This window comes from Solenopsis invicta, chromosome 13 (assembly GCF_016802725.1).
Source record: "Solenopsis invicta isolate M01_SB chromosome 13, UNIL_Sinv_3.0, whole genome shotgun sequence".
Taxonomy (NCBI): Eukaryota; Metazoa; Arthropoda; class Insecta; order Hymenoptera; family Formicidae; genus Solenopsis; species Solenopsis invicta.
The window spans coordinates 7357001-7421658 of record NC_052676.1 but is presented as its reverse complement, the minus strand read 5'-3'; the positions used below and the strand labels follow the sequence as shown (position 1 = coordinate 7421658).

General features: G+C 27.6%; 4 protein-coding genes across 7 annotated transcripts; all 4 read left to right on the top strand.

The window, feature by feature from the left end:
- Positions 1 to 2691: 2691 nt before the first annotated feature.
- LOC105197284 (probable cytochrome P450 6a20) lies at positions 2692 to 8229 on the top strand. 2 transcript variants are annotated; one of them, XM_039456796.1, is made up of 7 exons: positions 2692 to 2848; positions 3245 to 3420; positions 3773 to 4139; positions 5375 to 5685; positions 5885 to 6118; positions 6277 to 6528; positions 7766 to 8229. In XM_039456796.1, exons 2-7 carry the CDS (start codon positions 3252 to 3254, stop codon positions 7927 to 7929), a joined length of 1497 nt encoding a protein of 498 aa, XP_039312730.1. In that variant the 5' UTR covers positions 2692 to 2848; positions 3245 to 3251; the 3' UTR covers positions 7930 to 8229. The 2 variants fall into 2 exon arrangements, with proteins under 2 accessions (XP_039312730.1, XP_039312731.1); XM_039456797.1 differs by lacking the exon at positions 3245 to 3420 and having other exon boundaries at positions 2740 to 2848.
- Positions 8230 to 14465: 6236 nt separating this feature from the next.
- LOC120359406 (cytochrome P450 6j1-like) lies at positions 14466 to 20378 on the top strand. Its single transcript, XM_039456798.1, has 4 exons — positions 14466 to 14617; positions 15849 to 16024; positions 17717 to 18097; positions 20321 to 20378. The coding sequence occupies exons 1-3, from the start codon at positions 14481 to 14483 to the stop codon at positions 17848 to 17850; spliced, it is 447 nt and encodes a 148-aa protein (XP_039312732.1). The 5' UTR covers positions 14466 to 14480; the 3' UTR covers positions 17851 to 18097; positions 20321 to 20378.
- A 3619-nt stretch (positions 20379 to 23997) lies between these two features.
- On the top strand, positions 23998 to 31781 carry LOC105203236 (probable cytochrome P450 6a14). 2 transcript variants are annotated; one of them, XM_011172010.3, is made up of 7 exons: positions 23998 to 24179; positions 24266 to 24429; positions 24813 to 25182; positions 25756 to 26093; positions 26266 to 26496; positions 26666 to 26917; positions 29072 to 29235. In XM_011172010.3, the coding sequence occupies exons 2-7, from the start codon at positions 24273 to 24275 to the stop codon at positions 29233 to 29235; spliced, it is 1512 nt and encodes a 503-aa protein (XP_011170312.2). In that variant the 5' UTR covers positions 23998 to 24179; positions 24266 to 24272. The 2 variants fall into 2 exon arrangements, with proteins under 2 accessions (XP_011170312.2, XP_039312729.1); XM_039456795.1 differs by lacking the exon at positions 23998 to 24179 and having other exon boundaries at positions 24273 to 24429; positions 29072 to 31781.
- A 4348-nt stretch (positions 31782 to 36129) lies between these two features.
- LOC105199166 (probable cytochrome P450 6a14) lies at positions 36130 to 61249 on the top strand. 2 transcript variants are annotated; one of them, XM_039456790.1, is made up of 7 exons: positions 36130 to 36572; positions 38412 to 38781; positions 38996 to 39330; positions 39993 to 40223; positions 40386 to 40637; positions 41318 to 41414; positions 60521 to 61249. In XM_039456790.1, exons 1-7 carry the CDS (start codon positions 36404 to 36406, stop codon positions 60585 to 60587), a joined length of 1521 nt encoding a protein of 506 aa, XP_039312724.1. In that variant the 5' UTR covers positions 36130 to 36403; the 3' UTR covers positions 60588 to 61249. The 2 variants fall into 2 exon arrangements, with proteins under 2 accessions (XP_039312724.1, XP_011164433.3); XM_011166131.3 differs by lacking the exons at positions 36130 to 36572; positions 38412 to 38781; positions 38996 to 39330; ... (1 more) ...; positions 40386 to 40637; positions 41318 to 41414 and adding exons at positions 46727 to 48374; positions 55658 to 55852; positions 56238 to 56607; ... (1 more) ...; positions 57767 to 57997; positions 58169 to 58420 and having other exon boundaries at positions 60424 to 61249.
- Positions 61250 to 64658: the final 3409 nt, after the last annotated feature.

The window sequence follows — 64658 nt, the reverse complement described above, 5'->3', positions numbered from 1 at the left end:
TATTCTTAAACTTGAGTGTATTATCACACGAATGTACATACACTTAAATGTTTTTTTTATTATTTACGTTTTTATTTAGCTATACACATTTTGAGTTATACAAAGTTATAACAATAACATGGAATTTCATTAATATGGCCTTTTAAGCAAAATTTTTATATTGAAATATTTTTTTGATAAATTGATCGTTATTCTAGAGAGCGGTGTTTAGAAACATTAAAAACATTATTTTATGCTTGTTGTTTAATGTTAAACAGGGATAAAATAATCATTCTTTTGGAACATTCTGTATCTAAATATGAGAGATGTAAAGAAAGTTTTTATATAAAAGTCTTTAAGTTTAAAAAAAAATTTTGTAAATATTTGTGTGTGTATAAAAACACACACACACACACACACACACACACACACACACACATATATATATATATATATATATAATATTAATGCTAATGTAAACGTTAAATAAATTGCTTATGTATAATATATAAAGTGTAAACATAATATTAAAATATTGTAAAGAAAATGTTTTATAAAAAATATATTTTAATAAATTTATCAATATTAAGCATTACCTATATAATCTTATCTCAATAATTTAGAATCTCTTAATAAGTTAATCTTATTGTGTATACAGCGTTTCTAGAAACATTCTTCATACGTAATATATAATCCAAGTGCATTAACGTATAAACACATAAGCGACAGATTGTTTATTCAACTGTAAATAATTAATATACATATATTGAATAAAATATTAATAATAAAATACGTTTCTACATAAATATAAATATAAATTAGAAAATTTTTTTACCATATCAGTTTTTAATATTATTTGGAATTTTGCAACAATCAAGCTTTTCGTAAGATAAGCAGAAATGAGCGTCCCGACAAATAAGTGAGCTTCACGATAGTATCTGTGATGTTCGGATGAAACTCGTTGGATTGTAGCTCTACAAAGTCGAAGTTGAACTCTGTCAAACTCTTTTGCTTTTTTCGGGCTTGGGATCGGTAGAAGCATGCATTCATGTGCTCTCCCGACATAGTTGTAATCGTAACTAAAGAAATAAATTATAGGAACGGGAAAAAATAAAGTTAAATAATTAAAAAATTATAATAAATATTCTTCGATTTTTCTATCTTCTCCTATCAGCGATCTGCTCATCTTCCAACCCTTCGAGCGGACCAAATCCAAACAATTTTTTTTTTTTGTTGCACCATGAGGTTCAATTTATAAAATGTTCATGTGAGATTGTGTTATTTGAGTTTTGATAAAATAATGATTTATTAAAAATAACGATTTTGCGACTATCAAAGCGCGTAAAATATTATAAGCATATAAAACATACATTTATTATAAATTTTTACAAAAATTAATATTAAATGATTACAAAAGACTTGGTTCTTTCAGAAATAAGAAGGTCAAAAAAAAAAAAATAAAAACGATAGATGGTTGCAAAAGTAAAGTTGGGAATTTTCCAAACAATTCTATCACAAATAATTTTTCACCGTTACTAGTTTTGTTACTTTCCGAAACTTGTATATTATGTTCAGACTCTAATTTTAGATTCTCTAACCGTAAGAAGTACAATCCCAAAAATGGTCAAAATCTTTCCACTGATTCAATATCCATAATACTCAAAAAGTCCAGAAATGATAAAATATTTCGAAAATAATACCCTCTAGCAAAAAATGTGTCAGAATCAAAGTTATAAGATTTAAGAAAAAATCCTAACTGTGATAATGATTTGACTTTGAATGGAGTCTGCAAAACAATCCAAACGTCAGTAAAATTTCTTAAAATAAATGTCCTTGATATTTTATTGCATATTTTTACAGCTTGTTTTCCTCATAGTAACGTATTTTTTCGTTATGTAAATCTCAAGAGTTATAAAACTTAAAAGTTATAGTACCGCCAACATTAGCATTGTGTCGGATTTACATATATAATAATAGATTATAATTAAGCAAATCATCCCAGATTTTTCTATTAACATGACTTTATTCTATCACCGCATGCAGAATTTATTACTAAATATTTGTTTATTTTATAATAAACGAAATTTAAAGACTCATTTCAATAAATCTTGCCAACATCCGATTTAAAAAGAAATTTTTTTTTAACGACTGCACGCATGGTTTAATAATAAATTTTCTACCAAATGGATTTCATCCCAAGAGTAATAAGCTTATGATAGTACTAACTACACGCGTTTATTAATGTAATAGAAACCTCTGTCCCTCATATTAAGAACTTATATCATAATAGGCGACCTTACCCTAGTTCTGCTTCCGAAACGTACGGCATGAGACACTATTGACTATTGAGACTTTCTGTGGCAAAATTTTTGAGGCTTAAGTCTAAATTATGAAGAACGTGATCGTTAACTTATGTCAAAACTGGTTTTTACACAACTGTTTAAAATATTTTAAATTTAGTACTAGGATTTCAGGATTTTTGTTCAGCAAGTTCCTATGAACGTTTATGTTGAATTTTATCGGTTTCAACACAAACCTTTAGATTTACTAAGTTTTGCAATTTTTACCGCAAACCTTACGTAGCAATATCAAACCTCAATACCCATACAGCACATCAGAGAGCTGCTGCGTACTGTATAAGTAGATTACAAATTTGTTTTGTTTCAATAACGCATTGGCTCTGCAAAAATGACTTGCCGTATTCAGTACGCTTTGCATTCAATTAGCATCAAAATATGCTTTTATAATATAAGCTGACAACTCGTGGTCGTCATTCGTCACAAGAGCCGTAAAGCTGAGACGCAACACACTTCCGTCTACGTTTTTTCGACTCGCGAGCAGTCGTAATTCCATTGACGCGACGTTACGTGTATGTATTTATCAATTCAATTATCGAAATAACAAGAGTGATTAACTTTTGGCTGGGACTTACGTGATCAAACTAACTTAATTAACAGCAGCATCCATCATAAAAACATAAATCACAAATTTTTCCAGAATTTTGTAACAAATTTGCAACTGCATGCGCAGTCAATTTTTCAGTTTGACGTGATTTAATAAGATATAAAACATCTTTTAATCTGTCAGTCTTCTCGTGAACGGTAAATTTTCGAAATTCTCATACCAAGAGTGAATTGCGAATCATAAATTACAATTTATACATATGAATTTTCTATATTGTTGTTAACTATAGAAGTTAATATTGCTATCAACTCTTGTTTAATATTAACACTTTAAAACAAAATTTTTTATTGTGACATTATAGATTTAAGATGGTACTGGCGGAATTAATCGGAGCATCCATCATTATCCTGAGTATTGTTTACATTTATTATAAATATGTGATATATAATTTTTGGCACAAGAAAGGGGTTTTTTATATCAAACCCATTGTACCAATTGGAAATATATTACCTCTTGTAACTGGAAAAACGCAAGTAGGCAAGTACAATTTTCCAAACATTTAATTTATGTAATTAATTGAAATTGAAATTAGAAAATTGATATCTGATGCTAATAACAAATAAAAATATATATCTAACAAACTCAAAATTTAGCAGTAAGTAAATTAAGCTTTTATATGCACTTAATTCCCAAGTGTATTGACTAGATTTTATATTTAATTAAATTATAATTGCTAATTTAGGATGTAATTTATAATAACTTATTATTTATTTTTATATTTGTTACAAATTTATTTTTATTTTTATGTACTTGATGATTTAATATTTACAGTATTTTTACATAAAACAAAAGTTACAAACTTCAATTAAAAAAAATGTTTTCTTAACAGGCGTATTCTTCCAAGATGCCTACCAAAAATATAAGGAACATCGCTGTTTCGGAATGTATGCATTTTTTAAACCGAATTTGGTAATCACCGATCTCGACCTTATGCGAACGGTATTGACAAAGGAATTCAAGTCTTTTCATGATCGTGGACTGTATTCTAACGAAACTATTGATCCAGCGATCAACCGTTTGTTTCTTAATGGGCAAAATTGGCTACATTATCGCGCCAAGATGACACCAACATTTACTGCAGGAAAAATGAAGCAGATGTTTGTCATAGTTAAGCAATGTGGCGAAGAACTCGCAAAGCATCTGGAGAAGAATGCTCAAATGAGAGATACCGTCGAAATGAGAGATATATTAACAAGGTAAATAATTTTTCAAGAAATCATTATTAATCGTAGTTTTTTTTTATACAAAAATTAGAAACTTTTTTTACCTTCTAAGGACCAACACGTTTTTGAACAATTTTTATAGATTTAGACTTAGAACTTTATTAACTATCGATCTACGTACACAAGATGATGTCACTCGATGAACGATATATGTATCGGTTTCTATTTGAGAAGGATATAACATTTTTTTCTGTATCGTTCCGTTGCGTTTAATATTGTTATATATTTCTAAAATAACTATTAAACAACATTTGCAATCAAAAATTTTATAAATAACAGTTATAAAGCATTTTGAAAGTCACTTAAATCTTCAAAAGTTGATATATTGGGTCCCAATCTTTTAGAAGTTAATTAAAAGGTAAAAATAAATGTTTTAAAAATGGAAAGTGGAAATGGTTATTCTAGTAGATACTATTCCACATATGTAAAAATGAGTAAAACGTATTATTTTACATGTACATATTTATACAAAAATATATTTTAATTACTGTACGCGATGTCCAAAAGTCCCGGACTCCTTAAGTATCTCGAATAATAAGCACTTCTAAAAAAATATTTTATACAAAAGTTGCATGAAAGGGCTTTAAGGTGATACTAGAGTCATCTGTATAGGCCGATTGATAAATCTTTTTATTGAAAACACGGATAAAAAAATTCTCTTACAGAATGAAAATACAGACAAAATAAAGAGTAATGAATACGATTTGGTATACGTAAAAAACAAAAGAAAATTATGAAAATATAGTTTTGTTAGTTACCATTTGCTATGCATAGAAATTTGAAACTTTGTACGTATAAAATATGCATGCGGCACCTTGAAAACTATAACAAGGAACAATACTGGTCTTACTGTGTTATTAAGTGTTATATTTGTACTCTAATTTTTTATTGTATTTATACAATTATCCTGGGTTCAAAAATTTTATAGATTTTAGACTATTATTAGAAATATTATTTATACCTGTTTAATATTAAATAACAAGTATAAAAATAATAATGTTTTTAAATACTCTCACTTTTATGCGAATATTTTTAGTCTCTCACTACTTTTATTTCTAAACTTTCGAACGCACTTGTTGTTGCTTTGCCAATATTTTTGTTAAACCTAAGAATTTGTTCCTATGTATTTTCAATTTAGTTTAATATTAATATTTCCAAATGTAATTTGCATCAAATTTATTAATAATTATTTTTAACTTTTTCAATAGATATGCATCAGACTCTATCATGTCAGCAGCTTTCGGTGTCAACACTAACTGTATTCAGAAACCAAATGAATATCAAAGTACATCACAGGAAAAGACAACTTTTGATTCAAATTTTTTTAAGCGCATCTTGATTAGGTTTGCACCGCAAGTTACGGACTTCTTTTCTCTTCCGTTCAGCGTACAAGCTGTCACCAATTTTTATATGAATTTATTTCGAGACACCGTGGAATATAGAAAAGCTAATGGTATCGTCAGACCTGACTTGATGAGCTTGCTCATAGAACACGTGGAGAAGGATTTTGATCCTAAAGGTGACAAAAAACCACCGTATAATGTTAATATACATAATACTTATATTTTTAAATTAATAACTTTACCATCATAAAATTACATATATTATTTTGAAAAATATTATTTTATTTTATTAGAGTTATAAATCAAATAATAAAAACTTCTTTTCTTCTTTCTACATGAAATGATTAACATGACTGTTATTTTATTTATCCGTAGTAACCGTAAAAAAACTCACCACGGCAGAAGCTACTGCACAAGTAAGTTTTGCCTTATTCCTCGCTGGCTTCGAAACCTCCTCGACGACTGCAACATTTGCTTTATTCGAATTAGCTCAACACCAAGATATGCAAGAAAAAGTTTGCAAGGAAATCGATGAAATATTAGCTAAGCATGGTGATCTGACCTATGACGCTCTGAATGATATGACATATTTTCACAAAGTAATAAATGGCAAGTATATGTATATCGCAATGAATTCTTACAAATTCAGAGACACAATTTTTAATAAAGCAAAAGAAACTTATTATCTCGTTATTTATATGTATACTTTTGCTTATATTATACAAGAGATATATCTTTTTTTTACATAATTTACATAATGCCTATAGAAACCTTAAGGAAATATCCACCTCTTCCTTTCTTGCATCGAGTCTGCACCGAGGAAATAGACCTACCGACTACGAACATCCACGTGCCAAAGGGGACATTAATAACTGTGCCGCTACTTGGAGTGCATCGAGATCCGTCGATATATCCTGATCCGGATAAATTTGATCCTGAGCGCTTCAACGCAGACAAAGTTAAAGAAAGACATCCTTACGCTTTTATGCCATTCGGGGACGGCCCACGAAATTGCGTTGGTGAGAATTAATCTATTAATATATTAAATAGCAATGCGTGTTTAAGAAAAATCGTTCAAATATGTAAGTGCTTATAATAATGGCAACTTGCTTTATATTTGGTATCAACAATTTTGAATATATTGACAATGGAGCAAAACAGTATATATATAAAATGTACATAAATACCTACATTTTAAACTTTAGAAGTTGATAGATTAAAAATTCTTGTGAGTCGGAATTATTTGTTTATTTGTTTTAACATGGAATGGCCCATATATTGTAAAAAGTTTTACAGCAAAGAGGAATATCTAAGTTATCCCATGCTGTCTTTAATATAACTTTTATGTAACAACATTATGTAATCTCATAAATTAGAGCCATATAATGACTACAGCACAAATTTTGATGATAATTTCAAAGTTCACACATTGCTGTTTTCATTCAAAGTTGTTACATCGTGAAAAGGTCAATATACCAATAAATGCTTGTCACAATCAGTTGCTGCAACTCTGAGGGCAACACATGATATGATAGCAAGAAATGCAAACATGTTAAATTGTTAAGTGGCGATAACTGAATCCGACCCAGATGATTTTTATTCCCTGAAATCGTAAATTGAAAGACACGGCATAAAGAAATAGTGCAGTAATGCGCTAGTTGAAATAAATGAAGCCATGTATACTGCTCCAAAAGTAATCAAAAATATTCTTCACTGACAAAATTAGAAAACTTGATTATTACACAAAACTTTTTGCAAAGTTTGATACTAAATTAATAAATAATGTTGTATATTTGTCTTATTTTCCTTATGTATTATAATACATAAAAGAAATAAGTAAATTTATTTTAATTTTGATTTTCTCTAATACTAGCTGTTTAAATATACATTTTATAATTTCTTTATTGTATAATATTTACATTGTTGTTAGAATTATTTTAATGTTATTTTAATAATAATTCTTGAATCAATTACGCAAATGGTTTATGAAAACGATGTCCTGAGATATATTTAACTTAAAATTACATCTAATTAGAAAACAATTCAATTATTATTCTTTTCTTTCTTTTCTCCTTCACTTTAACAAAAATATTTTAAAAATATTTAATTGTTTTATCTTTGTATTATTGTTTTCATATATCAAAACAATTAATTTACATTTTTCAGATAATAAGTGAAAAATCTTTGCAAAATCATTTATGCTAATATTTAGCAAATATTATGTATTAGTACCATTATATCATTTCTAATTTTCAGGTTCGAGATTTGGCTACTTGCAAGCGAAAATTGCACTCGTGTCTCTTCTGTCGAAATACAAATTTAAACTTCATTCCCAAACCCCGGTTCCGATTGTTTTCAGTGAAAAATCTGCGATTCTTGTTGCAAAAAATGGTGTACACCTTATTATCGAGCCGCGATAAAATTATGTTCTTACTAAAAATATTTCTCTTGATTTATTCAAAGAATACAATAGACGTCAAGGTATATAGAAATCAAATAACAAGACAAATCTATTCATTAATGTATATTTGTTTTTGTTTCCAACATTTTTAATGTTTTTATCTTTCTTGTTAATACTATTCATTATGCTTTAGTATGATAATAATATATACTACAGCTCTATATTTTTTTTATCAAAAATTGTATTGTAATTCTATTATTTTTTTATTATAAAATTAGAAGTCAGTAAAAATATTTGATAACCAAAAATAGCATTTAAAGTATAAGTTGTATTTATTGGAATTCCTCTTATGATTCTTATAAGTTATAATATTGCTCTAAGAATAATCTTTATTCACCTCGTGTTATATCACGAGCTAGTCAAACCAAGTGAAATGATTACTGCAGATCGCTGCAATCACTAATTCTACCGACTGAGCAAAGAAATTTAAAAACTTGACCCACGGAAAAAAAATCATTTTAAGAGGATGCTAAAGTACCACGAATTACCGACATTTACAGTGCATTAAATATCTTTGGATTGGCTTTACAGAATCACAAAAACTTTTTTTAGAATTGAAATACGCGTAAAAAGAAAGGGTGCTCAGGTCAATTTTATAAGAAAATCGAACAAAAATTTAATAAATCATTAAAAATTCACTCGTATAGCCGTCACCTGAGGTTAACTTTACCTTAATACAGAAGTTGTGTAGCTCGTGCGTACAAAATGATAGTAGAGCACCCTTCAGAAAACATGCACGAATAACACTGACCTTGCAAAATTACGATTGAACGCCTAACAAAAAAGATACGCTAATGTGCTTTTACCACGCGCATATTTCGCTCAGCGAAGCTGAACTGTCATAAACAGAGCAATATGGAGCCCAACAGTAGTTGATAGGACTTTTCGCAGATGGCGAAATAATCAAAAAACAAAGACAGATCTATGCAATGGACAAAGAGCAATAGCCTGGTCTTGCTCGAAAAATAATCTACAGTGATCTGTAGGACCGACGTCGAGGAAGTTCTTCTGTTACTTTAGCATCCTCTTAATCAACGATAATTCATTGTCAGTCACATGTTGCTTTTGCAACAAGAACTAAAGACACCTTATTAGAACTTGAGTGGAAAGTTCTACCAGAATCAGCGTGTGACAAAATAGAATTTGTAGTAAAATACTGTAATGTAACTATAATACTACTGTAATATAACAAATAAAGGAAGATATTAATACAAAAAAATAAAAAAAGTATGTTTCAAAACAATCAGATCGTTTGGAAGATCCGATGAGTAAATCTAAAGATGTTTACGTAAATTTTAGAAAGAGGCTTTTAAAAATGTTTAAAATCATTTTTAAAAATATATATGAAAACGTTTAAAATAATAAGTCAAGTGTCCTTTTTTCATTAAAAAAAATGTTTATTTTAACGTTAAAAAAATTTTTTTTTAATATTATAAAATTATATTATATTATTTTTAAATAATATAAAATTATATTATAATATTATAAAAATGTTTAAAAAACATTTGAAGAAAATGTTTATTAAAAAAATGTTTTTTTTAACCCAATGAGCAAAACAATATTTTTTTTTTTATATTTTATGCAATAAAAATGTTTTTTAAAAACGTTAAAATTATTGGGATCATGTCCCTTACAACATTAAAAAAAATTTTGGTTTTATTATGGATGTTTTTTCTCAAGAATTTTTTTTTTTTAATTTTTAAATAGACACCCTTTCAAGTCGTAATCACAGTGAACAATGCTTAACCTCTGCGACTGCTGCGAACTGATCTCTTGTAATGATCTCTAAACACTTCGGGTATTACTAATAGATCAGAAGCAAATCATTTGTATAAGCATATTATGTAAAGTTATAATTTTTTGCTGATTTTTACAAATGTTATCAAAACATTTTTTAAACAAATTTTAAAATCAATAATAATTTAAAAATAAATAGAATTGTTCAAAGTTTTGATATTTAATTAATTGTTTTAAATAATGTAAGTGTAAGTTGAAAATTGTTCTAAGTTTTAACTATTTTAAATAATGCAAATGTTTTGAGAATTGTTTAATAATTTAAGAGGAGGATTAAGTTAAACTGAAACATCCGACTGTATAAATAAATTATTAATTACATACAAATAACATTGTGGTGTATGCTCGTTATAATTGACTTTCTTTGTTGATTAAAAATAAATAATTTTAAGGTTAAATAAATGATAAATAAACATCATTTTACAGATGAAAAATAAGTAGAAAAATTAATATTAAATAAACATTAAGTAAATATTAAATAAACATTTTTAAAAAATGCTGAAATCATTTTTTTAATTAAATAAAATGAGGAAAAGTAAATACTTAAACAATATTAAATAAAAGTTTAAATAACGTTTTTAAGAAATCTTAATTTTAAATAGAATATTCAATAAAAAAATATATAAAATAAATAAATATTCAATTAATGTTTAATAAATGTTTTTGATATTGTTTGCACTGAATAATTAATGTAAAATAAATAATAAATTAATGTAGAATAAATGTTTAGTAAATATTTTCTTCAAATCATTATTGCAAATAGATTATTAATGTAACATAAACATTAAATAAACGTTAAATAAACGTTAAATAAATATTAAATTAATATTTTCTCTAAATTATTAATTAACAAAAATAATTAATGTAAGATAAATATTTAATAAATATTATTTTGATAATGAATTGCACAATATATAATTAATATTAACTAAATATTTAAAAAAACGTTTAAAAAATATTGTTTGCTGATTCAGGTATCACATGTCGCTAAATGTTGTTAAAAGCTAACCCAAAATTTAAACATAATTTCAATGTAATAATTATTGGAAATATAATAAATGTAATCCAATCAGCGGATATAAACTTGTATCATTGAAATAATTATAACAAATTTTTTACATATAATACAATCAATATATTGTTACGCCCGGTATAGAAGGCCGGGTTGGCGAGCGGCTATCTTCATGTGATACATTGATATATGACAAACGGTTGTCGTGTTTTGTCTTCGTCTTGTTCCCGGATTTCTTTGACAAACTATCACATATTTACATTAAAGACCATAATTTTATTAAAACTGACTTATTATTTTATGAGCGCGCGTGTTACCGTAATGCACGAGTGCGTGAGTGTAAGCCGATCTATCCAATTGCAACAATGTTTAATGTTTTGAACAAATTCACGACAGAAGCACATACATCATTTGAAAATGATTTTTTTTTTATCTTTTTCTACTGCCGTCATGTTGTTTGTATGTGTCAAAAATGAATGATAAAGTAAAATGTTTTCCATGAATAGAAGTCATTTTTTGGTAACAAAGTAAGCAACAGTTCCTCACTGTTTTGCTTTGAATCTGTTGACATAAAATGTCTCAAATCTGCTCTCGAATTGTTGAATACTATGTATTATGTTTTTTTATTTCTTATACTATTAAATGTATAACTATGTATTATATTTTCAGCAAATACATAGCAACTAATCAAAAATTCATGCTCAGCATTAAGTTACCTGATTTTACAAAATATACTTGGCTATGGAGGAAACGAATAAAACACAAGATTAATAAGCTTATGTCAGTTACAGCGGTTCTTAGCATAAAATAATAATTTTTCAATTTTACACTTTCCAATCTATTCAAACTGCACGCCACATATTCGTTGGACTTGAAACACAATCATGAAGCCGGAATATGTAATATTAATGATTTAGAATTTAGAGACATATATAAAAATCCTCCTTTTCCAAAAAAATTTTAAAAAACAAAACAAATGAATAAGTGATTAAATAAAAAACATAAAAAATACAAACAATTTCATGAGTACGGTCGACCCAGAGAAAATGGTTCCGCGAAGTGGTATCACGAATTGAAGAAAGAAGAGAAACAAAGAAGATCGCGATCAAAAGCCCGAAAAGATTGTTGCCCAAAGTGACACTCTGTCTGAATGTTCACATGGTTAATATCAAATTAGCTAGTTTGCTAAAAGTAAGGAACTCTCTTGGTGGCCGTTAAGTGGATGTTTACCACCAAAATTGTACAAGCCCTTGCGACATTCTTAATATCGATTTTATAATTACAAGTGTTGAGCTCTTTATGGCTTTGCTATTTTTCATCGATCTTTGATAGTGAGTCACTTAAATCATTTTTTTTTTTCTGTAAGTTAATATGTATAATATAAATTATAGAGTGATCAAGCCATGTTTTATATCAATTAAGTTAGAAAGTTACACTTTGGATCCGGCAAACCGGTAGTAACAACCACATATTGGATCGACGATGGCTAGACAATTAGTTTCTTAGAAATATGCGTTTTATTGTAAATTTGCCTTTGCTGATAATGACTCGGAAAAGAATCAAAACGTTCAATGAATAAATGAGTTTCAGTCTAAGACTGACTACTTAGTTACGTACCAAAATATAATAACCGCGCAGTACTCTCATTAGCCTTTTTTCTATTCCTATTATTTAATCTCAAAAGTCTTTACTAAATTGTTTTAGATTACAAAAAACTTGGTGCTTTTTTAAATAACTTAAAAAAAAAAAATAAAAATAATAAACGGTTGCAAAAGAACGTTAGAAATTTTCCAAATAATTCCATCATAAATTATTTTTTACCGCTACTGTTTTCGTTACTTTCCGAAACACGTACATTATGTCCAAACTTGGATTTCAGGATCTTCAACCGTAAGAAGAACAATCCTAAAAATGGTTAAAATTTTTGCACTGATTCAATATACATAATACTCAAAAAGTCCGCAAATGCTAAAATATCTCAAAAATAATAAACTTTATAAAAAAATGTGTCAAAATCAAAGTTATAGGATTTTAAAAAAATTCCTAATTATGATAATGACTTGACTTTGAATGGAGCTTGCAAGATCATCTAAAGGTCAATAAAATTTTTTAAATAAATCTCCCTGACTTTTTATTGCACATTTTTACAACTTGTTTTCCAATACCTAGAATGACGTATTTTTTCGTTATGTAAATTTCAAGTTGTGAAACTTAAAAATTACAGTACCACCGGCATTAGCATTGAGTCAAATTTACTTACATAACACAAGAATGACGTAAATATGATTTTACCCTCACGTGGTACACCTTGGATGCTTGAACATTCTAAAACTATCCAATTAAAATCTAAAGATGATGAGCTAAAGCATGTGATGTCATTATATTTTTTCAATAGTAAAGTCGCCTATAATAAAACAACTTTTTTAAAGACTTATAATTTATTTAATTTATACCATTAACTTCTATTTATGTATCTAAATTATAGTTTAAAATTTTAAAAATTAGCAATTGATAATAGTTATACTTTGTCATAATTTTTTATTAAAATTGCCAATTCTGCTAAATAAAAAAAAAAGTTTCTAATATGAGACAATGATTTTTTTATATGAAATGGGTCTTATCGATTTGGACCTTAATATGTTCAAATTAAGCTCCATATTCAAAATCTAGTTGACCAATCAAATAGCTCTTTCGATACTCAAAAACTTTTGTACGTAACATTTTTCTCCAAAATTTATTCTCTTCAAGATATTTTAAAGTCTCAGTGCTAAAGGCTATAATTTTCAAGCTTCATAATTTGAAAGTTCTCGATGAAAAACTTTATTATAGCATTTTGGAAAGCTCTCGAAGTCAGAATATGCATTATCAAATGGAGATTTTTGAGCGTCTCAGATTATGAGTTCCACGCTTTGTGATTTCACGATCACCAAATCTAATAGATTATAATTAAGCAAATCATCACATCCCAAATTTTTCTATTAATACGCTTTACTCTATCACTGCGTGCAGAATTTATTATTGAATATTTGTTTATTTTATAGTAAACGAGAGATTTAAAGATACATCTTAGTCTCGCCAACATCCAATTTCAAAAAATGTTTTTTTCAACGATTGCACGTCTAATAATGAATTTTCTACTAAATAGATTTTACCCCAAGTGTAATAAATTTATGATGGTACCAACCACATGCATTTATTAATGTAGTAGAAACCTTTGTACCTCATTAGGAACTTATATCATAATAGGCGACCTTGTCCTAGTTCAATCTTACTGCTCCCGAAACGTACGGCATTAGAAACTATTGACTATTCAGACTTTTTGTTGCAAAATTTCTGAGACTTAAGCCTGAATTATGAAGAACGTGAAGATTAACTTATGTCAAAACTAATTTTTACAAAACTGTTTAAAATTTTTAAAATTCAGCACTAGGATTTCAGGATTTGTGGTCAGCAAGTTCCTATAAACGTTTATGTTGAACTTTATCGGTTTCAACACAAGTTACAGCCTTCAAACCTTAATAAGTTTTACCGCAAAACTTACGTAACAATATTAAACCTCAATACCCATACAGCACATCGGAGAGCTGCTGCAATGTTCTGTACTGTATGAGCAGATAACAAATTTGTTTTGTTTCAATAATACTTGGCTCTGCAAAAATGACTTGGCATATTGAGTATGTTTCATATTCAATTAGCATAAAAATATGGGTTCATTATATAAGATGTCATGTCTTGACAACTCGTGTTTGTCACAAGGGATAGCGGGGACGCGACATCGAATCCATCTACGTCTTTCCGACTCTGGAGCAGGCGTAACTCCGTTGACATTCCGACGTTACGTGTATGTATTTGTTCACGTGTTGTTTCATTAATTCTCAAAATAATAAGAGGAATTAACTTTTGGCTGGGACTTACGTAATAAAACTTTCTTAATTAGCAGCAGCATCCATTATAAAAACGTAAATTACAAATTTTTCCTGACATTGCGTATAAGTAAAGATAAGGACCTCACGATTTGTCACTTTCGCACGCACGCACACACGCACACACAAACGCGCACACACGTGCACACACACACACACACACACACACACACACACACACAATACGCACAGGCAGAGAGAGTTTGGAGTCATTAAATAATACAGAAATGACAAACCATGGGGTCCTTATCTCTGCTGACACACATACATGCGCGCGCGCGCATCATCCACGACATTTATACGTACCGATATACATATATGAGCAAACATACAACTTCAAACTAGTGTAGGTATATACAGAGTATCGGATGAAGTTCGTCCGTGGTCTCGTGGGTTGATAGAGCAAGTAAAACTGAGCAGAAAAGTCCTATACCATTTTTCAACATTTTCAATAGTTACCGAGATAAAAATTAATAAAGTCGGCAAATAATCACATACTTTCTTTATCCACTGCACGCGAGGACCGCCTCTCGGTCGTCAAACCATAGGCAGCCGCGGCAGGTGGTGCGGTGAGAAGGGAAAAGCAGCAATGGCCATCTTACCCTTCTCACCGCGCCGCATGCCGCGGCTGCCAATGGTTTAACGATCAACAGGTGGTCCCTGCGTGCGATAGGCAGAAAGAGTACGCGCTCATTTGCCAATTTTACTAATTTTTATCTCGGTAACCATTACGAATATTGAAAAGTGTTACAGGACTTTTCTGCTCAGTTTTATTTGCTGTATCAAACCACGGGCAAATTTCATCTGACACCCTGTATATGAGCCGATGAAATAAAAGAGATCTTCAAATATTTTTAATTCTAAAAATAGATATAAAAATGTTCTAAAAATTGAGGTCTTTTATTACAAATACAAATACTACAATATATAAAAAAATTTTAACAAATCAACTCAAAACGTTTTTTTCATATAAATTGTGCGAGATCCTTTTCAAAAATCTTATACAAAGAGTAAATTGCAAATCATAATAAGTTACAATTTGTACATACAAGTTTTCTATATTGTTGTAAACTATAAAAATTAATATTTTTATCAACTCTTGTTTAATATTAACGTTTTAAACCAAAACTTTTTATTGTTACATTTTAGATTTAAGATGATACTTGAGGAATTAATCGGGGCTTTCATCATTATCCTAAGCATTGTATACATTTATTATAAATATGTAATATTTAATTTTTGGCACAAGAAAGGGGTTTTTTATATCAAACCCATTGTACCAATTGGAAATATATTACCTCTCGTAACTGGAAAAACGCAAGTAGGCAAGTATCATTATCTAATTTTAATGTATGTAATGCAAACATATATTTACTTTCTCGTATACAATCTTTCAAATATTTTATTTATGTAATTAATTAAAATTGAAATTACAAAATTGATATCTGAAGCTAAAATGGCAAATAAAAATATATATCTAGCAAACTCAAAATTTAGCAATAAGTAAATTAGGATTATATATGCACTTAATGCCCAAATACATTGAAAAGAAATATATTTTATTCAATTGTAAATGCTAATTTGGGATATAATTTTAAATCACTTGTCATTTATTTTTATATTTGTTACAAATTTATTTTTTTTATGTACTTGATGATTTATGTTAATGTTTACAGTATTTTTACATAAAACCGAGGGGAAATTCACAGCCGGCATTGGTGTACAAAATTTCGGCAGTGGACTGCCGAAAAAAGTAAGCAGTGACCTATAATATTGACGACATTGTCGTCAATGGTTGGGGAGTGGTGAGCTCACTTCAGAGTCGGTTTTTCGATCATGGGGTTGAGCACAAAAATTTTTTCTTGCATATTCCGAAAGTACATAAATAAAAGAATATTTTAAGCCTATAATCAATTTCATAATTGCTTTCTTTCTGGTAGTTTACTCTTGTACCTGAACGGTGGGGTGCTCACTTCAGGGGCGGTTTTTCGATCACGTGGTTGAGCACAAAAATCTGGTCTTGCATATTTCGAAAGCACATAAATAGGAGAATATTTTAAGCCTATAATCAGTTTCAGAATTGCTTTCTTTCTGGTACTTTACTCTTGTACCGTTAATGTGTATTCGTACTTTCGGGACGATTTTCTGGCCGAAGAGATTGAGTACGAACATTTATTTATATATCGTTGGAAAGCACATAAAAAGCACTTAATTCTAGTGTATTTATTTTTTTATTTTATTAATTATTTATATGAGTTGGTGCTGGCTTAACGTTAAGCTGGCACCCCCACCTTCAATCTCATTTTCCTGCTAAACCGCTCGAGCACAAAAATTTCAAATAGGGTACATAATTAGCACATAAAAAGCACTTAATTTTGGCATAAGTGGCGTTTCGATTTTTTGTGGTGGGGGTGCTAACTTAACAGACATTGTTATTTTTAGTATTCTATTGTTTGAAGTTAGGTATACCTATGCATAAGACATCACATAATAATGTGCAATTACAGTAAAATGTATAGAATTTTTAAAGAAGAATGTTTAAAATTTATTTTGATTACAAACAAATACAATATCAAGGTCATTATTTTGATTATTTTTATTATTATTTTTAGTGTTCCATTGTTTGAAGTTATATGCATAAGACAGCACATAATAATGTGCAATTACATTAAAATGTATAGATACAGTTCGTAAATAAAATTTTTGGAAGTTTTTTGTATAATTGTGTAGAATACTTCGGGAAAGCTTTAGAATTCTTGTGCAGGCATTGGCGTATGATAATGGGCACGCGGTAGTGTTCATAATTGTATGGCATTGCCTTAATTTTAATATAGGATTGACGGCATTGTAGGCATTGACTAACAATAAGCATTGTAGGCAGTGTACAAAAATGTCGGCAGTGTTTTACAGCAATGCCAAAAATCGGCATTGGTGTACAAAATTTTGGGTTGTGAATTCCCCCTCGCATAAAACATAAGTTACAAACTTCAATAAAAAAAAAAATGTTTTCTCAACAGGAGTATTCTTCCAAGATGCCTACCAAAAATATAAGGAACATCGCTGTTTCGGAATGTATGCATTTTTTAAACAGAATTTAGTAATCACCGATCTCGACCTTATGCGAACGGTATTGAGTAAAGGAATACAGTAAAGGAATTCAAGTCTTTTCATGATCGTGGACTGTATTCTAACGAAAATATTGATCCACTGATCAACCGTTTGTTTTATACTGGGAAAAACTGGCTAAATATACGCGCCAAAATGTCATCAACATTTACTGCAGGAAAAATGAAGCAGATGTTTGTCATAGTTAAGCAATGTGGCGAAGAACTTGCAAAGCATCTAGAGAAAAATGCTCAAATGGGAGATACCGTCGAAATGAGAGATATATTAACAAGGTAAATTATATTTCAAGAAATCATTATTTAATCGTAGTTTTTTTTTTTATACAAAAATTAGAAACTTTCTTTACCTTCTAAGGACCGACATGTTTTTGAACGATTTTTATAGATTTAGGCTTAGAACTTTATTAACTATCGATCTACGTACACAAGATGACGTCACTCGATGATCGATAGATGTATCGGTTTCTATTCGAGAAGGATATAACATTTTTTTCTGTATCGTTCCGTTGCGTTTAATATTGTTATAAATTTTTAAAATAACTATTGAACAGCATTTGCAGTCAAAAATTTGATAAATAATAGTTATAAAAACATTCCGAAGATCACTTAAATCTTCAAAAGTCGATATATCGGTTTCCAATCTTTTATAAGTTAATTAAAAGGTACAAATGGATATTTTAAAAATGGAAAGTGGAAATAGTTATTCTAGATACTATTCCATATACAGGGTGTCAGGTAACGATCGCCCGTGGTATCGTGGATTGATAGATCAAGTAAAACTGAGCAGAAAAGTCCTTTACCATTTTTTAATATTTGCCATAGTTAACGAAATAAAAAGTAATAAAGTCTGCGAATAAGCGCGTATCACCGCGCGCAAGGACCGCCCGCCGGTCGCCGAGACGTAGGCAGCCGCGGCTGTAGGCGCGGCGCTGTGCGGTGAGGAGGAAAAACAGCTACTGCTTTTCCTTCCTCACCGCACAGAGCCGCCTACAGCCGCGGCTGCCTACGTCTCGGCGACCGGCGGGCGGTCCTTGCGCGCGGTGATACGCGCTTATTCGCAGACTTTATTAATTTTTATTTCGTTAACTATGGCAAATATTAAAAAGTGGTAAAGGACTTTTCTGCTCAGTTTTACCTGATTTATCAATCCACGAAACCACGGGCAGTTACCTGACACCCTGTATATATATATATATATATATATATATATATATATATATATATATATATATATATATATATATATATATATATATATATACAGGTTGTCCCAGACCAATGTATAAAGATTATCACGATGAGGTAGAAGGGATCGAGATAAATGAAAAAGTCTAATACCATTTTACGATATTTGCAATAATTTTTGAGTAATAAAATATTAAGGTCAGCCAAATAAGAGTGCGTGGAAAGACAAGCGGTCGCTCGTCTGAGCCGTAGGACCGCCCATTGCGGCCCGATTGTAGGCGACGGTAAGTGGCGCGCGGCAAGGGAAAGGATAGCTTGGCACCGCACCGTGTCGAGCCGGGCGGTCTTACGGGTCAGGCGACCAACTGTTTGCCTCTCCGCGCGCTCTTATTCGGCTGACTTTAATATTTTATTACACGAAAATTATTGCAAATATCGCAAACTGTTATTAGACTTTTTGATTTATCTTGATCCCTTCTACCTTATCGTAGTAATATTTATACATTGATCTGGGACACCCTGTATATAGAGTAATTCAGAACGACCCATGTGTTCCTGTAAAGACGTGTTCTTGGATAAATTCTAAGACAATTTTTCCCGTACGAAAATTTTGTCCGACGCTTACTTTTTGAATTATAAGAGGCTAAAATTAGCAAATCATGGGCCGTGATTCGCTAACTTCATCCTCTTATAATTCTCATGGTAGACAAAGTCGGCGCAACTCACCGTCCGACGCGGACGTTTACCCGTGAGCAATCAAAAATATTTTTTGCAGACAAAATTAGAAAACTTTAGGATTACTATACAAAATTTTTTGCACAGATTAATACTATATTAATAAATAATATTGTATTGTACATTATTTTTAACACGTATTATGTACACAAGAAAAATAAGTATATTTATTCTACTTTTGATTTTTTCCAATACTATCTGTTTAAATACATTTTATAATTTCTTTATTGTACAATATTTATAATTATTGTTACATCTATTTTAATGCTATTTTAATAATAATTTTTTAATCAAATAATTTATGAAAACAATTTAATGAGATATATTTAATTTAAAATTACATTTAAGTAGAAAATAATTTAATAATCATTTTGTTTTCATTTTCTCTCCCTCACTTTTACAAAAATATTTTAAAAATATTTAGTTATTGTTCTGAATTTGTGTTATTGTTTTTATATAATAAAACAATCAATTTATATTCTTCAAATAATAAGTAAAAATTCTTTGCAAAATTATTTATGGTAATATTTCGCAAATATTACGTATTAGTGCCATTACATTATTTTTCATTTTCAGGTTTACGATTTGGCTACTTGCAATCAAAAATTGGGCTTGTGAGTCTTCTATCAAAATACAAATTCAAACTCCATTCTCGAACCCAGATTCCACTTATTTTCAGTGAAAAATCCGCGATTCTTGTAGCAAAAAATGGTGTACACCTTATTATCGAGCCACGATAAAATTATCTTATTACTATAAAAATATTTTTCTTAATTTATTTCAAGAATACAAAAACTGTCAAAGTACAAATCAGATAATAAAACAAATTTATTCATTAATGTGTATTTATTCTTGTCACCAACTTTTTCTAGTTTTTATTTTTCTTGTTAATACTATTCATTATGCTTTAGTATAATAATAATAATACTACAACTACATATTTTTTTTCATCAAAGATTGTTTTCTAATTCTATTATCTTTGGTAATTATTCACTTTAAAGGACCCAGCCCCGATGACCTTGGCCTTGACATGTGTTATCAAGGCCATGGCCCTGAATAACCTCCAACAAGTTTTAGCCGTTGCTCGCTCTTCATTAAAAAATTATAATCATAAAAAGTTTGTGAACATTTATAATGAATTTTTGACATTCCACGCCAGACGAGGCCTATGTTATTGTTAGTACTGTTTCATATGGGTACATAAAATGCGTGGGCAGAGGAAGAATTCCGTCCCTCTCCCTGCATTCCTCCCTATATTTTTCCTATTTTAATCTAACGTACCTTAACCTCAGTTAAGGTAGGTTGTTGTACATTCTCTGTACCACATGTTAAAATTTAAGTTTTTCAGAGTTTTTTACCAATTTTACTTTTATACACATACTTTATTCATTAATATTATTACTAAATGGATATATATCTTTCATAATTTGAAAAAGTGCTAAATTTTATTATCAAAAGAATAAACTCAAGGGTACAGAGAACGCGTGGGCGGAGAAGGGACTCCGCCCCTCTTTCTGCACCCCCTCTCTATATTTTTTGTAAATCTAACCTAACTGAGGTTAAATTAGGATAGCTTATAAGCTAACAATAAGTTAGCTCATTTTAAAACAGTTTTTTTATTATAACGACTAAGGTATTGAAGATAGGTAAAATATGTATATGACCTTTTTTATAGAGCTTATTACGAGCTTCATTTTTTATTTAACACATTTTTTTGTAAAAGAAATATTTTCTGAAATAATTAAGACAAATAGTAAATAATTATGTAAACTTTTTATGATTATAACTTTTTAACGAAGGGCGAGCGCGTCTAAAACTTGTTGGAGGTTACTCAGGGCCATGCCCTTGATAACATACGTCAACGCCAAGGTCATCGAGGCTAGGTCTCCTAAAGTCAATAATTACCTTATGTTTTTATTATTAGGAATCGGTAAAAATATTTGGTAAGCAAAATAACATTTAAAATATGAATTTTATTTATTGAAATTCCTCTTATGAGTAATTTCTGTACGTTATAATATATATTGCTTCAAGAATAATCTTTATTCACCTCGTGTTCTATTACGAGCTAGTTAAATCTAATGAATGATTACTGCAGATCGCCACAATCACTAATTGTACCGACTGTGCAAAGAAATTTAAAAACAAGACTCATGGAAGAAAAAAAGAAATAAAAAAATTATCTTTCTTCACAATGACGCTCATCGTCAGCTGCATGTTGTTTTCGCAACAAAAGCTAAAGGCACCTTATTAGAACTTAAGTGGAAAGTTCTATTAGAACCGGCGTGTGACGAAATAGAATTTGTAGTAAAGTACTGTAATATAACTATTACTGTAATATAATTAATAAAAAAAAATATTAAAACAGAAAAAAAAAGTTTGAAAACAGTGAACAATCAGATCGTTTGGAGGATCCGATGAGTAAATCTAGAGACGTTTTAGTAAATTAAAAAAAAAATGTTTTTAAAAGTTAGGAAACATTGTTAACAACATTTATAAAAACGTTAAAAATAATGGTTTAAATGTACTTTTTTCATTATAAAATATTTATTTTAACGTTAAAAAAATGTTTTTTAAACATTATAAAAAAATTTTTTAAACATTTGAAGAAAATGTTCATTAAAGAAACGTTTTTTTAATTTAATTAGCAGAAAAATATTTTTTATAAACATTTTAAAAACATTTTAAGCAATAGAAAAGTTTTTCAAAAATGTTAAAATTAATGGAATCATGCCCTTTATTACATTAAGAAAATTTTAGTTTTAATTTGGATGTTTTTTCTCAGAAACTTTTTATCAGAAATCTCCAATTACTCCTCCAAGTCGTACTCGCGGTGAACAATGCTTGATCTCTGCGACTGCTGCAAACTGGATTTTTGTAATGATCTATAAACACTTTGAGCGTGCATATTACTGTTAGATCAGAAGCATATCATTTATATAAACTTTTGTAAAAAGTTATAATTTTTTGCTATTTTTTACAAATGTTATTAAAACATTTTTTAAACTAATCAATAACAATTTTTAAAATATCAATAATAATTTTAAATCAATAGTAATTTTAAAAAAAAGTTTAAATGTCAAATAAATGATAAATAAACCTAATTTTACAGATGAAACTTTAGTAAAAAAATTAAATAAATATTAAATAAACATTTTAAAAACGGTGAAATTATTTTCTCAATTAAATAATTCATAAAAAATAAATATTTAAACAATATTCAATAAACATTTAAATAATGTTTTTAAAAATCATTTCTTTAAATAAATATATAATGAAAAAAAATATAAGATAAATATTCAATTAATTTTCAATAAACATTTCTGATATTGTTTCAAATAAATGTTGTTCAAATAGTTAATTCAAAATAAATAATAAATTAATGTCGATTAAACGTTTAGTCAATATTTTTTCAAATCATTATCGTAAATAAATTATTAATGTAACATAAAAGTTAAATAATGTTAAATAAACATTTTTTCTAAAAATATTTTTCCCAATAAATTTTTTACAGTTTTTTCAGGGGGAAAGGGTTGATGCTGGTAAGCATCAAGTATTATCAAATTAATTTTAATTTAATAAAAGTGATATTACTAACTTTTATTCGGTTATAACTGCGTTATGTGACCAAAAGTAACGGCGCGCAGTTTAGTTGAGTCTGAGAAAGTATATAAAATCACACAAATACATAAAAGCACTAAGATTCAGCTACGACCGAAGAAGGCCTTGTTTAAATTTGTATGTTACATGTATCGGTCAAATATCTTTCCAGTTTTACATTATGGTTTATCCTCCAATAAATTTACATTTTTTTACAAGATTTTCCTTACAATTTTGCGTCATATAATTTTTACAGTCAAAATCTTTTTAGAAATTGGGCATAAATGAAAACAGCTGCCTGAACCGATACGAAAACGGCTACTATTTCAAATTTTGTAGTTTATAAAAAATATTTTTAGGTATACATTTTTAAATATAGCAAGTAACATGCAAAAAGTTTCAAATTCTTACCTTTTTCTATCTGAAAAAATTTTGAAAATTATCTGATTTTCAAACAAAATAAGTAGAAGCTAGTTTTAATGAGTATTGCTATTATTAGCACAAAGCTTACGTAAGAATGTAGAATGACGATAGATTTCCTTTTCTCAACATCAGCATTGGCAACGTTTGAAGTCAATATGTTTTGCATTTAATTAATAGCAGTAGCTATCATAAAAACAGAATCTTGTATTTTTCCAGTACTTAGTATCAGATTCGCAAATGCATACTCAGTCAGTTTTGCAGTGTTCGATCATACAAGACATAAGATCATCTTCGAGACAGTTTATTTTCTCGTAAACAACGTAACTTCGAAAATCTCATATAAATAGTGAATTGAGAATCAAAAGTTACAATTTGTGCATACGAATTTTCTGTGATGTTATAAACTATAGAAGTAAAAAAAAACGAATTTAAAAATTAATATTTTTATCAACTCTTGCTTAACATTTTAAATGAAAATTCTATATTGTTACATTTCAGAATCAAAATGGTACTTGCAGAATTAATCGCGGTTTTTATTGGTGTTCTGAGTATTGTGTACGTCTATTACAAATATGTGATATTTAATTTCTGGCGCAAGAAAGATGTTTTTTATGTTGAACCCGTTGTACCAACTGGAAATATAACTGGAAAAGAGCACGTAGGCAAGTACTTTTGCTTAATATAAGCTATGTGAATATATTGTATTTACTTCCTTGAATACAATTTTCAATATTTTTTATTAATTTCTTTATCTAATTTAAAAAAAATTACAAAAATTCATAACATTTAAAGATACAAAAAGATTAAATAAATATTTAACACAGTTTGAAAGTAATAAATGATGCGTATAATTTATAATAATTTGACCAAGTTATAATTGCTAACTATACATTAAGATATAGTTTATTTATTATTTATTTTTACAATTATTAAAAATTTAATTTATTTTATTTTCAAGATTTTAACAATTTATATTAATGTTTATAGTATTTTTACATAAAACAGAAAGTCACAGAATTAAATAAAATGAAAGTTTTATCAACAGGAGTATTTTTCCATGATGCATACTTAAAATATAAGGGACATCGCGCTTTTGGAACGTATACATTTTTTAAACCGAATTTGGTAATCGCCGATCTCGATCTTATACGAACGGTGTTAACAAAGGAATTCCAGTCTTTTCATGATCGTGGAATGTATTGTAACGAAAAGATTGATCCATTGACCGGCCATTTGTTTCTTATGCCTGGAAAAAGATGGCGAAATATGCGCGTCAAGTTGACACCCACATTTACTTCAGGAAAAATAAAGCAGATGTTTGTTATAGTAAAGAAGTGTGGTGAAGAACTCGTAAAACATCTGGAGAATAAAGCTAAAATGAGAGAATCCATCGAAATAAAAGATATATTAGCAAGGTAAATCATTTTTAATGAAACTGTTATTTGATCAAAATTTTTTAAACGGCAAAGAATAGAAACTTCTATACCTTTGAAGTTCAAAATTGGATGATTTGACAACAAAATTCAATTATTTTTTACAAGAAAAGTTTTTATAGTTTTTCCGGAATAGGAGGATCTTATACATATATGTATATGCTTTTGAAGCATTAACATTATATATTCCGGCTTTATGATTGTGTTTCAAGTTCGCCGAATATGTGGCGCGTAGTTTGAATAGATAGGAAATTGTAAAAAATTATTATTTAGTATTAAGAACCGCTGTAACACAAGTTTTTTAATCTTATACTTTTCTAAAAATTTAAAAACATTAGAATAAATATGTTTTTTAAATATTTTTTTTTTAATATTTGTAGTCTTACATTATTATTTCATTCTTATTTGCAGCTGCTTTTCTGCTATACCAATATTTTTTTTAAGTTTAAAAATTTATTGTAGTGTATTTTCAACTTAGTTTAGTACCGGTCTTTAGAAAATTCCATAAAGTTTACTTAAAATTTATTAATAATTATATGTCTATTTTATCAACAGCTACACAACAGACGTAATCATGTCAACGGCTTTTGGTGTCAAATCGAACTGTGTTCAGAAACCGAATAACGAGTACCGAGTCCAAGGAAAAAAAGTCTTCGATATAAATTATATTAAGCTCGCTCTGGCTATGTTTGCACCGCAAATCATGGAATTCTTTTCTATTCCTATCACACCACAATCAGTCACCGACTTTTATATGAAAATGTTTCAAGAAGCTGTGGAATACAGGCAAGCTCATCATATCGTCAGACATGACTTTATGAACTTGCTCATACAACTCATGGAGAAAGGCTATGTTGATCCCGAAGATGACAAAAAGACCATCGACGAATCATGTAATATACATAGTTTACTCTTATTCTTATATTAATAACTTTACGATATCGTAAAAATATACATATCTTATTTCAAATATCAGAACTAATAAATTAAATAATCAAAATTTTTTTCTGAAAACTTTTCTTTCTACATGAAAACATTAACAAAACTTATCTTATTTATCCACAGCAATCGTAAGTAAACTTACCATGGCAGAAGCTACTGCGCAAAGTTTTGCCTTCTTTGTTGCTGGCTTTGAAACTTCCGCGTCGACAGCAACATACGCTTTATACGAATTAGCACAATACCAGAATGTACAGGACAAGGTTAGAAAAGAAATTGATGAAATGTTAATTAAACATGGTGATCTAACCTACGATGCCATAAACGACATGACATATCTTCACAAAGTAATGAATGGCAAGTATACATACATGTATATTACCGCAATGTGCTTCTACATATTTAGTAACGTTATTTTCAACAAGGCAGTAAAATTTTTATTACCTCGCTATTTATACGTATGTTCATACAATTTGTATGTATAGAAAAACTGTTTCTTCTTCTATTTTCTTTTTATTTATTACAGAAACCTTAAGGAAATATCCATCTCTTCCTATCTTGAATCGAATTTGTACCAAGGAAATAGACCTACCGACTACAAACATTCGCATACCAAAGGGAACACTAATAACTGTACCGGTACTTGGAGTGCATCGAGATCCGTCGATATATCCGGATCCGGATAAATTCGATCCTGAGCGCTTTAACGTAGACAAAGTAAAAGAAAGGCATCCTTACGCTTATATGCCATTCGGAGAAGGTCCACGAAATTGCATTGGTGAGAATTTACGTGACAATTGTAATCTCTACGCCGCGCCGATGTCGCCGGGTGCTGTGTAACTTCAGTTTCGATCGCATAGCCGAAACATTAAGATATACGTATATACGTCCAAGTATATTGCATATTGTATATGCAATGTATATACCCGTGATGTGTAAGGTATATGCAAATGTTACTGCAAGAACGTACTTTTACACATCCTTTGTATGTACAAAATGGTATTTCTATGTCTATGTATATACCCACAAAACGTTATGACATGTATCATGTATATACCCTGTACGTTCATCCATGTATATATTTGCATAAATATTATATTATTACATCATATATTTTTAATGAGTAAAACAATATTTTTGTAAAATTTAAAAAAATATTTTTTGTAACAAAAATATTTTCGGGAATTTTCTCTCGAAAATTCTCTAGCGGCCATCCATCCAAGTTGTAACCACGGTGATGCTTGATTTTTACGACTAGGCGATTACTGCGAACTGGATCCCTCGTGATGATCTGTGAATATTTATGCTAATATTTTTATATAACTGACAGATTAGATAAATATATATTATTAAAATAATGAACCGTGTATAATTAAAGTATATTATTTATATAAATATATAAAATTTTAGGTTTTTTTTTTACAAATGCGGAATAGCATCTGGAATAATTTTTCTGTTATTTGTTTAAATATGAAAGCAAAGAAATGTGTGAATATAACATAATAATTAAATTTAATATAAAAGAATTTTTATTTAGAGAACATTCAAAAATATTGTTTGCTCATTGGGACGTAAATCGAGGGTTTTTTATCCATGAATTTATTTTATTTATAAATAATATTTATAACAAATATAATGTATCTCAGGACTCTTGAAATTCGAAACAACACACAATTAATAAGGCTACTAAGAGCCACGTGGATATAAGTGCGCATTCACAATTAATAAAATGTTCATATAATTATTTATTTATTTTGAAATAATAAAATCACTCAAACAAACGTTTCGACTCGCTTAGGAGTCATCTTCAGCGTATTAATACAAAGAATAAAAAATAATTATTGGAAAAACATTATTACACATATTAAGCACTACATTCAAATAATATATGAAATATATATACATTCTACAAAGAGTTTGATAATGATTTTTATCCACGTTTTACCATAAGAGATAATTTTTTATTGCATATAAATTACAGTGCAGTCGCTAAATTATGGTTAAAGGCGCGCACTTATGGTATAACGTGGATACAACCGTTGTCAAACACGCTGTATACAAACTATTATTTTCACATTATGGAGAAAAAATACAAAGAATGTTTGATGTGGGGATTATCGGTATTGTTGCGCAGCTTTTTGCCATATAAAATATCTACACAACACGTCACCAAAAACCATTAAAAACAGAAAACGTGTACAAAATAGATTTCTGTCTATTATATCTGTTTTGCATTTGCTTCTTTCATATTCCATTTGTTTACCATTAAAAGACCATTAAAGTGCTATGTATAACTGGTAATGTGTACCAATAACAATAAAATTAATAAAATAGTATGTACATACGCATGATTCCAACGACAAGCAAAAATATTCTTTACAGACAAAATTACGAGAATACTTTAGAATAGTTAGACAAAATTTTTCATAAAATTTAACATTATATTGATAAATGATGTATACATTTTTCTAACACATATAAGAAAAATAAATAAATTTAATTTATCTTTCCATTTCTTCTAATGCTAATTATTAAAAATTTTTTTGTAGTTTCTTTATTGTATAATTTTTATATTATTTGATGTTATTTTAATAATAATTTTGGAATCGATTACGTAAACGTTTTATGAATACAATTCAATAAAATATATTTAATTTAAAATTACATTTAATTACATCATGTTAATTTAATTATTTTTTTTTCTTTTTTTTTCTCTTTACACTTTCACAAAAATATTTCAAAAATATTTAAATATCATTCAAAAATATTAAAAATCATTTTAAATTTGTATAATCTTTGTATTGTAATTTTCATATATTAAAAGAATCAATAAATATTCTTTAGATACTAAGTGAAAAATCTTTGCTAAGCCATTTATGTAAATGTTTCGCAATTGTCAATCATTGGTACTATTAATATTTTTAATTTTCAGGTTCACGATTTGGCTACTTACAAATGAAAATTGGACTTGTGAGCCTTCTATCGAAATACAAATTCAAACTTCATTCCCGAACCCCGGTACCGCTTAGTTTCAGTGAGAGAAGTATAGTTCTCACAGCAAAAAGTGGTATTCATCTGATTATCGAGCCACGATAAAGTTATGTCCTTGAATTTTTGTTTGTACAAACTCTAATCTTTTAACTTATGCCATGAATACAAGACATATATGTTAAAATAGCAATTAGATAATAAGCCAAATCTATTTTTTATTGTATATTTGTTCTTCTCACCAATTTTTCTTATTTTTAGACTTTTTCTTAATTATTCTTGTTTTATTTAACTCCATTTTTATAAAGTAATGATGTCACTTTAAAATTATTTAATATTACTTAATATTACGGCTCAAAGTCAAACAAATTTTAAATTTGTGTAAATCGTACTATAAAAAGTTATTTGAAAAGGTTATTAAAAAAAATTTTTTTAGTCAAATATATTGCGTTAAAATTTAAATTTAGAAAATTGAATGCATTGGACATAAACCTTAATAATGTGCAAACTTTAAAATGTTAACTAAATGTAATAATGGTAAATTTGCGTATTTGAAAAAAAAAACCAGATATAAAACATGACAACGAATAGAGATACATAATACAAATCAAATAAAGTGAAGAGAGCAATTTCACCACTATACAAGCTCACCACGCACCAACAAGGTATTCACCTCTTTGAAGTCTTTAAATTTATCTAACAGATTAAAGTATATAAGGTAAATATTAAAAATAATTTTGTTCTAAAATATTCTGTAAATAATTCTTTGTATTATACTAAGCATCTTCTCTGAGTACTTCTAAAATATGATAACAAATATTCTTTGAATGTTTCTGGAACATTTAAATGGTCTGATTTTTATATTCTATACAGGATGATTATTAATGGTTGTACCCATTTTTTACAATAGGAGCATAATTTACCAACGCATTTATAATTTCTATTATAATAATACATTTCTAATGTAATAATATGCTCTTACGGTAAAAAGTAGGTACAACCATTATTAATTACCCTGTATGTATAGTTATAAAACATCCTTTAAAATATTTTTGAATATTCTAACATTTTCAACAAATATTTTGTTATAGTCTAAATGCACGGATTAAACCTGGCATTTTCGACATAACAACCTATCGCTGTATTAGAAATGCGAGATTATTACATATTCTTGAGCTACGTGCGGGCTTGTGACCATGATGATCGCGACAACGCTAAAAAACTGACCTTGCATGTTATCATATATGTATTTAGCTCGATGCGCGAAAGGATGAGAACGAGAAAGTCTATAAATTCGGCTGCCTAATTGTCGGCAGCGACAGTTTCGTATCAAAGATCAAAGTGTATTGTCGTTAAATCTATGGTGACATTTCGTCATTTATTTCAAAAGACAGTCCTTTATTTCAAGCAGAAACTTTTTTAATAAATCTTCTACTCAAGTTTTTAATCTTCTTCCGTTATTTACATTTTTTCGCAAGATGCAACGTGACATCTGTGTGTAACTCATCATTGAGAACTTCGAATATTTATACCATAGTTTTTATCAAGAAAATAAATAGTCGTAACGGAAGTAAATTACAAAAACGGGGAAGAATAAAGTTAAATAAATGGAAAAGTGATAGTAAGTGTTCTTCGATCCATCTATCTTCTCCTATCAGCAATCTCTTCATAGGCTCCAACCCTTTAGGCACACCAAATTCCTCCAATTTTCTTATGTTGCACCAAAAGGTATAATTTATAGAATGTTTATATAATGAATTTGTGTTATTTAGACTTGACAAAATAACGATTTGTTAAAATTGACAATTTTGCGACTATCAAAGCACGAAAAAATTACATTAAATAAAAGAACGCATTTACTGTGAATTTTTTCAAGAATTAATGTTGTCTATAAATGTAAAATATATAAATTTAAAATAAATGTAATACTAGTGCAAAAATATTGGTTTATTGTGAAATAGAATTTCAAAAAGGGATAAAAATGAACGGTCGTAGAAAAATATTGGGAATAACCAAAACAATTTTATCTACCATTTCTGTTACTTTATAATTACACACAAAAAAATTCTGTAAATAGACAACTTTTATTAGACTGTTTCTTACGAACATCATTTTTCTAATGTAAAATTTATCGTAATATCTGCCAGTAGACACACTGTAAGAAGAGCAATGCCAGAAACTATCAAGACTTTTGCACTGATTTAATAATCAGAATCTTCAAAAAATTTTAAAACGTTAAAATATCTCGAGAATAATTTCTAGCAATTAAATATATCAGAATAAAAGTTGTAGAATTTAAAAAAAAATGTACCTAACGGTGATGAAAGTTTGATTTTGAGTAGAGTCTGCAAGATTATATAAAAATCAATTGAATTTCTTAAATAAAGCACCCGATTTGTTATTGTATATACTTATAGCTTGTTTTAAAATATTTCCAAAACATAATAATCAGAGGGATCTGATTATAGATTTGAATCTCGGTGCTTCTTTTCCTCACTCCGAGCGCCGCACGCAACAGAGCCGATTACACCAGTAACGGTGTAATTTTAATGTAGTAAACGGGATGCCACCGCACGCAGCCATATAATTAATATTTCTTATTTTGTGTAACAAATTTATTATAATGTCTAATAAAATACTTCGATAAATTGTGGGATTTAAAATGTTAGAATTCGTTAAAATCTCTTTGTAACGTGAAAATGTATATTCTCAGATGATACAATGAGTGCATACGTGAAAAATTTTGTAATTGTTTTGACCATAGAAAAACGCATTGACATCTGGCTGTCTACATTTAAAAATTTATATTACGATTTTTTGTTAATATTCCTTAACAACACATGACATCTTATAATATTATACGAATATTTGTGTGATGTATATTTCTGCGATATCATGTGCTATTAGGGTTGTGACCATTTATTATCTTATCTGGAATGAGAATTGCTCATTATTTTTCTATACTTTTAAAAAAACTTGAAAAAAGGTTCGTAAAGTCATCCTAGATTTTTTTAATATTTAATTATATCGCTGAGATAATAGAAATAAAATTGTTATTAATTTTATGCAAATTTGCAAGATCATATTGGTCAAAACATTGATAAACAAACGTCAAAAATTTTAATTAAATAATTTATTGCAGTATTTTGTCACTTTCACGTTGGCTGCGTTAAGCAGAAAACATCAGCTTAATTTCCAACTGTTGCCAGTTGCACGCTATTAATCGCTTTGCGCTTTTCAAACACATTTAATCAGCTGTCGCCATTTTCTCCAGCATAATAATAATATGCTGATTAAGTGCAACATGTTGTAATCTAATCTATAATACTAAATTTCAATTGTCACGTCGGCGTTAATCGGAATTTTGGTGTCGTGTGGCAAAAATACAGTAGCAATTTTCCTAATCGTTATTATTTATTTATTTATTCTAATCGTTATTCGAAAAGTATATAGGTTATGACAAGTCACATACTTGCGCTAACGCGTATGTTTCAGAAAAGTGCGTTCGCCAGAAGTTGTACGCTGCTGGTAGCGCAGTATATAGCGCTAGCTTACTAAGCTGCTTTTTCTGCTGAATGCAGCCATTGTAACATCTCTAAAAAATATTAATTTTTTGCGATGGTACCCCCATTTGCCCATGGTTAGACAGATACAACGCTGTCGATAGTTAGCCTTTCTTCTCACTACACTCGCCACTCGAAGTAGAGAAAAACGCCATCGAGATGCAATCACTAAAAATAACGTATTTTATCGTTAAAAAAGTCTTGTTTTATTAGGCTTGAAAGCTACAGTGACACCGACAGTAACTTTGTATCGGATTTACACACATGATACAAATGTAAATCCGTATGTATGTCGAAACCGTCCAATTAAAACTTAAAGATGATAACCTGAAGCATGTGCCATCATTAACCCACTTCGAGCTGGGTTTAAACTTATAATCAAAAACACTATTAGAGACTAGTAACAATTCAAACGTTTTGTAGCGAAATTCCTGAGTTTTTAACCCAATTTATAAAGGTCATTAACTTGTGATGAAATTAATAAAATTCAACACTAGAATTTCAATATTTTTGTTTAGTAAGTTTTTATAAACAAAAAGAAAACATTAGAATCCTAGTGTTGAATTTTACTAGTTCCAACACAATAATTAAGTTCAGGCCTTCATACATTAAACTCCAACAATTATATTTTTAGCGTAAGGCTTACGTAACAATGTAAAACTTCGATAAGTAATACGTTTGTTTTTCTCAATGCATCGGCACTGCTAATCTGGCTTGACATTTCATTAGCATCAAAGTATGTGTTCATTATATAAGCATAGTAATTTTCCTAGATAATAAATTTAAAACAAGTGCCTACGCAGTTAGTTTCTTTACAATGAATTGATTGTGCACGCGACGGCACATTATACGTTCTCACACAAAGTTGCACGCAAATCGAAGCATATATTCGTATGTTTCCGTTTAATGGCAAACAAATTTCTAAAGACAAAAAGTCTTGTGTGAATATATTTTAATATATATCCTTTAACTTTGTGTGAAAGGGAATTCTCTCATCGAATTTTCGAAAATCTTATACGAATAGTGAAATACGATTCATAAGTTATGATTCATGCAAACAAATCGTATGTGTTGTAAAATATAGAAATAAAAACGGAATCTTTAGAAATTAATATTTTTAAGAAACTCGTTTAATATTAACGTTTTAAAAGAAAATTATTTATTATTATTTATTATCAAATTCGAAATAGTACTTGCAAAATTAATCGGCGCCGTTATTGTTGTTCTTAGCACATTATCTACATTTATTATACATATGTGACATTTCATTTCCGGCGCAAGAGAAGTGTTTTTTTTTATACTGAATCCGATGTACCAAGTGGAAATGCAATAGTTCTTGTAACTAGAAAAATGAACGTGAATAAGTATCATTATCTAATACTAACATGTACAGTGTAAATATATGTTTACTTCTTGTATACATTTTACATTTTTTATCAATTTTAATCTAATTAGAATTGAAATTACAAAACTGAAAATAAAAGGAGGTACTTAAAAAAAAAAAAAAATACTAATAAACACTTAACATACACATAATAATAATACGATAAATTAAGATAATATACGCAAAAAAGTTTCATTAACTTTATATTTATATCTTCCAAATTTTAATTATTGCTTATAAGTTAAAACGATTATATTTTATTATTTATTTTTATAGTAGTTACAAAAGGTCCTGCACAATTTTTATAAGAAAGAAACATTATCAGTCAATTTACTCCACCAATGACGATCAACTACAAAAATTTATTTTTTTTTATTATCAGCGTTTTTTCATAATATCAACTTATTTTGAAGAAAAACAATAATTTAATTTTAATCAATCGCTTTCATTTTGTAAAACATTCAGTATAACGTTCTATAGATGAAAGAATATAATGTACGAAAAATGAAACTGACGTAAGACACACATCCCTTGATAATAACAACTAAAATAGGTATTTCTTGCATATGGGTCTAATAATACTTTTACAAATTCCACAAACAGGATAAAAAGAATAAAAATAGCTGAATGATTTTTATCTAATGATCACATTATTATCGCAAAGCTTACGTAACAATGTAATCTCTTTTCGCTTCGAGTGTCTACTCGCTTGACGCGAGTTGCGATTACACCTCTTGATACTAATATCAACAGAACTGTTTTTTTTTCTATACACCGGTAATGCAAACGTGACTTGGAACATTCAATATGTTTTACATTTAATTAGCATCAAAGTCCATGATATTATATGTATAAACATGATCACAGAATTTTCCAGTCAGTCGATTTTCTTGTAAATGACGAATTTCGAAAATCTTACATGAATACTAAATTGCAAATAATAAACTACGATTCGTGCGATTTGTTGTAAACAATAAAAGCAAAAAAAAGATTTAAAAATTAACATTTTTATTAAATCTTGCGTATATTAATGTTTCAAACAAAAACTTTTTTTATTGTTACATTTTAGATTCAAAATGGTATTTCCAGAATTAATTGCGGTTTTTATCGTTGTCCTAAATATAGTGTACATTTATTATAAATACGTGATATTTAATTTCTGGCGCAAAAAAAATGCATTTTATGTCAATCCCGTTGTACCAATTGGAAATACCTATAACACCCCTTGTGATTGAAAAAGTGAGAGTAGACAAGTAAGGATACTTAACGAAAAATTGTTGGATTTACGAAGAAGAAATAAACCGTTTATTCTTTCGTATCTAATTTATTAAATCAACAAGGATGCAAATTACATTCGTAACGCGGGACAACTTTCTTTATTGTAACAAGAACAAAAGAACTGATTGCTATGAAAGAATAAATGTTTCTCGCTATATCTCGATATCAGATATTACATTTAATAGATCGGTTTGTTACATATAACGTATTCCTATAAAAATAAAGTTAGAGTAAAAAAACACATCTCTTGATAATAACAATAGAAAATTATGATGTATTTGACTGCAACAATGCTTTACGAATACAATCAACGTAACACATATTCGTTTCAATAACGTTTTATAAACATTTGTACGGAAAGTGTTATAAGTGTTTCATGTTCTGGAAACGTTCCTCTTTAAATTAAAACATACACTTGAAAATCTTTCTTAACTGTATAAAAGTATAAAAATAAGATTTCATGAATTATAGTTTCAAAAACGTTTCTCGCATAACATGTCTTATCGGTTACCGGTTATAAAACTATACTATTTATAAAATGTATACATTTATAAAATGTAGATAAAAGCAACATATGTTATCTGGAAAGATACATACAACAACAAGAAATAGTTAAGTCATGAAACTTACGTAAGAATATATAGCTGCCACGCTTGTCCGTTTTTCTCTTTAAACTACAAACGTGACTTGACACATTTGTTGTAGTTGCGTTTTTAATGTTAGTATCCATCATATATATATATGATTGCATAGTTTTCCACTGCTTTATAAAAGATTTCGAAATGAATACATACGTAGTCAGTTCTCACAGTGACGTGTGTTGATCATACAATACATAAAATCATCTCTGAGACAGTTTGTTTTATCGTAAACGACAAAACTTCAGAAATCTTATATGAATAGTGAATTATAAATTACGATTCGTACGTATAAATTGTCAGTGATGTTATAAACTGTGGACATAAAAAGACAGTTTCAAAATTAAAACTTTTATTAAATCTTGCTTAACATTTCAAACGGAAATTCTTTATTTCTATATTTCAAATTTGAGATGATACTTACGGAATTAATTAGGGCTTTTATTATTGTCTTGAGTATTGTATACATATATTATAAATATGTGATATTTAATTTTTGGCGCAAGAGAGGTGTTTTTTATATCGAACCCGTTGTACCAACTGGAAATATAACACCACTTGTAACTGGAAAAACGCAAGTAGGCAAGTATTTTTATTGAATGTTAATAAAGCAGTTATAAAGATCGAATAGAAACTCGAAAAAATATGTGAAAGAATTTTCGTAAGTACAAGTCTTGTTTTTACGTAAAACTGAAGAAAAAAAAGACATTGTACAATGGCCGCTAAGAAAAATAATTAAATAGGGTACAAATTCAAGTTTTCTGCAAATTTTCCGGTAAATATCAATTATACAAAAAAATATAACAAGTGTAAAAAATTAATAAGTGCTACAAAAGTTCTACAAAAAATATATACGTATTTTCATATGAGTAATACTTTTAACGTTAGAAATTATGCAAAATGCAAGCTGCGCTTGCATAAATCCAGATAGAAATAATCTATCGAATTGACATCGAAATTATACTAGGACCGTAAGGGCTCTATTCATGAAAACATGCAAATTGTTTTCATATACGAAAGTGGCAAAATTTTACCATTGAAAGTATTTGATGATATTCTCCCATTGGCCAATTTTAAGAATAGGGCCACTGATTAATAATTTCGACGTCAAATTACTTAATGTTGATTTGACATCGCTTTCATTATCATTTCTCGGAAAAATACGGAGTGCACTAAATAGCAAATGAATTAAAACACGCGTACAAAAAATGTTATAACTTTTGAACGATCATCCTAATAAGGACTGCAGAGTTTTTTATGAAGTAATTTTATGAAGTATTTATGAAGTAATTTTATTGTATACTCTATGCATTTTGTTACAGACTACTGTAATAAAGTTGTATATCATTTGTGTCATTAACGCAAAAAACCTGTAATTATTATAGGTTTGTTGCGTACTTTTGACGGTACTTCATTGTGTAACATATATACAATGTGATCAATTGTACAAGCTATAAAACTTTATAAATATTACATAACTATACTAATACACTTGCAATGCTACCTTAAACACGTAATATTAACATTACTTTGTTAACATCAATGTACGTTTTGTTACCAGACAGTACACAATATTTATAAAATATTTACAAAATATATATAACATTTATTTTAATGTTTTATTAATATTTATTATAAGTCTTTAATAAGTATCTTTATTCTTCTAGATTCAACAGATCATAAATATTTTTCATAAATATTACAAAAGTATATATTGTAACTATTTTTCAAATATTTATTATTATGATAAAAATTATTTAAAACATTTTTTACTTTCTTTACAAAATTTACACTACATTTTTTTATATAAAATAATTTCGATCAAAATTCATTCCAAACAATTTCATAACACATACATATTCAAGATGGTAATTTAATTTTTTCAATGAAATTGTTCAAATTGTCTTTTTTTTACAAAGACGAATTTTGTATACTTGTCTTTAAAAAATATCCTTGTAATTTTTCACTTGTTTATTAAATCAGCCAAAGTAAATTTCAAATTATTAAAAAAGAAACACACCATTTAGAATATTACTGTATAATGTAGAATGAGATAGAATAAAAAAACAGCGCGGGGAGGTAAGATGGAGAATGTCTTGTACCACGCTTCAAACACAGAAATCACAATCATGGAGTTAGATATAGCTCCTCGGTCAATGAAAGTTACCTACCAGCTAGTCAGCTTTGTTATTGAGTTAAACATTAATTTTTTGTGATGTTTTTGTTGTTTTTATATTATTTTGTCACTTGTGATATTAGTATTAAATTATATAATAGTTCTCTTGTGAATATATGTTTTCTGAAATTATTTTTATTTTTATAAAATTGATGATTTATTTTATATTATTACTTAGAGTACCTATTTGTATTTTTAAAAAATATAAAAAAAAGGATTGCATAAAATAGAAATTTGGTCAACAGGTGTATTCTTCCACGATGCCTACTTGAAATATAAGAATCATCGCGCATTTGGAATGTATACATTTTTTAAGCCAAATTTGGTAGTCGTTGATCTCGATCTTGTACGAACGGTGTTGACAAAGGAATTCAAGTCTTTTCATGATCGTGGAATGTATTGTAACGAAAAGGTTGATCCCTTGACTGACCATTTGTTCCTCACATCTGGAAAAAAATGGCGAAATATGCGCGCCAAGATGACACCAACGTTTACTTCGGGAAAAATGAAGCAGATGTTTGTTATTCTGAAAGAGTGTGGTGAAGAACTTGCAAAGTATCTAGATAGTAAAGCTCAAACGAGAGATTCCATTGAAATAAAAGATACATTTGGAAGGTAAATTATTTTTAAAGGAATTGATACTTATTCAATGTTTTTCAAACAATAATTAATAGAAACTCACTTAATTTAAAACTAAAAATGGATAATCTAAGAATTGGAAGTAAAAGTAAGATGTTCTGCGTATTCTGTTTATTTTACTATGAACATTTTGCAATTTAATAATGTTTCTTAAAATTTGTTAGTAATTATTTGTCAATTTCGTCAATAGATATACAACAGACGTTATCATGTCAGCCGCTTTTGGTATCAAATCTAATTGTATTGAGGAACCCAATAATGAGTACCGCGTTCAAGGAAAAAAAATTTTTGATTTAAATTCTATTAAGCTCGCACTGGCTATGTTTGCACCGCAAGTAATGGACTTCCTTTCTATTCCCATCACGGCACAGTCTGTCACTGACTTTTATATGAAAATGTTTCGAGAGACTGTGGAATATAGGCAAACTAATCATATCGTCAGACCTGACTTTGTGAACTTGCTCATACAACTCATGGAGAGGGGCTACGTTGATCCTGAAGATGACAAAAAAACCACCGTATCATGTTAGTATACACAATATAAACAAAAGTTAAGGCTCATATAAATAAATTATAATTAAGAAATAATAAGCTTAAGAGCCACGCAGGATGTTAAACGCAATAAATAAGTCCAACATGAATCCACGATAATGCAAACGCTTCGACCTTTAATGATGGTCTTCCTCAGTACAAATTGTAACGGTCTATAAAACACATATAAAAATCGTACAGATTACAAAATGAATTTATTAAATTAAACAAATAAAAGTCAAAGATAAATCGAGTTACCAAACAAATAGAAACTGTGAAATGCCGCGATGTACATAATTTGATAAATTCATATTGTAATCTGTGCAATTTATATATGTGTTTTACAAACCGTTATAATTTGATCTGAGGAAAACCGTCATTAAAGATCAAAACGTTTGCATTATAGTGGATTTATGTTGGACTTATTTATTGCGTTTAACATCTTGCGTGGCTCTTAAGCTCATTATTTCCTAATTTTAATTTAGTATACACAGTTTATTCTTATGTTTATATTAATAATTTTACTCAATCACAAAGGTATACATATCTTATTTGATATATGTCAAAGTTACAAATCAAATAATAAAAATTTCTTTTCTTAAAGTTTCTTCCAAACATAAAATCATTAACAAAACCGTTATTTTATTTATCCGCAGCAAACGTAAGTAAGCTCACTATGGCAGAAGCTACTGCGCAAAGTTATGTTTTTTTTGCTGCTGGCTTTGAAACTTCCTCATCAACCGCAACATTCGCTTTATATGAATTAGCTCAATACCAAGATATGCAAGACAAAGTTAGCAATGAAATTAATGAAATATTAGCTAAACATGGTGGTTTAACCTACGATGCTGTAAACGACATGACATATCTTCACAAAATATTAAATGGCAAGTATATTATTGCAATGAATTTCTGCTTATTCGGAAACGCAGTTTTCATTAAAGCAGAAAAAGTTTATTATGTCGTTATTTATATGTTTGTTTAAATAATTTATGTATTGTGTTATAGAAGAGATGTATCGTCCTTTAACTTCTTTTCATATATTGCAGAAACTTTGAGAAAATATCCACCTCTTCCTATCTTGAACCGAATTTGCACTGAGGAAATAAACCTACCGACTACAAACATTCGCGTACCAAAGGGAACATTAATAACTATACCGTTGCTCGGAATACATAAAGATCCATCGATATATCCAGACCCGGATAAATTTGATCCTGAACGTTTCAACGCAGACAAAGTTAAAGAAAGACATCCTTACGCTTTTATGCCATTCGGGGAAGGCCCACGAAACTGCATTGGTAAAAATATGAATTTATTATTTTACAGGTAACAAAGCGTGTCTAGCAAAATCGTGCAAATTTGTGATTACCTATAATATTTGCTTTATATTTGTCGTCAATGATTTCAAATATATCCACATTAGAGCAACACACAGGCAACAATATACACGTAGTTTAACAACAAGGTTATTAAAATTATCTTGTGTTTCCGGCAATAAAGCGTTTGCACAATTGTATGATCTTATAAATTATTAGGACAATATAAATGATAACAACATAAATTTTGATGTTTTAAAAATTGGTAAAATATTGCTAGCAAACTGCTAAAACATTGAAGGCTTAATTGTTGCAATTCTGATAATAACATATGATTGCAAGCAATATTTATATTTATATTTTTAATTTATTTATGTATTTTAAAGTCACATCAATTATAAATTTAGTTTAAAAGTGATATTCTATTTAATGCTTCTTGGTACCTTTCTCTCTCAAATTTTCTTTTATTTGCAAAAATATTTATAAAGATATTTAAATGATTTTGTATAATTTTGATATTATTTTCATATATTAATAAAAATTAATAAATAATGTTAAGATTGTAATTGAAAAGTCCTTGTTAATCAATTTATATAAAAATTTCTCAAATATCCTGCATTGGTATCATCAATATTAATAATAAAATATAATTAAATTTTTAGGTTCACGAGTTGGATATTTACAAACGAAAGTTGGACTCATATATCTTTTGTCAAAATATAAATTCAAACTTCATTCCCGGACCCCGGTACCGCTTAGTTTCAGTGAAAGATCTGCGATTCTTGCACCGAAGAGTGGTGTTTACCTTACTATTGAACTACGATAAAATTATCATCTTCTTACGAATGAACTAACAATATTTTCCTTGACTTCATTACACAAGAAAAAAATTTTTATGTACAATTATATATCAAATGTGACCGTACATATTTAAATATATAATTATATATCTATTTATACATAATTGTATGTAATTATATGTATTTACACATATATATATATATATATATATATATATGAATATTATTTCTATATATATTTTTTTTTTAATTTAATATACCTCTATGCTGTTAATTTCCAAACATTCAAGAAAATTCGAAAGATTTTATTTTTCTAATTTTATAAATTATTTAAGTGTAATGCATAATATAAAAACTTTTTAAAATCTTAATTTAGTTTTATTAAGACTTGTTTTGTCAAAATTAGAATCACGATTCTCTCGCCGAACGAGCGCGACAGATCAAGTCTTGATTGGCTGCCATCGGTCGACAAGACATGACCCTCGAAAGGGTAAGATTGGCCCACGCAAGGGTCACGGATCCGTATATATATAGGCCGAGAAACGCCGTAAAGCTCAAATCGTTCTTGCGTTCACGAGTTTTCTTATTTTCACAAGTTTTATTGCGTTCGAATCAGTACTGATAAGGGAGCCAAGTCTCCAGTATGCCGATCCACGAGCGATAACCGTTAGCAATAATAGAAGCCGAGTCTTCATTTATAATACGTTGGCATAAGGACCGAGTTCTCTCCGTGTTTGTACGAGCGAATTTTGTGAGCAATAAATATCAACGCAACAAGACTCTTAAATATTCTCAGCGACCACGTTTAGGAATCCTGACATTAGTAGCAAGAAATGATGCGCTAAAACGCTGACAATTCTTGCATGCTATTTTTAAATAAAAAGCTATTTTGATAAAATAACATTGTAAATCGTTTTAATTAATTTGTAAAATTGTTCAAAAACTATTTTTTTTTTATTGACAGTTGTTGATTAACTGCCAAAAAAGCAGGGGATCTTCTCGTGAGTCGAATGCGGCCACAGGTGTTATATCTAGATGCCACTGCGGCCGACTCCCCAGCTTATAATTCAGTGAGACTTTTAGGAGCTGCTTATTGTAACCTCGAGACGAATACTCGTTCTTGTTCTTTTCAAACGTGATGTGTGTGTGGAACTCTGTTTCACATAAAATTTTATTATTTTTACATGTAAATAACAATTTGTATTATTATTTAATCTTGTACATAAATTAAATGTTTAATTCAAATTTAATCTTTTTTAAATCCTTTTTTTTACAAAGAAGATACAAGGAATATTTTTTTGTAAACTAAACATTTATTGCGTTTACATTAATGTATTCTGTTTTAATAAATCTATCTAGGTTCTAATTTTATTTTAAATCGCTCTTAATGCCGAATATTTTCAATGCAGGAATCCCGATCAGTTCGGATTACTTTTTTTAAATCGATTTTTATCACACATTTTTCATAGGGATACAATACGATTGCATTTCATTAATAGGGTATTTCATTTATAATTTTTTTTATATTATATTTTTTAATAAAATGTATTTTTAATAAAATGTTTTAACTTCTGGCATGATTTTTTTTCCATCCCTCCATTAAACGATTCCTGGGAAATGATAACGGAATTGATGTCAAATTGACATCAATTTGACGTCAAAATCATTTCGATATTAATTTGATAGATTATTTCTCCTTGAATTATATAGTACCGAAAAGATGTTAATATCATTTATTAAATGTTGTATAGACGTTGATATTGACTTTCAAATAGCGTCAAAATTTTAACATTTTAACATCAATCTAAACATCAAATTTGATCTCATTTCAATTCATTTCGTCAAAATGATGTCGATTTGACGTCGATCCGTTTATCGTTTCTCCCTGGGTATCTATTAATACATTGAGAAGCTATTTTTATAATCATTGTATGTGCAGCCATAAAAAAGAATGTTAAATTAACAGCATTAGAAAATAGTCTAGTTAAACGTTAAACGTTCAGAAGATTCTTTTCTTTCACAAAAAATATTGATTGATAAAAACGTTAAGAAAATACGACAATCAATGTATTGATCGGATCGGCTTGACATAATGACAATTACAATGCCTTTTCGAACGGAAGTCTGAATGTTATGGAGTAGAACGTGAGTTTTCACGTAGATAATATGAGCAAAAAGAAAATGAGAACTTGCCATACTATGTCAAAGACTATAATCGAAGATACCGGATGGGAAAACAATGTCCAATGAGTGATAATCGTCATTCAATATCGAAGGTATAATTGACGATAAAAATGCAATTTAATTTAAGTGGTGATAATCAAATCCAGATACTTTTATTTTCTGGAATCGTGAATCAAAAAACACGGCATAAAGAAAAGATGTGATAATGCGCCAGTTGAAATGAATAAAGCAATGAATACCGCTCCAAGAGCAACCAATAATATTCTTCGCAGACAAAATTAGAAAACTTTAGGATTAACTTCAGGACCCGGTTCCGCTTACTTTCAATGAAAAATCAGCGATTCTCGTAGCAAAAAATGATGTACACCTTATTATCGAGCCACGATAAAATTATCTTCTTACTAAAAACATTTCTCTTAATTTATTCCAAAAATACAAGATGTCAAAGTAAAAATCGTATAAAAAGATAAATTTGTTCATTAATGTGTATTTGTTCTTGTCAACTTTTTTAATGTTTTTAGTTTTCTTATTAATACTATTCATTATGCTTTAGTATAATAATAATGTATATTACAACTACATACTTTTTTATCAAAAATTGTATTGTAATTTTATTATCTTTTTATTATTAAGTGTCGGTAAAAATATTTTGTAAGCAACAATAACATTTAAAATATAAGTTATATGTTTATTGGAATTCCTCTTGTGAATCATTTCTATACGTTATAATATTGCTCCAAGAATAATCTTTATTCACCTCGTGTTCTATTACGAATTAGTCAAACCTAATAAATGATTACTGTAGATCGCTACAATCGCTTTCTGTACCGACTGAGCAAAGAAATTTAAAAACAAGACCCACGGAAAAAAAGGTAATCGAAAAATCATCTTTCTTCACAATAACGTTCATCGTCAGTTACATGTTGCTTTCGCAACAATTAAAAGCTAAAGGCACTTTATTAGAACTTGAATGGAATGTTCTACCAGAACCGGCGTGTGATAAAATAGTATTTGTAGTAAAGTAGAGTGCGGTGCAATGATTCGAAGAGCCTAGTAAATGACTGACTTATCGACGCCATAGTCTAACATTTATAGGGGAAAGTAGGTAAATTGCACGCACCTAAGGGAAATTTATCGCAGTGAAGTGATTTTTAAAGTTGAAATCGATACGAGTACAGAAATAGAAACTTTAAACATTTTTTTATCATTATGTATTGTCATATTAAACAATTTTTTATTTGGTAATGCTATATTCAGCAAAAAGAAGCAAGTGGTTAAACGAAAAAATTTCTCGGGCCTTGGGTAATTGTACGTGCGGTTGGATAAATGGACGCGGAGGAAAAATGAGGTTATAGCTCATTCTTTTAACTACACTACACTGCACTACACTGTACTAGTGGCACTATAGTTGATCTCACGTGGTCTCACGCCTTTCAAGATGGATGCGTAAAATTGTCGACGGCGAACTTGATTTGATAAAAAAACAATTACTTGATGACTATTTAATTAAATTTAATAAACAATAGCTCAAAGAACGCAGGGAAAAACGTACTTTTGTTAGGTATAACAAAATTAAATGACTAAAGTAAAAATACGGACTTATTGCCTTATTTTCTGAATGCCAAAATCGCAAGAAAAATCATGATTTTACTTTTTCTTATTTTTTCAATTAACTACGTTTTTAAATGATATAACGTATGGTTATATATTTAAAAAATGCCTTCAGCCTACAAATATCGTCGTGATATAATTTCTATTCATCGGGAAGGTGCCAAACCACGAAGCGTACAATTACCCAGTGCGTACAATAACCCTACTTTCCCCTACAATATGTGGCGTTGGTAAGTCAGCCATCTACTAAGCTCTTTGAATTATTGCACCGCAAGTTACTATAATACAACTATTACAGTAAATTAATAAATAAAAAAAATGTTAAAACAAAAAAAGAAAAAGTTTTCAAAAAAGTAAACAACCAGATTATTTGGAGGATCCGATGAGTAAATCTAGAGACATTCTAGTAAACTTTAGAAAAAGGTGTTTTTAAAAAATTATGGAACATTTTTAACAACATTTATAAAAACATTAAAAATGTCAAATATTTTTTTTTTAGTTAAAAAATGTTTATTTTGACGTTAAAAAAATATTTTTTAATATTAGAAAAATATTTTTTAAACATTTAAAGTTTATTAAAAAATGTTTATTAAAAAAACGTTTTTTTTAACCCAATGAACAAAACAATATATTTTAAAAAAATTTTAAAAATATTTTATGCAATAGAAAAGTTTTTCGAAAATATTAAAATTAATGGAATCATGCCTCTTATTACATTAAAAAAGTTTTAGTTTTAATATGGATGTTTTTTTTCAGGAACTTTCTTTCGGAAATTTCCAGTCACCTTTCCAAATCGTACATTCGCGGTGAATGATGCTTGACCTCTGCGACTGCTGCGAACTGATTCCTTGTAATGATCTCTAAATACTTCAAGAGTGCATATTATTGATAAATAAAAAGCGTATCATTTATATAAACGTATGTATAAGTTATAATTTTTTGCTAATTTTCATAAATATTATTAAAACGTTTTTTAAATCAATTTTAAAATCAACAATAATTAAAAAATGAATAGTTTAAATGTTATATAAATAATAAATAAATATAATTTTACGGATGAAAAATAAGTAAAAAAATTAATATTAAATAAACATTTAAATGCTAAAATTATTTTTTTAATTAAATAATTCATGATAAATAAATACCTAAACAATATTAAATAAACGTTTAAATAACGTTTGTAAGAAATTATTACTTTAAATGAATATTCAATGAAAAAAATATAAGATAAATATACAATTAATGTTCAATAAATATTTTTAATATTGTGATTGAATTTAAATGAATCTTGTTCAAATAATTAATGTAAAATAAATTAATGTCGATTAAACGTTTTGTAAATAATTTTCAAATCATTATTTTAAATAAATTCATTATTTTAAATAAATAATTAATAGAACATAAATATTAAATAAACGTTAAATAAATATTACATTAATATTTTTTCTGAATCACTATTAAAAATAAATAATTAATGTAAAATAAGTATTTAATAATTATTATTTTGATAATGAATTGTACAATAAACAATTATAATAATATTAACTAAATAATAAAAAAATAATTTAAATAGTGTTGTGTACTGATTCAGATATCACACGCCGTTAAATGTTGCTAAAGGCTATCCCGAAATTTAAATATAATCTCAATTTAATTAGTTATTGGAAATATCAAAAACATAATCCCATCAGCAAATATAAACGTTTATCATTAAAACAATTATAACAAGTTTTTCACATATAGAATAATTAATATATTTAATATTTTGAACAAATGCATGATAAAAGCACAGACATCATTAACTTTTACTACTATCGTCATGTTGCTCCTATGTTGTCAAAAATAAATAATTAAGCAAAATATTTTCCATGAATGGAAATCATTTTGTTGGTAACAAAATGAGCAACAGTTCCTCTCCGTCTGCTTTGAATCTGCTGACATAAAATGTCTCAAATCTGCTCTCGTGTTGTTAAATACTGACTACATATTTTATTTTCTATTTCTTATATTATTGAATGTATAACTACCTATTATGTTTTCCGCAAAGACATAGCGACTAATCAAAAATTCGTGCTTAGCATTAAGTTGCCGGGTTTTAGAAGACATACTTGTCTATCGATAAAACAAATAAAACATAAGATTAATAAGCTTATGTCAGTCACAGCGGTTCTTAGTACGCAATAATAATTTTTTAATTCTACAATCTTCAATCTATTCAAACTGCACTTCACATATTCGTTGGACTTGAAACACAGTCATGAAGCCGGAATATGTAATATTGATTTAGAGTTTAGAGGCATATTATATAAAGATCCCCCTTTCCCAGAAAAACTGTAAAAAACAAATGAATAAGTAATAAAATAAGAAACAAAAAAAACAAACAAATCATTCTGTGAGTTCGATCGACCCAGAGGAAATGGTTCCGAAAAGTAGTATCACGAATTGAAAAAAAAAAGAGAAACAAAAAAAGATCGCAATCAGAAGCCCGAAAAGATCGTTGCCCAAAAACACACTCTGTCTGAATGTTTGCATGGTTAATATCGAATTAACCACTCCTGAAAGTAAAGACTTCTCTTAGTGGCCGTCGAATGGATGTTTACCATCAAAATTGAATAAGCCCTAATAATTCGAGGTATACAGGTGCGAGGAAATCGAGCAACGACAATGCATTCTGACTGACAGTCACTCTTTATAAGAACGCTTGAAAATGAGAACCATGGCCTTGGTACGAGCCAAGCATAATGAGATTACCCTATGAGCGACATCCTTGAAAAAAAGAACTGATAAAGTGCTTTCATAAACTGATTACTATATCAAAAATTGATAAAATATCTTCAGTTACTGATATAGTAATAACAGTGCAGTACTTGCCCAGACAATCAAACGTGCAAAGGCAGGACTGAAGCACGCTGTGATTCTTAATAGTTTCGATATCGTACTGGTAACGTACATATCAATGTTATCAAATTATATTAATTGCTACAAATTGTATCACAATACCAGTACTATAAAAAACTGTGTGTGCTGTTACTTTGAATGTGCACGGCTGTTTTGTGTAGAAATATTGTGTTATATACAGAAAAGTATTCGATAATAACCGCTGCATCTCTCGTGGGATAATAAAGTAAGTTAAACTGAACAGAAAAGTTTTATTCCATTTTACAAAATTTGCAATAACTAATGAAATATAATAATTACTAAAAATTACTAGCTCAGCACCACATGCAAACGCGTGATGATATACATCTCCAACGATCATTGTTGCTACCAAATGAGTAATCCTTTTCAAATGTTTTTCAATATTTATTTTTTATTAGTTTTACATTATACACCTTTATTAAAAAAATATTTAAAAAATATTTATTTTATATTTATTAAATATTTATTTCACATTAATTATTTATAGATAATAATTTAAAAGAAATTTATATTTAACGTTAATTTAATGTTAACTTATATTAATTATTTGTTTAAGATAATTATTAAAAAGAACGTTTACATTTAACATTTATTTAATATTGATTTAAAATTTACATTATATTAATTATTATTTATTTAAAATAACAAATTAGAGAAACATTCATTTAATGTTTATTTAACATTAACTTAATATTTACTTAATGTTAATTACTCATTTGAAATAATAATTTTAAAAAATGTATTTAATTACATATTTAATATTAATTTAATCTTTATTTAATATTAATTTTGGCTTAAAACTTCCGCAATTAGTACACAATATCAGTAAATAGACAATTTCAAATATCTTTCAAATGATCTTTTATTTAATAATTATATTACATTAATTATTTATTTATGATAAAAAATAAAAAAAAACATTTAATGTTTATTTAATATTAAATTTATATTACTTATTTAAAGAAATATTTATTTTTAACATTAATTTAGCATTAATTTAGTATTTATTTTACATTAACCTTCTTTTAAAATAACAATTGAAAAAAACATTTATTTAACATATAGTTTACATTAATTATTTAAAATAACAATTTAAAATTAAATAATAAAAATTTTTTTTACATGAGAAATTCAAAATAAATTTAATCCTTGAAAATTTTGCAAAGCCAAACTTTATGGAATTATAAACAACTTTTTACGATTTAAATTAGCATGAATTTGAAGACTACAGTCTGCCCTTTAAAATTGCTTATTTTAAAAAATAATTTAAGCTTTTCTTATTTCATTAAAAAAAATTGTATTTAAAAATGTCAATTGTGCCGCTGCATATTAGCATGACCCAACCTTACAGAAAAGAGTCATTGACCAGAGTCTTTGTTTTGTACACTAATGATAGCGATGTCAATATCGTTTCGCAGCTTTTTGCTACATAAAATATCTGCGCAATAACAACGCTATTAAAGAACATCAATAAAGATGCATCGGAGTACTCAGTGAACACAGAATAAAATACAATCATAATTTTGATTGGGACAATCCAAAAATCTTGAACCATGAGCAAAATTATTATAAAAGATTGATTTCCGAAATGATTTACATCAAAGTTTAAAAAAATAGCATTAATGTAAATAATGACACTGAGTATCTCGATGGGTCTTATTTTGATTTATTAGATAAAATCGGAAACAACAACTTTTGAGATTTACGATGAGAAACGATGTTATGATCAGCACCGTTACGATTTTGTGACTAATCGTTAGTGGAGTCTCGGAGTTCAGTAGAGTACGATATGTCAACAAGTTCGTTTGTTTCTTTTCTCTTCAAAATGTATGTCAATTCGTTAAAAAAGTTTTCACAGAATCAATAACAGATTGGTATATAATTTTTATTGTAATGATATTATTGTAAACATGTAACGATATTATTGTAAATTAAAGAAAAATTATAAAAATTATATAAATTTTGACACAGACATGTTTATGTGATGGATAGTCAGGTACAACACAAAGATTTTCGTCACGAACAGTGGACAAGCACGCAATAATGTCACAGAGAAACAATAGTTGCGACAGTTTTATACAATTTATTGACTCAATGTAAAAATAAAACTTGACTTCGCAGTATTTTATGCATTTATTTGTTAACGTTAAGATATCTAGTCAAGCGGCTGATAAAAACCTACAGTGAGGCAGAAACTAGTTCCGCGTTGCTTACTTATATGTAATGTGAATATATTTAATTTAGAACAACTTTATTTATTGCTTGCTATTGGTTTTTGTTGTTAATGTTTATAAAAATACAAGTGACATATAGTAAAATGACAATAAACTTAAATTTTATATGTTTTGATCATAAATGCAAAAAAGTTTATTGTTATTATATATCAAAGATTGTTTACGAACACAAACAAATTTATCAAATTAAAAAGAGCGAATGCTATGAGTAGTATGTAATGTCGGTTAAATAAGTACTTAACTGAATTGTTTACTGAAAATGACCGCATTTACGATCAAAACATATAAAATTTAAAGTTTATAGTTATTATATATTAAAGACTGTTTGTGTTAGCACGACTTCTAATTGTAATTAAAATACATATGTATACAAGTTAAGTTATTAAATTATTAGCAATAATTTATTTAAATATTTTTAATTCTCAACTTCTTCAAACTCTCTTCAAAGTTTAATTTAACTTTTTTTTGTTTTCAATACAGTGCGTAATTAAAAAAATAAAAAGATAAGAGATAAAAGTACAATCTGATTTTATTAAAGTTTTTATCATATGAGAGCACGATGATTAATTTATTTCGACAACTGACCCAACAATCAGGTTATCAATTTAATAACAAAACGTTAATGAGCTGATAACCGTTTGTAATGATATTATGAAATATTAATGAACTGATATATTGTTGATAATAATAATTATGTGTATGTAATGTACAAATGTATTTCCATATACTGTTGGAAAATTTGTGTATTTTTGTAAAAAAAATCTACTGGTTTATGTTTTTATGTTAAGTAATGAACATACTCATGAGTAAATTTAATACTAATTCTACTTCAAACACTCATTCTAACACTAATTTATATAAGATAATTGTCCCAATTATTACTGCTTTAAGCACATGGCAGAAATTGACACGCTTATTTTGTAATATTTTAAGTATACAAAATGTCCCAAATCTACATTTCCTCTTAAGAGCAAATTCTTTGAAACATTTTAAGAAAAAAAATCTTAATACAAAAATAATGGTTTTTAAATTATTCACTATCAAAGTTTACGTATCACAAAGCTGACATTTCTCACACTTAAACATGGTGACACCACAAAGTGGTGAAAATAACACAAGTATATTTCTTGATCATTGCAATTATCATATAAATACGTGGTGACATTTTTATTAAGAAATTATTTCTATAAGAAATATATTTGTACATTACATAATTATTATTATCAACAAAATATCAACTCATCAACTAAACGTTATAATAACCATTGGGTTAACTGTCAAAATAAATTTATTACCATGCTCATTTGTCTCATATAAGAACTTTAATAAACGTGTAATAAGATTATATTTCTATCTTTTTTCTTTTCATTTTTTAAATCAGATACTATATAAAAAAACAATGAAAGTTAAATTAAACTTTAAAAAGAGTTTGAAAAAGTTGAAGATTAAAGGTAAATTTAAATAAATTATCGTTAATAAACTTGTGTACGTATGTATACATGTGTATTTTAATTATATGTTTTAATTTAAATTTTAACGATGTATACATACATGGTTAAAATACGTTTTAATTTAATTTAAATATTAACTTTTATATTTCTATTTATTTTACGTTTTATTAAAATAATTGTTAAAAAAATAAGTCGATAATTTTATCAAGATATAAATATAGCTTATCAATATCATCGATGTTATCATAAAGTTTTTATCCTATGAGACAAATGTGTGAAAATAGTATATCTATAATGAATTTATTTTGGCAATTGGCTCAATTTGGTTATCGTAACATCTTAATTGTTATCGAATTGATTCGATCAATATTTTGTTGATTATTAATTATGCGTATGTAATGCACAAATCTGTTTCTTATAGAAATAATTTAATTTTTAATAAAAATAATACTATGCATTTATATGATAAACTTGATGTCAAAATGTCAAGTTACTCTTATAATGCCTACAAAATGTCAGCTTTGTGATTAGTAAACGATTTAATAAATCGTAAATAATTGAAAAACTGTTATAGCTGCTTCTACGATACCACCACAATTAACACTCTCGTAAATATTTTTTATCCTTGTCTGTTTACATGTATATTGTATGTAATTAATTTACTACGCATTTGCTTCTCATACTAACTTTTACAAGTGCTGTAGCTTGATATTGTTATATCTATCGCTGTTATCTGTCATCGTATCGCTGATCGCTGCTACCAATATAACGTTAAAGACGCTATTGTAGTAATTTGTCCGATTTGTATTTTTTTTTATTACAATAATTACATGCGTGTGATTCATTTTATGACGCATAATTACGTATAAACGTATAATGACTAATATTTATTGTATTGCAGTAACTACACGTATGTGATTCGTGTCATGTGTAATAATTTCACACAGGATTATAATAACCACACAGATTACAATACAATAGTTAGTTATTCTTTTCCGTAAGGAGAGATACCTACACTCCGAGAAAGTTGCATAGTCAGATTTGTATGTACAGTGCGGTGCAATAATTTGAAAAGCCTAGTAGATGGCTCACTTACCGACGCCATAGTCCCAATCAGCACACAATATTTTTTAAATGTTTTTTTAATATTTATTTAATATTAATTTTTTATTGTACAATTCATTATAACAAAAATATTTATTAAATATTTATTTAACATTAATTAAATATTTAAAATAATAATTTAGAAAAAATATTTAATTAAAATTTATTTAACGTTTATTTAACATTTATTTAACATTAACTAAATATTTAAAATAATAATTTAGGAAAATATTTATTTAACGTTTATTTAACGTTTATTTAATACTTATTTCACATTAATTTAATATTTATTTCACGTTAATTTTTTATTTAAAAAAACATTTTTTAAAAACATTAATTTAACATTTATTAAACATTAATTTAATATTTATTTTACATTAATTTTTCATTTAAAAAAACATTTTTTTAAAATTAATTTATAATTTATTAAACATTAATTTAATATTTATTTCACATTAATTTTTCATTTGAATAAACATGTTTTAAAAACATTAATTTAACATTTACTTAACATTTATTTAATATTCATTTTATATTAATTTTTTATTTAAAACAACAATTTCAAAAACATTAATTTTACATTTATTAAATATTAATTTAATATTTATTATTTATTTTTTTTAATTAACATTTTTTAATATTTATTTAATATTGTTTAAGTATTTATTTTTCATGAATTATTTAATTGAAAAAATGATTTTAGTAAGCATTTTTTTAATGTTTATTTAATATTTATTTAATGTTTATTTAATATTAATTTTTTTTACTTATTTTTACTTATCATCTCTATAAAATTATGTTTATTTATTATTTATTTAACATTTAAACTTTTTATTTTTCAATTATTATTAAATTTAAAATTTGTTTAAAAAATGTTTCAATAACATCTATGAAAATCAGTAAAAAATTAACTTATATATATTTAAATAAATAATATACTTTAATTATATTTATTTTGTCTTTTCGATAACATATTGACCTGATCTATCAGTGACTGCATAAACACAAAGTGTTTACAGATCATCACGAGGGATCAATTCGCATCGATCATAAAAGTTAAGCAACGTTCACTGGAGTCGCAACTTGGATGGATGACCGCGTGGAAATTTCCGAGAAAAAAATTCTTAAGAAAAAAACCTCAATATTAAAAAAAATTGTTTAATGTAAAAAAGGGTGTAAATCCACTAATTTTAACGTTTCTGAAAAATTTTTTTATTGCAAGAGCTTTTTTTTAAATATTGTTTTGCTCATTTATGCTTCATTAAAAAGAACGTTTCTTTAACGTTTAATAAATGTTTTCTTTAAATGTTTTAAAAATGTTTTTATAATATTTGAAAAACATTTTTTTAAATGTTAAAATAAACACGTCGTGTGTTTGAGTATGTTTTTATACGTGTTAATCAAAAGAAACTGCGGCTTCTTCAAACGTGCTGTCAGAGTCCCGAACACTTGTTAAACTTAATAAAAAATCAGATATTCTAAGTAAGTTCTAATCTTTTAATAAATAAATTTATTATCCTTTGTGAATAAATTTTACTAACATACTTTGCATTTCACATTTAGTTTTATAACTATTACAGCACCTAAGCACTCATAAAAGGCACAACATTTATGCATTACGTAACAATACAAGAAGAGTAAACTTCAATAGAAAATAAAATATTAAAAATAAGTATTTTTGGTATATCATTGAATTTGAGAAAAAAATGGCCAAAAATAAACTTAAAGTTTAATAAACCGTCATTTTGAAAAAAAAATAACATAATTTATGCTTAAATGATGGAACTTTTCTAATGCATACCTTCTAATACTTTTTGATATGTTGAATCATTGCAAATGTTTATTTCAAAACTAGTTGTGCCCCGCCACGCGTTGCTGTGACTTAGTCTGGTTAAATGGAAAAGTAAGAAAAGAGAAAGCGCGGTATACAATTTTTATATAAAAACAGACGCGTATTTAAATGCAACGTTGTGTCAAAATTTCAAAGCGTTTGTTGAAGAACTTTCGGAGATTTAAGATTTTGAACAACCAAACATTTACATTTTTATTTATATAAATGTACTGATGGGAAATATATTGAAAATTGCATTTAAAGTACAAAATTTTATCAAAATCTGAACAAAAATTCGAGAAGGTATGGCATCTTATCTTTTTCTATCCTTCTCTTATTAGTTTACCCTTTGTGCTTTTCAATATTTTATTTTACATTATAGTTTATCCTCCATTAAATTAAAATTTTTTTGAAAGATTTTCCTATAATTTTGCATCATACAATTTTTACAGTCAAAATCTTGTTCAAAATTGGACATAAATGAAAACAGCTGCTCGAACTAATATGACGATCAACGGCCACTATTTCAAATTTTGTAGTTTATAAAAAATATTGTTATACATTTTTAAGTATAGCAAGTAACATGCAAAAAGTCTCAAATTCTTACTTTCTTTCTAGCTGAAAAAATTCTAAAAATCATCTGATTTTGGAACAAAAAAAGTAGAACACAATTTTAATGAGTTTTGCTATTTTTATCACAAAGCTTACGTAAGAATGTAGAATGACGATAGATTTTTATTTCTCGACCTCTGTGTATTGGCACTGTCAACGTGATTCGTACTTGGCACATTCAATGCCAAGTACGAATGCGTTTGCATTTAATTAGTAGCAGTAGCTATCATAAAAACAGAATCTTGTATTTTTCCAGAGCTTGGTATCAGATTCGTAAAGGCATACGCAGTTAAAATGGTATTTGCAGAATTAATCGCAATTTTTATCGGTGTTCTGAGCTTTGCGTACATTTATTATAAATATGTGGTATTTAATTTCTGGCACAAGAAAGGTGTTTTTTATGTTGAACCCGTTGTACCAACTGGAAATATAACTGGAAAAGAGCACGTAGGCAAGTATTTTTGTTTAATATAAGCTATGTAAATACATTGTATTTACTTCCTTAAATACAATTTTCAATATTTTTTTATTAATTTCTTTATTTGATTAAAATTAAAATTACAAGAATTAATGACATTTAAAGATACAAGAAGATTAAATAAATATCTAACACAGTTCAAGGTAATAAATTATGCGTATAATTTATAATAATTTAACCAAGTTATAATTGCTAACTATACTTTAAGATATATTTTATTTATTATTTATTTTTACAATTATTAAAAATTTAATTTATTTTTATTTTTAAAATTTTAACAATTTATATTAATGTTTATAGTATTTTTACATAAAACAAAAAGTCACAGAATTAAATAAAATGAAAGTTTTATCAACAGGAGTATTCTTCCATGATGCATATTTAAAATATAAAGGACATCGCGTTTTTGGAACGTATACATTCTTTAAACCAAATTTGGTAATTGCCGATCTCGATCTTATCCGAACGGTGTTAACAAAGGAATTCCAGTCTTTTCATGATCGTGGAATGTATTGTAACGAAAAGATTGATCCATTGACCGGCAATTTGTTTCTTATGCCTGGAAAAAGATGGCGAAATATGCGCGTCAAGATGACACCAACATTTACTTCAGGAAAAATAAAGCAGATGTTTGCTATAATGAAGGAGTGTGGCGAAGAACTCGCAAAACATCTGGAAAATAAAGCTAAAATGAGAGATTCCATCGAAATAAAGGATATATTAGCAAGGTAAATCATTTTTAATGAAACTGTTATTTAATCAAAATTTTTTAAACGACAAGGAATAGAAACTCCCATACCTTTGCAGTTAAAAATTGAATAATTTAACAACAAAATTAAATTATATTTTACAATAAATTTTTTTATAGTTTCTCTGAGGAAGGGTGATCTTATGTAATCTAAGGGTGATCTATATGTATAAGCTTCTGAAGCATTAACATTATATATCCCGGCTTCATGATTGTGTATTGAGGTCGCCAAATATGTGGCGTGTAGTTTGAATAAATTAGAGACTATAAAAAAATTATTATTCAGTATTAAGAACTGCTGTAACATAAGATTTTTAATCTTGTATGTTTTTCAAAATTTTAAAACATTAGAATAAAGAACAAACATTTAATAAACATTGCTTGTTGATTTGAAAAGTATAATATTTGATAATATTTTGATATGTCTTTTAAATATCCTTCTTTAAATATTTATAGTCTTACACTTATTTCAATCTCATTTGCAGCGGCTTTTCTACTATACTAATATTTTCTTAAGTCTAAGAATTTATTCTAGTGTATTTTCAACTTGGTTTAGTACCGGTCTTTAACAAATTCCATAAAGTTTACTTAAAATTTATTAATAATTATATGTCCATTTTATCAACAGCTACACAACAGACGTAATCATGTCAACGGCTTTTGGTGTCAAATCGAACTGTGTTCAGAAACCGAATAACGAGTACCGAATCCAAGGAAAAAAAGTCTTCGATATAAATTATATTAAACTCGCTCTGGCTATGTTTGCACCGCAAATCATGGAATTCTTTTCTATTCCTTTCACACCACAATCTGTCACCGACTTTTATATGAAAATGTTTCAAGAAGCTGTGGAATACAGGCAAGCTCATCATATCGTCAGACATGACTTTATGAACTTGCTCATACAACTCATGGAGAGGGGCTACGTTGATCCCGAAGATGACAAAAAGACCATCGACGAATCATGTAATATACATAGTTTACTCTTATTCTTATATTAATAACTTTACGATATCGTAAAAATATACATATCTTATTTCAAATATCAGAACTAATAAATTAAATAATCAAAATTTTTTTCTGAAAACTTTTTCTTTCTACATGAAAACATTAAGAAAACTTATCTTATTTATCCGCAGCAATCGTAAATAAACTTACCATGGCAGAAGCTACTGCGCAAAGTTTTGCCTTCTTTGTTGCTGGCTTTGAAACTTCCGCGTCGACAGCAACATACACTTTATATGAATTAGCACAATACCAGAATATACAGGACAAGGTCAGAAAAGAAATTGATGAAATGTTAGTTAAGCATGGTGATCTAACCTACGACGCCATAAACGACATGACATATCTTCACAAAGTAATAAATGGCAAGTATACATACATGTATATTACCGCAATGTGCTTCTACATATTTAGTAACGTTATTTTCAACAAGGCAGTAAAATTTTTATTACCTCGTTATTTATACGTATGTTTATACAATTTGTATGTATAGAAAAAACTGTTTTTTTTTTCTATTTTCTTTTTATTTATTACAGAAACCTTAAGGAAATATCCATCTCTTCCTATTTTGAATAGAATTTGTACCGAGGAAATAGACCTACCGACTACAAACATTCGCATACCAAAGGGAACACTAATAACTGTACCGGTACTTGGAGTGCATCGAGATCCGTCGATATATCCGGATCCGGATAAATTCGATCCTGAGCGCTTTAACGTAGACAAAGTAAAAGAAAGGCATCCTTACGCTTATATACCATTTGGAGAAGGTCCACGAAATTGCATTGGTAAGAATTTACATGACAATTGTAATCGCTACGCCGCGCCGATGTCGCCGGGTGCAGTGTAACTTCAGTTTCGGTCGCATAGCCGAAACATTAGGATATACGCATATACGTCATGTATATTGCATATACAATGTATATGCAATGTCTATACCGGTGATGTGTAAGGTATGTGCAAATGTTACTGCAAGAACGTACTTTTACACATCCTTTGTATATACAAAATGATATTTCACTGTTTATGTGTATACCCACAAAACGTTATGACATGTATCATGTATATACGTACATCCCTGTACGTACATACATCCATGTATATATTTGCATAAATATTATATTATTATATCACATAATTTCAATAAGTAAAACAATATTTTTGTAACATTTAAAAAAATATTTTTCGTAAAAAAAGAAATTTTTGGGAATTTCCTTTCCAAAATTCCCTAGCGGCCACCCATCTAAGTTGTAATCACGGTGATGTTTGATTTCTACGACTAGGCGATTGCTGCAAACTGGATATGTCGTGATGATCTGTGAACACTTTATGCTAATATTTTTATATAACTGACAAATTAGATGAATATATATTATTAAAATGATGAACCATGTATAATTAAAGTATATTATTTATTTAAATATATAAAGTTTTAGTTTTTTTTTAATGCAGAATAGTTTCTGGAATAACTTATCTGTTATTTGTTTAAATAAGAATGCAAAGAAATATGTCAATATAAAAAAATAATTAAATTTAATATAAACAATTTTTTATTAAAAAAGCATTCCAAAATATTGTTTGCTCATTGGGATATAGATCGAGATTTTTTTCATACATGGATTTGTTTTGTCTAACAATAATATTTATAAGAAATAATATGTATCTCAGGACTCTTGAAATTCAAAATAACACACAATTCATAAGAGTTAACGCGAATATAAGTGCGCAATCACAATTAATAATGTTCATATAATTATTTATTTATCTTAAAATAACAAAATCACTCAAACAAACATTTTGACTTGCTTTGGAGTCACCTTCAGCAATACAAAGAATAAAAAATAATTAATAGAAATACATTAATGGATATACATATTATGCACTATAATGTACATTCAAATAATGTATATAAAATGTATATAGATTAATGATTTTCACATTATAAAGAAAAAATACATATACATAGAATATTCAATGTTATGTGAGAATTATCGGTATTGTTGCTCAGCTTTTTGTCATATAAAATATCTGCGCAACGCATCATCAAGAACCATTAAAAACAGAAAGCATATACAAAATAGAGATGCTGTCTATCATATTTGTTTTGCATTTGCTTTTTTCATATTCCATTTGTTTACCATTAAAAGACCATTAAAGTGCTATGCATAACTGGTAATGTGTACCAATAACAATGAAATTAATGAAATAGTGCATACGCATGACTCCAACAACAACCAAAAATATTCTTCACAGACGAAATTACAAATAAAATACTTTAAGACAGTTAGACAAAATTTTTGATAAAATTTAATATTATATTGATAAATAATGTCGTATACATTTTTTTAACACATATAAGTAAAATAAATAAATTCAATTTATTTTTCAATTTCTAATGCTAACTGTTAAAAATTTTTTTGTAGTTTCTTCATTGTATAACTTTTATATTACTTGATGTAATTTTAATAATAATTTTTGAATCAATTACGTAAACGTTTTATGAATACAATTCAATAAAATATATTTAATTTAAAATTACATTTACTTACATTATGTTAATTTTAATTATTATTTTTTTTTCTTTTCTTCTCTTCTTTACAATTTTACAAAAATATTTCAAAAATATTTAATTATCATTTTTAATTTCTATAATTTTTGTATTGTAATTTTCATATATTAAAAGAATCAATAAATATCTTTTAGATAATAAGTTAAAAATCTTTGCCAAGCCATTTATGTAAATGTTTTGCATTTGTCAATCATTGGTACTATTAATATCTTTAATTTTCAGGTTCGCGATTTGGCTACTTACAAATGAAAATTGGACTTGTGAGCCTTCTATCGAAATACAAATTCAAACTTCATTCCCGGACCCCGGTTCCGCTTAATTTCAGTGAGAGAAGTATAGTTCTCACAGCGAAAAGTGGTGTTCATCTTATTATCAAGCCACGATAAAGTTATGTCCTTAAATTTTTGTTTGTACAAACTGTAGTCTCTTAACGTATCCCATGAATACAAGACATACTATATATGTTAAAATAGCAATCAGATAATAAGACAAATCTATTTGTTATTGTATATTTGTTTTTGTCACCAATTTTCTTGTTTTTATACTTTTTGTCAATATTATTCTTGTTTTACTTAACTCTATTTTTATTAAGAGATAATGCCACATTAGAATTATTTAATATTACTTAATATTACGGCTGAAAGTCAAACAAATTTTAGATTTGTGTAAATCATACTATAGAATAAAAAAATTATTTAAAAAAATTTTTAGTCAAATACATTGTTAAAATTTAAATTTACAAAGTTGAATAAATTGGACATAAACCTTAATAATATGCAAACTTTAAAATCCCAACTAAAGATAACAATAGTAAATTTACGTATTTGAAAGAGAAACCGGATATAAAACATGACAATGAATAGAGATACATAATACAAATCAAATAAAGTGGAGAGAGCAATTTCATCACTATACAAGCTCACCACGCACCAATAAGGAATTCACCTCTTTGAACTCATCAAATTTATGTAACAAATTAAAGTATATGAGTTCAAAAGTTGGATATTAATTTGCAACTTTAAACTTTTTTCTGTTCTTTTAATAAAAATTTTTTTAAAGACAAAACGTTTCATAAATTGTATTCCTTTATTAAGAATTTCTATATTATTTCAATCACAAACTTACATCTTTGTCATTTCCTTATACACAAACATTTTCATAGATTAACTATTAATATTCTTAAAGAAAAATAAGAAGGAATAAAAGATCACATTATTTTGATAAAAATTAAATTTCTCACTCTTATTTTGTAACACCATTCGGAGAAGGTCCAATATGATGTTACAAAAATTAAAGATATGCCATTAAAAAGTTATCTCTTAAATCACAATGTACATTTTATATCAAATACTTTATGACCCAATGCACTTTGATCTCTAAGATAAGTTTAATTATATATGATTAAACTTATAATTTAACATAATAAATGTACATGATAAAATCTGATAATTCAAAATATATTTTGAAGTTCTTATTTTGTATATCTTGCTTTTCATCAAAATATATATTTGCATAAATATCTAACTAAAGTATTAAAAATATTTTTGTTCTAAAATATAATTCTGTAAATAATTTTTTATATTATACTAAGCATCTTCTCTGAGTATTTCTGAAGTATGATAAAAAATATTCTTTGAATTTTCTGGAACATTAAAAATAGTCTGATTTTTATATTCTATACATATACAGGATGATTATTAATGGTTGTATCCACTTTTTATCATAGAAGTATAATTTACCGATGCATTTGTAATTTCTTATATAATATATATATTTCTAATATAATAATATGCTCATACAGTGAAAAGTAGATACACCCATTAATAATCACCCTCTATGTATAATCATAAAATATTCTTTATAATATTTTTTATTTTTCTAACATTTTCAACAAATATTTTGTTATAGTTTAAATACACGGATTAAACCTTGCATTTTCGACATATCAACTTATCGCTGCATTAGAAATGCAAGATTACTACATAATCTTAACCCACGTGCGGGCTTGCGTCCATGATGATCGCGACAACGCTAAAAAGCTGACTTTGATTACTATTATATACAGTCCGATCGTGCGCGACAGTATACCGTATGAGATCGAGCAAGTCTATAAATTTGGCTTCCTAATTGTTGGCAGCGACAGTTTTGTATCAAAAATCGAGATGTATTGTTGTTAAAAATATATCTACGGTGACCATTCGTCATTTATTTCAAAAGACAGTCCTTTATTTCAGGTAGCTGCACTTTAGATTTATTCATTTCTTAAAAACTCAATTTTGTTTTTTTTTCTAAATTGTATCCTTTATATTACAATTTTGTCCTTTATTTACAAAATAACAGTCTTAATTTGAACACAGTTTGTCTCAGAAAAAGAAAAGTGAAGTTAATTCTGATACATTAAATTGCTATTGGCACCTCTGCGAATTTATTCGATTAATTTAACTAGAAGTTGTTAAAAAAAAATTAATTTTAAAAATTATAGAATTTTATAATTTTTTAAACAATTATCATTATTCTTTAAAACAAATACATTTTTCTCAGACATTAAAAAACTCATTACTTTTTTAAAACATATATACTTATAAATACTATTGTTAAAAATATAAATATATACACATAAAGATTATTTTTCTTACATAATTATATAATTTAGTTAAAATTTAAATTAAATCCGTTTTTATTTTTTTGTTATTTTGAATCTATTCCAAATTCAAAAGATTTATTCTAACGCAGTAAAACCAGTTTAAAATTATTAGAAAATGCAAAGTACCTTATTTTGATATGCAACACAAGAAAATTTTGAAATGCTTCGATTCCTAACTACCATAAAATGGTTTAGGAATAAAGTCTTAAAATTGTTCCTTTATTTTCTTGAAGAAAATATGGTAAGCGTACATACATCGCAAGTGTCGAGATTAAAAGGATTAATGACGGAAAAAATTAGAAGCTTTAAATAAAAAAAAAAACAGTTTTTTACTCTGGCCAAAGAAAGTTTTTTACTCGCGAGTAAATACTTCTCCCTAGGCAGAGTAAAAAATTGAAACTTTTTATTCTTCTTTTTCTTCTTGTCGAAAACCTTCAGACTTGTTTCACCCAGTTCGGTTTCCCTCCTGGGATGCAGATAACCAGCTGTCCTTCCATCTCTTTAATAGTAGCCCAACTCAAGTGCTCTTTAATAGTGACCAACTCAAGTTCTATTTCACATTTCTCGAGATTTTTGCTAGCGTATCGTCTCTCATTTTTGACACGTGTTTATTCCATTCCTTTCTGCACGCCCTAATCCATCTGACCATGTCCTCCGTGTGATACTTTTTGCATATGTCATTGCTTCTTCTGTGGTCTAGCAATAAAATTGAAACTTTTTTTAGTAAATCTTTTACTTAAGTTTCTAATCTTTTTCTGTCATTTATATCTTTAAGCAAGATACAGTGAGAATCCGTGTATAACTCATCATCGCAAACTTTGAATATTAATACCATAGCTTCTCTCAAGAAAATAGATAGTTGTAACGAAAGTAAATTACAAGAACGGGGAAGAATAAAGTTAAATAAGTGGAAAAGTGATAATGAGTGTTCTTCGATCCTTCTATTTTCTCCTATCAGCAATCTCTTCAAAGGCTCCAACCTTTTAGGCAGACAGAAGCCATCTTATGCATTGGTATCATCAATAATAATTACAAAATATAATTAAATTTTTAGGTTTACGGTTTGGATATTTACAAACAAAAGTTAGACTCATTTATCTTTTGTCAAAATATAAATTCAAACTTCATTCCTGGACTCCGGTGCCGCTTGCTTTCAGTGAAAGATCTTTTATTCTTACACCGAAGAGTGGTGTTTACCTTACTATTGAACCACGATAAAATTATCGTTTTTTTACGAAAGAACTAAAAATATTTCTCTTGACTTGATCACACTAAAAAAAAATTTTTTATGTACAATTATGTATCAAATGTAACCATACGTGTTTAAATATACATAATTATATATCCATTTATATATAATTATATGTTATTATATGTATTTATGCATATATATTTATATATATTTAAATATGGACATGTTTCATGTATTTTTTATACAAAAGTTTTTTTCCCGCATAATTATCATATTTTTATATACACTTATATATTCAAATATAACAAACAAATTTTGATTTTGTGTAAAATATATTCATTAATAAAAAGTTTATCCTAATTATCGTAATTCGGTAATCGTAGCCATTGAAGTTGTTACTATGATTTCTAACAAAACGGTTTATACATGCAGACTGTAATATTTAATTTCCTATATTATATTTCTTAATTTTTAATGAAATATGCAGTTCCCAGATTGCCCACAATATTTATAAAATAGTTATAAAGTACTTATCATAATTTGAATATTTTATAAATATTTTTATAATTTTAGATTGACCAGATTACAAATATTTTTTATAAACATTAAAAAAATATTTAT

Excerpts from the sequence above, each read along its gene's own strand:
- LOC105197284 (XM_039456796.1), top strand. The coding sequence starts at position 3,252 with ATGGTACTGGCGGAATTAATCGGAGCATCCATCATTATCCTGAGTATT. Across the intron at positions 4,140-5,374 it reads ATGAGAGATATATTAACAAG|ATATGCATCAGACTCTATCA; the intron begins GTAAATAATTTT and ends CTTTTTCAATAG. Across the intron at positions 6,119-6,276 it reads TTTTCACAAAGTAATAAATG|AAACCTTAAGGAAATATCCA; the intron begins GCAAGTATATGT and ends TAATGCCTATAG.
- LOC120359406 (XM_039456798.1), top strand. The coding sequence starts at position 14,481 with ATGGGTTCATTATATAAGATGTCATGTCTTGACAACTCGTGTTTGTCA. Across the intron at positions 14,618-15,848 it reads TTGACATTCCGACGTTACGT|ATTTAAGATGATACTTGAGG; the intron begins GTATGTATTTGT and ends GTTACATTTTAG. Across the intron at positions 16,025-17,716 it reads AACTGGAAAAACGCAAGTAG|GAGTATTCTTCCAAGATGCC; the intron begins GCAAGTATCATT and ends TTTTCTCAACAG.
- LOC105203236 (XM_039456795.1), top strand. The coding sequence starts at position 24,273 with ATGGTACTTGCAGAATTAATCGCGGTTTTTATTGGTGTTCTGAGTATT. Across the intron at positions 24,430-24,812 it reads AACTGGAAAAGAGCACGTAG|GAGTATTTTTCCATGATGCA; the intron begins GCAAGTACTTTT and ends TTTTATCAACAG. Across the intron at positions 26,497-26,665 it reads TCTTCACAAAGTAATGAATG|AAACCTTAAGGAAATATCCA; the intron begins GCAAGTATACAT and ends TATTTATTACAG.
- LOC105199166 (XM_039456790.1), top strand. The coding sequence starts at position 36,404 with ATGATACTTACGGAATTAATTAGGGCTTTTATTATTGTCTTGAGTATT. Across the intron at positions 36,573-38,411 it reads AACTGGAAAAACGCAAGTAG|GTGTATTCTTCCACGATGCC; the intron begins GCAAGTATTTTT and ends TTTGGTCAACAG. Across the intron at positions 39,331-39,992 it reads CAAAAAAACCACCGTATCAT|CAAACGTAAGTAAGCTCACT; the intron begins GTTAGTATACAC and ends ATTTATCCGCAG.